This window comes from Psammomys obesus, unplaced genomic scaffold (assembly GCF_907164565.1).
Source record: "Psammomys obesus unplaced genomic scaffold, mPsaObe1.curated_primary_1811, whole genome shotgun sequence".
NCBI classification, from domain to species: Eukaryota; Metazoa; Chordata; class Mammalia; order Rodentia; family Muridae; genus Psammomys; species Psammomys obesus.
Window position 1 is genome coordinate 712,568 of NW_026585643.1, and position 56,675 is coordinate 769,242.

The 56,675-nt window shown below is 48.0% G+C and overlaps 2 protein-coding genes and 1 non-coding gene across 3 annotated transcripts; 1 reads left to right on the top strand and 2 right to left on the bottom strand.

The window, feature by feature from the left end:
- Positions 1-10,075: 10,075 nt before the first annotated feature.
- Prmt5 (protein arginine methyltransferase 5) lies at positions 10,076-20,095 on the bottom strand. The gene is made up of 17 exons (XM_055615695.1): positions 19,975-20,095; positions 19,274-19,392; positions 18,865-18,950; positions 17,814-17,948; positions 17,283-17,395; positions 17,109-17,158; positions 15,725-15,888; positions 14,383-14,544; positions 13,905-13,982; positions 13,755-13,813; positions 13,561-13,683; positions 13,300-13,475; positions 12,499-12,608; positions 12,189-12,282; positions 11,916-12,032; positions 11,616-11,680; positions 10,076-10,820 (listed from the first exon to the last, which is right to left on the bottom strand). Exons 1-17 carry the CDS (start codon positions 20,082-20,084, stop codon positions 10,668-10,670), a joined length of 1,914 nt encoding a protein of 637 aa, XP_055471670.1. The 5' UTR covers positions 20,085-20,095; the 3' UTR covers positions 10,076-10,667.
- A 335-nt stretch (positions 20,096-20,430) lies between these two features.
- On the top strand, positions 20,431-20,503 carry Trnar-acg (transfer RNA arginine (anticodon ACG)). The gene has a single exon. It is a non-coding gene; the product is annotated as a tRNA-Arg (tRNA).
- Positions 20,504-36,110: 15,607 nt separating this feature from the next.
- On the bottom strand, positions 36,111-47,387 carry Haus4 (HAUS augmin like complex subunit 4). The gene is made up of 10 exons (XM_055615719.1): positions 47,249-47,387; positions 45,746-45,819; positions 43,103-43,245; positions 42,882-43,013; positions 42,280-42,414; positions 40,031-40,127; positions 38,801-38,946; positions 38,571-38,701; positions 36,671-36,739; positions 36,111-36,528 (listed from the first exon to the last, which is right to left on the bottom strand). Exons 2-10 carry the CDS (start codon positions 45,798-45,800, stop codon positions 36,345-36,347), a joined length of 1,092 nt encoding a protein of 363 aa, XP_055471694.1. The 5' UTR covers positions 45,801-45,819; positions 47,249-47,387; the 3' UTR covers positions 36,111-36,344.
- Between the last annotated feature and the right edge of the window lie 9,288 nt (positions 47,388-56,675).

Here is a 56,675-nt window from a genome sequence, read left to right on the forward strand (position 1 = left end):
GTGTGTGTGTGTGTGTGTGTGTGTGTGTGTGTGTGTGTCTGGACAGACAGCCATTGGTGCTGGGAACCCAACTCTTATATTTATGGTTGCGAGCCTAGCCTTTAACGGCTGAGCCATCTCTCCAGCCCGTTTTTTTGTTTTGTTTTGGTTTTTTTTTGTTTTTGTTTTTTGAGTCAGGGTTTCTCTGTATAGCCCTGACTGTCCTGGAATTTGCTCTGTAGACCAGGCTGGCCTCAGACTCAGAGCTCTGTCTGCCTCTGCCTCCCAAGTGCTGGGATTAAAGGCGTGCGCCACCACCCTTTGGATTCCCAGGCTTTTAATCCATTAGTAAGGACAATTAAGTTTTAGTTCCCAATCAAGTATTAGGAATCTACAACTCAAGACACCAAGGCTCAGCCATACTCTTGCGTGCAGACAGAGCCCCTCAACACACATACACATGCCCTCTGATTAATCGGCTAGAGAGGGCTTTTGCTCTTTGCTCTCTCTTGCAGCAGCCTGGTGTGTACGGGGACTCCTGCTTATGTGTTGAAGTTGTGGTTCTAAGAGACGCCAGCAGAAGCCTTTCCATATCTGCATCACACAGAGACTCAGCAATGGCTACTTGTGTAGGCTCCACAGTTAAGAGCACTGATTGCTCTTCTGGAGGTCCTGAGTTCAATTCCCAGCACCTCCTAAGTATCTGTAATTTCATGGTGACTCACAACCACCCCCACCTATACAGGGATCTGGTGCCCTCTTCCAGCATGCAGATGTACATGCAGACAGAGTACTCACACAATAAGGAGAAAATAAGCAAATGAATAATTTTTTAAAAAGCTACTTGCCACAATTAACCCAACAGGTGGCCTTGTGTGCCTTGGTTCTACCTGTTCTTTTCTTTTTTTTTTTTTTTGGACAGGGTTTCTCTGTAGATCCCTGGCTGTCCTGGAACTCAATCTGTATACCAGGCTGACCTCGAACTCACAGAGATCCAGCTGCCTCTGCCTCCTGAGTGCTACGATTAAGGGTATGTGGCTTGCCTTTACCGGATTCCTCAGAGGTGAGCAAGCTTAGGATATCACATAGCCTACCTTGTCTCCCAATCCCTAACCCTATAAACAACTGTAGAGATATATGCTCCCCGATTAAACTCCGAAAATAGACTTTTGTGGCTGGCAGCCCGTGATAAGCCTAGAGTCACATGGGGCTAGAAGAATCAGTTAGCAGAAATGAAAACAATTCTGTTATGGTGTTGGGGAAAGCTGAAGTGCATCCAGTACTAGTCTGTCTGGCTTGTCTCCCTATCACGCTTTTTTAAAATGTTTATTTGTCATTTATTTTTAGGTATATGAGTGCTCTATCTGCACATACATCTCCATGTCAGAAGAGGGCATCAGATCACATTACAGATGGTTGTGAGCCATCATGTGGTTGCTGGGAAGTGAACTCAGGGCCTCTGGAAGACTAGGCAGCTCTTTTAACCCCTGAGCCATCTCTCCAGTCTCCTATCATGCTTTTCTAATACAAACGTCCTTCAGGATGAAGGGACTGCTTCAAATGTGTATGTCTACATGCATGCCAGCTGTGTGTGTGGTACCCACAGAGATCAGAAAAGGGCACTGAATTGCTGGAGCCGGGGTTACAGGCAGGGTGAGCCACCTGACATCGGTACTGGGAACTGAACTTAGGTCCTCTGAAAGAACACCAAGTTAAGCACTGAGCCATCTCTCTTGAGCCCCACAGTACACCAATTCTACAGAGCTTGTCTTTATAATCCCGTCCCTAGAGCAGAGCACGTGGCGCGTGCCTTTAATCCCAGCATTAGGAGGCAAAGTCAGGTAGAGCTCTGTGAGATCAAGACCAGCCTGGTCTATATGGAGAGTGCGGGGCAGCCAAGGCTGTTTAGTGAGCTCTCGTCTCAAAACGCCAGAAGGACTGAAGAGGTGACTCAGGGGTATGGGCACCCACCTCCCTGCTCTAGCTGCTTCTCCAGGGCCCACAGTTGTCTTCCTTCTCCATTTCTCAGTCACCCTCACTGTCTCCTCAGTGGTGGAGCTCCCACTGCCCCAGTGGCCTTTTTGCTAGTGCTGCTGCCGTATCTTGTGGAACGCCCTTCATGAGCTCGGGCCTTAGGATGCTCCACAAGGTACAGGGGCCTAAGCCACCTATCAGCGAGCAGAGAACAAAGGTGGGCAAGGAAGAAGTCCATGCTCGCCCCTGTCTAGCCAGTTTCCAAGCAGCTGAATCTCCCAACTAAATGACCTGCAGAAGCAGGAAAAGAACCCCAGAGGAGGAGATCATCACAGGAGATTCTGATGTTAGGCATCAGCTACCAAAACCTATTCCATGACTTTCTCTCCCAGGAGAGGGAAAACTGGCATTAGGCGTGAGGTAAAGTGACTTCCTTTTGCTACCAGGTCACTGGCAGCACAGGTTACCACCTCTCTATTATGTGTCTACCCCAACTCCTCTCCCGCTCTAAAAGCATGGCCCTTCAGTGCGTGGGTGCCGGGCAGAACTTACTGAGATGGTGTTTGTTACAAATGGTCACTGGACACAAAACATAACCAGGAAAAAGAGGAGTCATGAAACGTCCAAAATGACCAGTCACTGCTCTGACTAGAACCTGGTTCCACAAGGGAGCTGGGAAATGTTACCTCTCGTGTGTGTGTTGTTGTTTGTTTTAAGATTTTCATTTTATGTGCATGGGTGTTTTGCTGGCATGTATGTCTCTGTGTGTCACTTGCATGCCGTGCCAAGGAAATCAGAAGGGGATGTTGGATCCTACAGCACTGAGGTTTGGGATGGTTGTGAGGGGCCAGGTGAGTGCTGAAACTGACCCTGGCAAGAGCAGCCAGCACTTCTCATAGCTGAGCCATCGCTCCATCCAAGGCACAGGTTTTCAGTAAAAAGGAAAAGATGCAAAACTAAAGATTGAAAAACAGAGCAACTAGGATGGTGTGAATCTATGCTGAGCCCTTCCTCACATACCATCGGCAATCAGGGTCTCATTGCAAATTTCTGTCCAGTAAAACCAGAGCTTAGGTAACAAGGAAATAGGCTCAGCCAGTCCTACTGCAAGCCTTTGTACCTGACAGACAGGTGAAGACTACTCAGTTCACCCAGGCTTTTCTAGCCAGCAACTGTCTTTCTTCCAACTGTCTGCCACAGATCTGTCAAATCAAAAAAATGAAAGATGCTAAACAAAGCCAATAATATTTTAAATTGTTAGTCTGGAATTATCAATATATGCAACATAGTTGAACGTCAAAGTAAGTATGCTGAGTATAAAAAACAACAACAACAAATGACCAGGGGCTGGAGAGATGGCTCAGCGGTTAATAACACTGTCCACTCTTCCAAAAGACTAGGGTTCGATTCCCAGCACCCACATGGTAGCTCACAACTCTAACTCCAGTTCTAAGGGATCTGACACCTTCACAGTAATACACATAAAATAAAAACACATAAAATAAAAAGTAAATCGATTATTAAAAGAACAAGTTGGGGAGGGACATAGGAGAACAAGAGGGAGTGAGGGCAGGACTGGGAGGGGAGGGGACAGGGGGCATACAAAGTGAATAAACTGTAATTAATATAAAAAAATAAAAATAAAAAAGAACAAGTGACCAAAATAGGGATATACAGTTGTCTTAGTCACTGTTCTGTGAAAACTGTAGTCACTGTTGCTGTGAAAGACTCCATGAATGACCAAGGCAGCTTTGAGAAGAAAGCATTAAATTGGGGGCTTGCTTATAGTTTCCGAGGGTTAGTCCATTATCACCGTGATGGGGGTAGACAGGGATGGCGCTGGAGCAGTAGCTGAGAGCTCATGCCTGATCCACAAGATGCAGGCTGAAAGCAAGAGACTGGGCCTGTCCCGGGTTTCTGACACCTCAAGCCCACCTAGTGAAACCTCCTCTAACAAGGCCTCCTTCTAATCGTCAAACAGTTCCAGGCCCCAGTGACTAAGCATATGGTGGCCATTCTCATTCAAACTGCAACACTAAGTGATCTGTCAATACAAAACTCTAGAAGAAAGTCACAGAAAGCAGATTGGTGGCTGCCGGCGTATGGGAGCAAGTGGAAAAAGGCTGGGAGAAAAGGGTTTCAAAAGGCCATAAAAAAAAGGAGCAAACCTCCTAAAAAAAAAAATGGTTTCATGGGTGTTTATAGATACGTATATTAAAATCTACCCCATTGCAGACTTTGACCAAGCTTGGCAGAACACACTTTGAATTCCAGCAGGCAGATCTCCATGAATCTGAGGTAAACCTGGTCTACATAGCAAATTTGGGGCCAGCCAGGAATACATAGTGAGACCCTGTCTTTAAATAAATATTAAAAATATATAATAGGCTTTACGGTAGACAATTCTAATGCATGCAAATTACATATAGCTCAATGACACTAGGGGGAAAAGGATGACCAGGTGCAATGGGCATGTCTGTAACCCAGGCACTAAGGAGGCCGAGGCGGGGGATAGAGAATTTGAGACCAGCCTGGGCTCTATAAGGGCTGACTCCACAAAGAACAAAGATAAGGCTGATCTCGGTGGTGTGGGCCTGTGATCCAGGAGTTCAAAGTCCCCTTCAGTCACAGAGAATTTGACACTAGCGTGAGCCACAGTGACATCCTGTCTGAAAAAACTAAGTAAACAGGGTTGATAACTGTTTACAGAGTGGATAACTGATAAAATGGTCTAGCAGTGGCTGCGTTTGACCATCAGGGCCTGACACTGTGAGCTCCGATTCTTTCCACAGAGGAAAGGAAGCTGTCCTCCTCTGACTACAGGTGCACTGTGGCAGATACATTGTGGCCACATACATGTACAGACACACACACACACACTCACACACTGAAAATTAAGGAAGCCAGGAGTGATGTGTCCTAAGGTTGAGACGGAAGGCTCTGGAGTTGACCTTGGTCGGCTCAGCCTTCTAGGCAACATTTCCTTGACTCTCATGGAACACATACTTCCCATGTCACAGAGTCCTTGCAAATACGTAGTGATTTTTGTAGAACCTGACACACAAAAACTTGGAGCTGGCATGGCACTTCACACCTGAGATTCCGGCATGCCAGAGGATGAGGCGGGAGCATCTCTAGCTGGTGGGAGCCACTCTGCCTCAAAAAACCAAACCAAACCAGCTGAGTGGTAGTACCTCACACCTTTAATCCCAGGACTCAGGAGGCAGGTGGATCTTTGAGTTTGAGGCCAGCTGGATCTATAAAGCCAGTTCCAGAACAGCCAAGGCTACACAGAGAAAACCTGTCTCAAAAAAAAAAAAAAAAGAAAGAAAGAAAGAAAGAAAAGCAAACAAAAAAGAAAAACCTTAAAAATCAAATTAAATTTAAAAAACTTCAAAGATATATAGATTGATTGACTCTGTGTTTGTATGGGGGGTGTTTTGCCTGCATGTGTGTCTGTGTATCAAAGTCTAAGTCCTGCCCTCAGAGTGGTGCTGGGAATCAAACCCAGGTCCTCCAGAATAGCAGCCAAGTCCTTTTTTTTTTTTTTTTTTTTTTTTTTCCCCTGAGACAGGGCCTCTCTACTCAGCCCCTGACTGCCTGACTGTCCTGGTACTAACTATGTAGACCAGGTTGGTTTCAAACTCACAGAAATCTGCCAGTCTCTGCCCCCCGGCATGCTGAGATTTAAAGGGGCATGCCACTAGTTCAGCCATTGCTCCAGCCTAAAAAATGTCAAGGTCCTTTTCAATTACACAGAAAGTTCAAGGTCATGATGTCCTGTCCAAAACAAAACAAGGTCAGGGGTGATGGGGAGCAGCCGGGTGGAGGAGAGCGCTTGTGCAGGCCTGAGGAACTGAGTTCAAATCTCCTGTAACTCTATCATTGGGGACTGGAGACAGGCAATGGCCAGCCCTCCAGACTAGCTGACAGTAGATTTCTGGTTTAACAAAGACCCTGTCTTAAAGCAACGAGTAGGGAGCAGTAAAAATCAGCTAAGGAGCTGAGCATGGTAGCACACCTTTAATCCCAGCAGTTGGGGAGGCAGAGACAGGAAGATCTCTGTGAATTTGAGGCCGGCTTGGTCTATAAAACAAGTCCAGGACAGCCAAGGCTACACAGAGAAATCCTGTCCTGAAAAACTAAACTAAACAAACAAACAAAAACCCAAAACCAAACAAGTTAGGACATCTTGCTTGGTGCATACACCACACCACACACAACTCATACAGAACAAATGTACCTTTCTCCCTAAATCAAATGCTTGTGACTTCAAGAATGCTCATCTCTAGCCAAGTGTGGTGACTTCTGCCTACCAGCACTCTAGAGGCTGAGGAAGGACTGCAAGTGTGAAGCCAGCTTTCAATTAAAGGAGCTAAAACCCGGGGCTAGAGATGTAGCTCAGTTGGCAGCGTCTGCCATCCCCAACACCAAAAAAAAAAAAACCAGGCGCCATGTCCCACCAAGTCAAGCACACTCTAGGCAGAGGCAGGAGAATTACAAGGTCAAGTCATGGGCAGCTACGTGGCAAGTACAAAGCTAGCCCGGGCTTCATGAGACTGAAAATTAAAGGGCTAAGGGTGTAATTCAATGTGCTCATAGCATTCATGAGGCACCAGGAGCAATCCCATAATATGTACCATGTGACATTTCTGTCGAGCATGGATCACAGACACCTGCGACTGAGTGACCCCAGGTTGTTGTTTAATTAAAGAGCTACCATAAATACACTGTGATGTTCTGATGAGCAGGAACTCCTTTCCTTCCAATTTGAATAAAGTGGCATGCTGGACATGGTGATGAATGCCTTTGATCCCAGCACTCAGAAGGCAGAGGCAGGCAGATCTCTGAGTTCAAGGCCAGCCAAGCCTATAGAGTGAGTTCCAGGACAACTAGAGCTAATAAGGAAACCCTGTTTTAAAGAACAAACAAACAAAATTAGCAACCTCATTGGTTTTTGTTGTTGTTTTGGTTTTGGAGGAAATAAGTGTCTTAATATGTTGCTCCCACTGGGATACAGGGGCTATTCCATAGGTACAACCCCACTATTAATCAGAAAGCACATTTTGAACTGGTCTTAGTTACTTTTCTATTGCCATGACAAAACACCATGACTAAGACAACTAATAAAATAAAGAGTTTATTGGGGCTTACAGTATCAGAGGGTCATCATGGTAGGAGGCATGGTAGCAGGAAGGCAGACATGGGGCTAGAGCAATCCTGATCCACAGGCTGGAGGCAGAGAGCTACCTGGGAATGGCATGGGCTTCGAAACCTTAAAGCTCACCTCCAATGACACCCCTCCTCCAAGCCACACCTACTAATCCTTTTTAAGCAGTTCCACCAGACGGGAAATAACTATTCAAACATATGAGCCTACAGAAGCCATTCTCATTCAAATTACGACTGACTCACTCTGCTTCTGACATGGGACAGTTTGGCCCTCCTTAGGTAATTCTAGTGGTCCTTCTCTCCCAAGAAGTCACCGCCAAATTGATGCCGAACTTAGTGCAGTGATCAGTGGCATAGCACATTATAGCCCTGAACTTCAGGACTGACTCACTCTTCCTCCTTCAGCCTGACAATCTCCTTGGGTTTAGTTGGGTTTTTTCTAGAAATCCTAAAAACAGTAAAGTTTCAAATATTATGCATTTTAAGTTGGTAACTGTTAAGACTTTCAGTGCCTTAACTTATGGGAGAGGATCCCTTAATTCTAGAGTATGGGTGCTTTGGTTGCAGGTCTGTGACCATGAGTATGCCTGCTGCCTATGGAGCTCAGAAGAGGGTAACAGATCCCCTGGAACAGGAGTTATGGAAGGCTGTGGATGCTGAAAATTGAACATAGGTCCTATGAAAAAACAGCTAGTACTTAAACCAAAGACCATCTCTCTAGCCCTTCAAGGTTCATTAAATCCCATCCATAATGCATTGTAGGCTATTCTTCCATCTCTGCTTTCAAAATCACATTAGCCACTGCTGGGCATGGTGGTGCACGCCTTTAATCCCAGCATTCTGGGAGGCAGAGGCAGGCGGATCTCTGTGAGTTTGAAGCCAACCTGGTCTACAAAGCGAGTCCAGGACAGCCAGGGCTACACTGAGGAACCCTGTCTCAAACAACAAAAAAACAAACATTAGCCACCCAAAGTCATAGCAATACCTGGGCTCTGTCAAACGAGGCCACATTGCTGAAGGGTCAGAGGGACACCTAAAAACCAATCAGCCACTTCAGGGAGAATTTACCAAACATCAGGGTTTGAGGGATGATGGCAGAACCATACCCTGGGTGAAGTCACTGTCGCCTGGAATGAACACCTCTACATGGAGGGCAGCAAAATTAAGAAGTGGAGATACTACCTTAAAGACTGAAATGTTGTGTTATGAGCCAAGACTGCTCTCTTAAAAAATAGACTTAGTGACCCACACCTTTACTCTCAGAACCCAAGATGCAGAAGCAGGTGGATCTCTTGAGTTCCAGGCCAACCAGGAATATGTAGACCCTGAGTAAAAAAAAAAAAAACAACTTCCTGATTGGCACCAACTGTACAAAAGCCTGCCCCACAGCTGTCTCCGAGGCAGCCTCAGAATGGAACATGTGGTAAAAAAGTTAAACGCCCAGAGAAACTAACAGACACAAACTCTCAAGTGACTGAGGACCGAAGAAGAAATCTCAATCCTTCGTACCAGGGGCAGCGGGGGTGTCTCCCTCCCGTGGGGCAACCCTGTCAGACTGCAGACCCCGGACCACATCAGTCCCTGGGCACGTGCTGACAGCACAAAACCCAGACACGAGGATCCCACCTCTAAACTCATGCCGGTGAGGCTACACTTAGGCACCAAACACTTCCGCAACAGAATAAACCAAAAGTCTTCCTTTCCTTTTAAAGTTCAGAGGAGCCGGTTCTGCTCTTTATGTCATTCTGTGACATAGGGGAAGCCACGCAACAACGCCATGCATGGCGGTGGGGACCAGCTCTACAGGGGTTCTCACAAACTGATCCCAAAGGTTTGCTCTGTTCCTTTGGGTTTGTTGGGGGCCTGAAGCTCCACTATTCCCTACATTCTGGACAGAGTACCACTGCAGCTGGACTCCTCTTGCCAGACCATGGCAGGTACTTGTAGGATCCGTCAGAACAAAGGCTCGAAATACAACTTTCATTGGCTAAAGCCCTACATAGGAGCCAAACTCAAATATTTCTTAGTAACTCTCAGGGCATGGATGGGCTACCTTCTCAAGGACTCAAGCAAAGGCGCCTCTGATAGATACTCACTACTCACTCCTGGGTCAAGTGACTTACAGAAGGGAAAGCAGATGGAGGAAAGACTCAACTTGTCCCCTCCAGATACAGATGCTGATAGTACCTGACTCAACACCAACAGGGACATCCTTGCCCACACCTACTGACTTAAGGGTGGAGTCTGCTTGGGGATGGTTTTGTAGGGCCCCACATCTCCATCCTGAGTGGACAGATACCTACCCTCTAGACTGCCTCTCCTGACCTCACTACTTGGGACTATGAGTATTGCCACAGATTCCTCAGCCACACTGCTGTCCAGACCCCACACCATCTCTGCTGTAAATGTAAACAGAGGTCTTCCCTCAGGTGATACAGACAGTGTAATATTTGTTATAAAAAGAACTGATGAGGCCAACCCTCACTTTCTTAGCCTTTCTAGAACTGGAGACTTCAGCTGCCTGCCCTGCACATCCCTAAAAGTTACCGGCTGTTAGAGATCCATCTGGGTATGTAGCAACATTTCACTGCACTGTCTTAAAATTTCCCTCTGCAAAATGGACAACTGGACTAATTACTCTGTGATTTCACTGGATGGCAACCCATCTCAGGAAGGCAGAAGCTAGCTAACTTCACTCAAGGTAGATCTCTTTCCTAGAGAAATAAGAAAAAAAGCCATATCCACACGTCCTGGGGGATGAAAGGAGGGGATAGCACAACATGGACATGATTCAAAAACTCACAGGTTACCACTGAGGGCAGCGTGCCCTACAGCTCAACACCCCCAGCTCTCACTTCTTAGGTGCCCTTGGGTCTTAGGCAAGGCAGGAGCAGACTGGAGCACGCCTGATTTAAGTGAGATGTAGGAAAACAAGCAGGGAGCAGCAGGATAAAGCAGCAGAGGCCTTAAGTTCACTTTATTTGTGTTTCCTTCTTACACAAAACCGTCCAGACAACAACAGAATAAGGCAAGGAGAAGGCTGGAAATCTGTTCAATGCACATGTTCTAGGGGCTGTTCTTTTTTTCCTGACCCCTGGGAAGCTCTGGGGGCTGAGCACCTGTTGATGCTGCTTCATCCAGTGCTAACCCTCATGCCCTAGCCAGAGGCCTCTGAAGACTGGTGGCTTTGTCCCATAATTCTCTCTCTCTCTTTTTTTTTTTTTTTTCTTTTCTTTTTGGAGACAGGGTCTCACTATGTAGCCCTTGTTGGCCTGAAACTTGCTAGGTAGACCAGGCTAGCCTTGACCTCACAGAGATCCACCTGCCTCTGCCTCTGGAGTGCTGGGAAAAGAAAAGGTATGCACCACCATGTTTGGCAGTCCTGGAATGCCTACCATGACATAAGGTAAGAAAGCAGGCTCAACTGTTCCTTGCTGACAGGTGAGGCTCTCACAGATGAACTGTGCCAGGTGTTCTGCACCTTCTGTGCTCTGGGAAGAGAACTCAAAGCTGCTTCCGAGGCTCTGTCACTGCCCACAGGGCTAGAGGCCAATGGTATAGGAGCGGCCAGTAGGGTTGTGAATAGAAGAACACACTGGCGCGGTCACCGCCCACTCATACCACACCTTCTTAGAATTGCTGCATCGCCAGAAACGCACGCAAATGCTTTGGCCTTCCCGCACCGTGATGGGCTGCTGTAACAGGAAAGACACGGAGGTTCAGGGTAGAGCTGACGAACTCTACCCGGCAATGTCATGAGGGGAGACAGAGATTAGATGATAAACGGCCAAGTGTGGGATACTGACCCATAACCCCAGCATTCAGGAGGCTGAGGCAAGAGGATCAGGAATTCAAAGCCAGCTTGGGCTGTAATTCCAAACCCTATCTCAAAACCAAACAACAAAAAAATAAACACACAAAAAATATTCTGACCCTCATAAAACTTACCCACTCTGTCAAAACGTGGAACACCCAGACAGTAAACAAAGGCGTAGTGAGGGCTGTGAGCATTTACAGGGTGCTGTGAAAGCACCTCAGAGGAAGCCAACCTATTCTACAAGGTTGGGAAAATTGTCTGACAGTAGAGGTATTCCAGGAAACCTAGGTCAGTCAGAAGGGGGGAGACATGAGCTAAGATACTCAGAGGCAAAGCAGAGAGGGATAAAGGCTCCAAAGAGCAGCAGGGTCGCAGGAAAATCACCAAGTGACTCTTAGAGCTTACAGCTTTTCACCTAAGGGCAGTGGGAAGGGCTTAAATAGAAAGGCAAGTTCAAATTCAGTTGTAAAAATGTATCCCTGTTCCAGGCAGACTGGACAAGAGTGGTGAGAGACATGGGGAGTCCAGGCAGGTCACTTAGATCACCCCAACCAGGGCCCCAGAGCAAGCGCCAGAAGAGAACATGGGTCATAGCCAACCCCCTGAGGGACAGAAGGAGGACACCAGTGGCAAAAGCCATTCTTCAGTTTGTGGTCTTAAAGGGGACACCTACCTTAATGGGGAAGAAGATGGGGAACCATGAGAACATCCCCGGAGAGTGAGTCTCAGGGCGGATACCTGCAGAGACAAATGGAAACCCTGAGGGCGCCACTCCCTCTCTTCCCGATGTTGAGGAGTCTCCCCACTGAATGAGTGTGCTGGGTCTGCAGGTGCATCAGCCAGTGCTCATGCTCGGCTACAAAGTTCCATGAAGGAGGCGGGGAGAAAGCTTTGTGAAGCAGCCCCCAAGAACACGTAGCCTGAACAAATGTCACCAGTGCTGTGATGCCCTCATATGCTGTCCCAGACTCACTCAGAGTGATGTCTTGATAGAGCACAGTCTCAAAGTAGCCTGCAAAGCCATGCAGCACCGTGTTCACCTCCACGGGGAACTGCAAGGTACAGTAGCGGTTGTTGTCGATCATCGGATCTGTCAGGAGAGACGGGGGTGGATGACAAGGGGCCAGAGACCCTAACAACCTGGCAAACCTGAATAAGATCCAGCACTAAAGGACAAGATTCGAAGACTTGGGATAGCAAGGGGAAGCAGCAGGCCGGCTCACACCCTCAGCCCTGTGTGACCTACCTCGGTTGGGATGGCTGAAGGTGAAGCAGGGCTGGGGAGCAGACAGCTGGTGGAAGTTGTGCAGCCGAACCACATAGGGCATCTCAAACTGTGCCTGTCCAGAGCGGGAGAGCAAGAGCTGGAGGGGACAGCAGGAGACACACCTTCCCCCGGGACCGCTCAAGCTCCAGGAGCAAAGAACACCAAAACCACAGCTTTACTTCAGCACTTTCTTCCATCCCAACTCCCCTTTCACCTCTTCATCTGCTCCAGAGAAAGAAAACAGGGGACTAAAGAATAGTCCCTCCTTCTAGGAAAAGCAGCTCCTTACCTCAGGGTCACGGTCCTTTTCCCGACAGGCTCGGACCTCGTTGTATAACTTAGAGGAAGAAATGGGAGCCAGGAAAGAGGTATATTCTCCAGGGATGCTCACACCATCATCTGCCAGGGTCAAAGCAGTTTTCAGAAAGAGGGAAATGACATTTTTGCACTAACTGAAGGCTCAAACAATAAAACAAGCCAAGGCTGCTATGGGCATGGCAGGAAGGCAGGTCACTATGTCACAGGCATTCCACTCTTGGGATAATTTAGAGCCACAGAGTAAAAGTAAGAAACACTGACATAGAGCCATACACCACTCAGCAACAGAACACATTCTGGGATGAGTGTCAGACAATTACTATGTGAAAATATCAGTCTTCACACCAACTGAGGTGACCATGATGTGCCTGATGACATGCTCTATGTGACCACATCGCCCACAGAGCGCACCGCATGTGAGCATCACTAGGCATGGCATTCCTGCACTCAAATCTGGTAGGAATCACAACCCCCATAAACATTCCTGATGAACACTAAACCCAAGGCACTTTTCCCCCCACGGTAGAGAACGCACCCAGAGCCTCATTTCAGGCAAATGCTCTATTCCTGGCCCTCAAAGTGCAAACAAAATTATGCCAACACAGGGAGTCCAGACCTTGGGTAAAGAATTTCTAGTCCACCCACTTACAGTTCTCCTGGAAGTTCTGAGATCTGACATTTCCTACTCCATAGGATCTGATCCGAGTCCAGTTCCCCAGGCTGCTTCCCTGACTACCCACCAATGGCCTCACGCGCCCTAAGCCAGACAAACCTTTCAGGAAGTGCTGTGCTCCATCCAGACACTCAGGCGAAAGCTCGTTGTCAGCAAAGGAGCCCAGCAGCTCACTGACAATGATGTCTGCTTTCTCTGGGGCCACCCATTCCCGCATGTCTGAGGAGACAACGGTCACCTGGCTCCCCCACTCTTCAAACTGCCAGTTCTCCAGCCTGAGACAGAGGTTGACAGTAAGGAGAACTGTGGCTGGAAACCGGGACCCAGGACAGGCTACCCGGCAAGGAGGCTGCCACTCACGTCACCACAGCGTTGGGGTTCTTCTCCACAGCGTAGAGCCTTATCCGCCGGTCAGCCTGCTTGGCTGCCCGGAGAGATGCGTTTACCAGAGGACCCCGGCCTGCGCCCAGCACCATTAGTACCCTAAGGAAAGGGCAGGGTGAGCACACTGAGCAGGCACACAACTCCCCGGGAACACGAGGAAAAGTACTCACTGGACACTGGTCTCCTTTTCTTCTTCTGGTACTCGGTCTAGCAAACATTTATAAATAGCCTGGGGGAGGACAGAAACCCGCAGCTGTGATCCCGTTTTCACTGACCTTACCCTGGCTCCGTGCCTTGCCACCCTGAAGCCAACACTGTACCTGCTGATACTGAGAGTATTTGATAGGGTCCTTTTCAAACACTTCATAGGTCTGAGACTCCAGATTGTCCATCAGTGGCTGATAAAGGAGAGGAAAGAAGAAGTTGGCCAGTTTTTGGCACATAGCCAAGATGTCAAAAATTTCCCATTGCTTTCTGAATTTTGACAGGGTCCACCTGTACCACCCACTCTTGAGGTATTTCTTGCCCTTATCTCTCACTATTATTGCTAATATTACTATTATTACTGTGGCTTTTGCAGATTTTCCTCAATTACAGAAGTGTGTGTAAGGCTGTTTTGCCTGCAGGTATGTCTGTACCACATGCACGCAGTGCTTGAGGAAAAGGCCCCGAGAGCACCAAGGCTCCTCAACTGGCGTGACGGCTGCAAAGTCAGGTCCTCCTGAAGAGAAACCAGTGCTAAAAGTGCTGAGCCACCACCCTCGCCCGTCTGTCCCCTGCGGCATACTCCGCCCGTACCTGAAGCGGGGACTGCAGATAGTCTTCATAGCCTTTGGCAAAGAGCTCATAAGCGTTGGGTGGAGGGCGATTTTGGCTTAAGTATTCCAAGTACTGGAGGTAGGAGCAGAACTCCTTCTCTGAGTGGTGGTTGGTGCCCGTGATGATGAACTGCACTTCCAACTGGGAGAAAGCTCAGACCATGAGACCCAGCCCGCAAACCCCGATTCTCACACACTGGTTATGACCCAAGGTCCGAACAGAAACTAAAATCCTACCAACAGTTCTCCAGCAGCTGTCCCAGTACCAAAACAAGGCAGGGCTCTGAGAAACTCATAAAGTCCTCAGACAGTATGTAAGTGTCATACTGACTCAAAGGGCCACAAGTGGGGGTCCCTGCAGGCATCATGGGAGCAGGAAAAATAAAATCCAAAAACAGGTGAGGATGAAAACTTGGTGCATCCTGACTTAGGCTGGATCAAACTTGGAAGGTCTGATGCCAGGCAGTTATTGCAATCGTATTTACACACAGCCCAATCTGGGAGAGAGAGCTTCCTGGCGTAGCACCATCTAAAGGACACAAGGAAGCACCATTACACCGAGACTCAAGTCAAGGCACACGTCATTTCTGCTAAGAAGATAGGTTTTAGAGACAGGTTACGTGTGCTTAAAGGCCTGCAGAAGGACCTGGCGTGGCCATGGCCTCAGCCATACAAACAGCATAGAGGTCATCTGGGCTGGTCGGTCATACAGATACCATAGAGGTCATTTCATCTGGGCTAATAGTTACCTCCAGTCCTGGTCAATCATACAGATAGCATAGAGGACATTTGGGCTAATAGTCACCTCCAGTCCTGGTTGTGGGAGCTTGATATGGCCTGGCCCTTCAGATAACGCAGATCACCAGGCTGTTAATCACCTCCAATTCCCAGTTTTCTGGATGGAAAAACAGGTTATATGTCCTTCCCTTTGAAAGGATAACCCTGAGTGCTTAACATTCCTGGTTTCTCTGGTGATCTGTGGGCGCAAGCACCTTCATGCTCCCAGCACACATGGACCTTTAACTTCTTGTTTGTTTGCTGTTTTGACACAAACAGGCCCTGGCTGGCCTGAGTGACCAGGCTAGCTTGGAACTTTAGAGATCTGCTTGCCTCTGAGTGCTGGGATGAGGGTATGTGTGTTTCCACACCCAGACTCTTGCTTTAACTATTTAGAAAACAAATTTCTTGTCAAGTTTGGTTCCTTCTCCAGAAAGCAAAAAGAAAACAATCACCTGTCCCTCTCCCAGAGAGGGAAAAAGTCATGTGTAAGTGAGTAAGTCAGGAGGTACCATTGGCCACCCCAAAACCCTACAGACACTCACCTTGAGGAGCCGGAAGATCAGCCTCTGCTGCATCTTAGAAAGCACAGGAAATCCCTTCTTATTGGTTAGGAAGATGCTGGTGGGGAGAATGGCTGCTTTGATGGGCTCTCCAAGCCAGCGATCAATGACGTGACTAGATGGGAGGTCAGCCCCAATTTCAAGAGCTACACAAAGGAAGAAAAAGATCCCCTCTTGGGTGGGAGCCCAGCCTTACTGGGTGCAAGTTTTCCCTTCACAGAGCACTGGTGGTTAAGCACAGGGAAGCAGCCAAAATGCCCAGTACACACACTCAACTCATTTCTCTCTCCTCTTTTTAGACCTGTTCTCACTGTATGGTCTTGGATAACCTCCAACTCAGAGGCCCACCTTCCTATGCCTCCCGTGTTTGGGATTAAGGGTGTATGAGAACAGAATGGCCAGTGCTGGTTCTGTTTTCAGAGTGAGTCTCAAGTAGCACAGTGAAGCACTGAACTTCCTGTGAACCTCTGATCCTCTTGCCTCCACCTCCAAAGTGCTGGGACTGCGGGCATGTGCCATTACATCTGGTTTCACGCATCTTACTTAGGGCTTCATGCATCTAGGCGAGCAGTGCTCTACCAACTGAGCTGCGCTCCAGCCTCATCAAATTGTTGATCTTTGTTTTCTCAGATTTACTTTTATTTTTATTCATGTGTGCATGGTGTGTGTGCCATGTATGTGCGAGTGCTCATGGAGGCCAGAAGAGGGTATCAGATCCCTGGAACCGGAGTTAATGCAGTTGTGAGCCACCCAAGGTGTGAACTCTGGTCTCCAGAGTATAGCAGCAAGCACTCTTAACCATGGAACCACCTCTCCAGGCCTAAAATTGCTGACTTCGTTTTTTCAATTTTATTTATTTAATTTATCATGTGTACAATGTTCTGCCTACATGTGTGCCTGCACATCAGAAGAGCTTCCATGTGGTTGCTGGGTTTTGAACTCAGGATGTCTGGAAGAGCAGCCAGTGCTCTTAACCTCTGAGCCATCTCTCCAGCCCTGACTTCTTTTTTTTTTTAAAGGAATAGTCTTTCTATGTAGCCCTGACTGTCCTGGAACTTGATCTGTAGAGCAGACTGGCCTCAAACTCACAGAACCCACAGGCCTCTGCCTCCTAAATGCTGGGACTAAAGGCGTGCACCATCAGTGCTTGGCTTTTTTTTTTTTTTTTTTTTTTGACAGGCTCTGTCTACATAGTCCTGGCTATCCTGGAACTCACTATGTAGACCAGGCTAGCCTTGAACTCAAGAGAGATCCACCTGCCTCTAACTCCCAAGCCCTGGAACGAAGAGCGGCAGGCCATCATACCCAGACTGCTGATTCTTATTTCTAGGAGGCCACTGCTATCCCAGAATCCTTGTAGACTTACCTACTGCAATTCTCTTGCTATAGTCACACAGAGTCCGGAAGTTGTGCCACCTGCCCAAAATCAGAAACAGAAATACTGTCAAATGCGTGTGGTTTGTAAGTCAGGGAGCTCTCCCCACCAGTCTCCCCACACCTCATCCCACCCCACGCAGGTAAAGCCCAAAATAAGACATACCACATCCACGTCTTCTCTTCCCCACTGTACTCCTCTGTGTGTGTAGCTGGAACATTCTCAATTACATCATCTCTCAGGTCCTCTGGTGCCACCAAGGGTACCCTCATCCAGAACTGTGTATGAACAGGCACCCTGTCAGAATGCTGTTTTCAACTAACTGGGTCCAGAAAGCTTCCCTCAAAAGAGCCTAATCCCGCTCTCAAGTTAAAATCATTAACTGCTTTTCTAAATTTGATTACATGTGTTTAATATCTTATACACATCCTACGCAAATACCTACCTTGTCTTTTTATTTTAACTAGAAACAATTAAGTATTTTCTATGATTTGTTTTGTTTTACAGTGCTAAGACTCAAACCCAGAGCCTCATGTATGTTAGACAAGTGATCTACCACTGGACTATACTCTAGCACCACATACTATTGTGGAACTCTCTGCACACCACTTTCAGGTGGGTGGCATAACTAGGCAAAAGGTACGTCAGACAGCTGACTATCACGATACACAGCAGGAAAGAACCCTTCAGCCATACCATGGAAGAGTGGTGGCCAGTGTGGATGTGGTTGGTCAGAACCCTGGCCAGGTTTGTGTTATCTTCCTGATTAAGGGGCAACAGGAAAGCCGGGAGACCCAGATATGCCCCAAAATTCAGCTCCTGCAACATAGCCTGAAACACAGGGCAAAAGAGAACCATTAGGAGCTAGGAACCAAATACTTTTAAGGTAGGGAACAGCTGAAACCAGATCTGACATTGTGGCCTAGGCTATTCTGGAACTCAATCTGTAACACAGCTTGGCTTTGAATTTCAGGCAGTCCTCCTCAGTTTGCCTGCTGGGGTCTGGGGCCACAGCTGGAAGCTGCCACACACAGCCAGAACCAAACCTTTTGTCTTTTGAAATAGGGTCTGAGGATGTAGTCCTAACTGGCCTGGACCTCTCCTGGCCTCTGCTGAGATTATGTGAGCCACCATACCCAGCTTCAGACACTTTTAACTGTCCTCTAATTTACCAGGTTCTGGGGAGAGGGAGTCACTCTCCTAACCCAGTTTGGTTACAGAACTCATTTCTTTTTTAAAAATAATTTATTTAAGCCGGGCCTGATGGCCCAAGTCTTTAGCCCCAGCTGACGCAGGAGGATCGATGTGAGTTCGGATGGCTGTGAGTTTGGGGGCAGCCTGGTCTTCAAAGTGAGTCTAGGTTACACAGAGAAACCCTGTCTCAAGAACAATAATAACAATAAAATTTAAAATTATTTAATTTTATTTTATGTGCATAGGTGTAAGGGTGTCAAATCCTCTAGAACTGGAGTTAGACAGCTGTGAGCTGCCAAGTAGGTGCTGGGAATTGAACCTGGATCCTCTGTTAAGACCAGGCAGTACTCCTAACCACCCAGCCCATCTCTAATTTCTTTCCTTTATTTTTTTTTTTTCTTTTCTTTTCCTGGTCTGGGACTCTCAATCCTCCCTCATTATCTCCCTGATGTGGGAACAGCCTCCCGAATGCTGAGATTACAGGTAGGTGCCTCGATACCCAGGTCAGGCCTAATCTTTACAAGGATCCCACAGAGAAATTAAACAGCCTTACCGCCTCAGAGTTCCTTCGGATCTTCTCTACTTTTGAGTCTGGATGAATCCATGGAGAAAGCTTTCCCACAATTAGTGTGTTCCAGTCTGCACTCCCCCATCCAAGAAAAGACAAAGACTCAATGAGGTTTGGCATTTTCTTACTCAACTTCTAGTTCTCAACAGAGAATAAAGGATAGCGATGAAAAACAAGACTTTTTTTTTTCTCTCTCTCTCTCCGAAATAGAGATAGCCTGATGAAGAATAGGGGGTACTGCAACTTTTAGTAAATGAAGAGGAGAAAACAAGAGTTACCTATATCATGGGGGCTCGCCAATATAACCAAGTCAGAAAAGGAGGAGAATGAAGTCCTATAACGCAGTAGCTATGACTGCCTCAAATAATGAAGGAGCACACGGGATGGTCCCTACCCCTTCCGGACAGCAGGAGGTCTGATCGCGTCTGGGGGCCAGGCCGATTCTTAGCAGGTTCCTGAGTGAACTCCCTCTTGAAACGGGGGTGGAAGACGGGCATGCAGAGGAAGTCAAACCTACAACCGCGACAGACGAGGAATCACAAGTAAAGCGAGGACCCAGTGAGCCAACCAACGGGGTTTAAACTTTCTCCACTTGGCACAATTCCGTCACCCCACGGGCTACCGACTTCGGCCCATCTTTGGGCACATCACTTCCACTACGCTGTGCACCAATTTCTAACACCATGAACAAGATGAAGGAGAAATGGACATCCAAGCCAGGTAGCTTTCTTTCTCCCCTGATTTCACTGGCTTTCCAGGATTGTCAGATTTAGATGTGTCCCGGTACTGTCCCCATGCTCCCCCCAGCGAGCCTGCCCCTTTAACTTCCTTCTACTCTCAAATAACCCCGGCCTCCCAGGCCCTAGACGGACTGACTGCGCGTCCCTCTTTAATTTCGCCCAATAACTCCCCTGACTTTTGAGCTCGGTAACCACACGCCAGCCAGAGTTTCATCCTCTCGCTCTTGGGGCCAAACTCCTCCCCACTCAAGGAGTAATGGTGTCTCAAGCCCTCATCCCCTGCGGGGGACTAGTCTGCCCTTCCTGGTCCCCAAATCTGGACTCCGCATCCCTCCGGCGGAGGTCCGGCCCTCACCCCTGCTTGGCCACAGCACCCAGTGTGTCAGCTATTTCGGGGACGCAATTCAGGTCCCTCCCGCTGGACACGCGGCTGCCACCAGCACCTCCGACTGCCATCGCCGCCATCTTTTCCCTCGCGCGGCCCACGCCGGGATTCCTTGATACTAGGGGCCAATCACCGAGCGGAGAACAGTCCCCGGGAGGCGGGACAAGTCGCCTTAACAACCAGAGCGTCTTTCCAGCTCCAGAGCGGAGGCGGAGGGACCAAGCCGCTGCCCCCGCCAATCAGCAGGCCGTACAGTGACGTGGGCGTGGTTCCCCTGCTCCACCAATGACAGGCTCTCGCTGGTGACGCCGTGCAATCCCCCAGCATGCCCTGTCCGTTTGTGGCGCTCTAGTGGGACTACAGGTCCCATGCAACCCTGCAGGATAAGCCTGAAGTATCATCATTGGAGCCTGCCACAGCGTCTGCGGGCCAGTGGCGCAATGGATAACGCGTCTGACTACGGATCAGAAGATTCCAGGTTCGACTCCTGGCTGGCTCGTTGGGACTGGTACTCCTTTATTTGCACCTCCTGTCAACCATGTCCTCTCACCTGCTAGCGCAGAAACGTTTTACGTTCGTTGCCTCCTCGCCTGTTTCTTTTCGCCGCTGTCTGCTTACCCACGTCGTCACTTTCAGACTTGACCTGGTTCGATTTTGCAGCCACCTCATGCTGGCGTTTCTCATTTCCTCTCTTCAGAGCTGTCTCTTGTATAATTAAGCGAACGGGCAGTTTGGTGAATGGACTATTAAGATGACCGTTGTCTCAGTTCTACGCTACCCTTAAAAAAGGACTGCAGTAAGCCAGCCACTAGTCCTTAGTGACTCTTGTCTCAAACACAGATGTAAACAAACATCTTCACTCGCGCACACCTCCCAGAGAACGGGAATCCATAAGGAATTACAGTGCCCAAGAATCACGAAATTGCCTGGCGGAGGGGCCCAGGAGAATCTGTTTCCCGGTCTTGACAGGTGCTCGACACGAGGAAAAGAAGGAAATGACAGCGGCAAGGAAAGACCCAGAAGGGAAATGGGAACACCTGCAGCAAGCCCGCAGAGGTTGAAGGTCCTCCCGCCAACCCGGCGGAGGCATTTCCTCCGCTGAAGTTCCCTTTTCCCACACTCTGCCTTGGTGAAACAAAACACCTAACCAGGAGGCCTCGACAGAATTCAGGGACTACCTGTCCAGGAGCCAGGAGGAATAAAATTAGGGGCCACGTCCATCGTTTGTCCTTGCGGTGGGAGCGGTCAGAGAGACTAGGATTTGGGGGTTGGATATGCTGAATTGGTCGTCTACACAGCTCGCTGTGTAATAGCGAGCTGCATGAACCAAATGACCTGAACCACACAATATTTGGAAGTTTCCAGAAGAGAAAGTCTTGACTAGTGAGATCATCACGGGTTCTGGAGGACATGGGCTTAGCAAGACTGAAAGGATGAGGATAGGGTTTGTTCAAGGTTTAAGTGCCCCCGAAGAATGACAGTCAGAAAACCAGAGAACTAAGAAAACGCACAATTAAGGGCGTTGAGGAATCTTTTTGTATCACCACCACCACCACAGTCTGGCTTGCTCCAAGATCTTACCCAGGATACCATGTTACGCTTAGTAGTAAGCATCCTCAGGCTCCTGTTTACTGTGACTATTTCTCAGACGTTCATTGTCTCTGATGTTTCATTTTGATGAGTGCTGGTCAGATGGCCTTCTATTGGAACTTGTCTCCTGTTTTACTGATTAGTAGACTGGGAAAGAAAATCAGAGATGAGCTGCCATTCTCTCTCTCCTCCCGCCCTCCCTCCCTCTGTCCATCCATCCCTCAGTCCCTCTTTTCCTCTCCCTTTTTTCTTCTCTCCCCCTTTCTCCTCCTCCCTTTTTTCCTCTTTTCCTCCCTTTTTCCCTCCCTCCTTTCTCTATTCTTGTTTGTTTTTTTTTTTTTTAAACAGGGTTTCTATAGTGGAAGTTTGGGTTTCTTTAAAAACTCAGTTATGTTATGTAAACATGTTTTTGTTTTAATCCCAGGTATAGAATATGGGGCTGCTTTAGACTGTCGACAGCAGCAGACTATTTGCCTCATGCAGGCTCTGAGAAGGGTGTGATCTTTGCCAGCTGCAGATAGTTTAATTCTGGGGACTCTGAGAGAGAATAAATGGCAGAGTCCAGAGAAAGGGGAGGAGGAAATCTCTAAGAAAGAAGACTGCTGCCTCACTGCTGCTCCTGGTTGCTGTTGGTCTGGTTTGATAAGAAGTTGGAGATCTCCTGAAGCAAAGATTTAACTTGCCCCCCAAAACCAAAGGACCCTAATCAGCAGGAAGTAACTAAAGACAACTATGGTCCCTCTCCCCACTAACCTTTCTCTCTTACCTGGTGTTGGGGTGTTGGAAAGGTTGGGGTGGAGAAGGGAGAAAGAGATATAAGAAAACCACAATAAAATTAATAAGATTAAAAAATACATGCCTACAGGTTTCCCTCTGTAGCTGAGGCTGGCCTCAAACTTTCAACAATCATTCTGCCTCATGCGATTTTCATCACATAATATCAAGGGTACATCTTTTCAGCTTGGCTTATACCTGTAAATGTTGGCTTTTATTATCTGGAAGAAGGAATTTCTCAGGTTTCTACCACGTGCAGTTGTCTACCTATAGTCCCTGCTAATGGGGAAGCTGAGTCTGGGAGATCTCTTGAAAGCAGCCCAGTCTCTCTCAGTCTCTCTCTCAGATATAAACATGCTTTTGTTTTAATCCCATGTGTGGGATTGGGATGTGGGACTGATTCAGACAGTCCACAGCAGTGAACTATTTGCGTGTGGGGCTCTGAGAGGGGCTCTTTGCCAGCTACAGACAGTTTAAATCTGAGGACTCTGGAGAGAGAATAAATGCCAGAGCCCAGAGAGTGTGGTAAGCTCAGAGAAAGAACAAGGCTGCTGTTGCTTTCCCCCACTGTGACTCCTGTGGCTGTGGGTGCAGTGAGACAAGAAGTTGGAAATCTCCTGAAATGAGGACTGGACCAGCTCCAAGGAACCCTACCCAACCAGAAGCAGCCAAGAGAATTGCGCCTCCTCTCCCACTAACCCTTTCTCTCTCCTACCTGGTACTGGGGTGTTGGGAGGAATTGGGGTAGATAAGGGAGAAAGAGATATGAAAAATGTAAATAACAGAGTTTTTAAAAAGTATGACAACATATCTTCCCCCCCCCCCCCCCCGCAAACACAGACACACACACATGAACACACCCACACTGTATGATTTTTTTCCTTCTTTCTCCAATACAATTTTCCATACTACTTGGAAGAAAGTTACTCTGTATGGCCCATGCCCATACCTCAGGAATGGAGAACTATAGTTCCTCTCCCACAGGGAGCCTATATGAATAATTTATTACCAATTTCTCTCTGCAGACCTTTTTAGTAGGTGGCTGTCTGTGGGACTTGAGTGCCCTGCCCACAGTATAAGAGATAAAAATTTTGTTAAGGAGGCTTCCTTTTTGTCTGCCTCGGCTGCGCACACCACGTCTACAGAAAGCTTGTAGGTGTTTTCTCTTGAGAAGCTAGTTGTCTGGCTTGTGGACCACCTGTGTTTCTGGGTCCCACTCCCAACAGCAAGAGAGAGGCTGCTCCATTGGCTGTTAAAAAAAATAAATCCATAAGTGAGAGAGAAAGAAGAAACATCTGTGAAATAGTGTTTCCCCTAGTTAAAATAATTTTCAAGAGTATGTGTATTAAAAAGAACCTCCGATTTCTGTACCTTTATGGGGCTGAATTTCTTTCATCTGGGTCGTTTCTGTTTCTCATTAAAGATAGCTTGGTCCACCTAATGAACATGATACTGAGCAGTTCCTGGGAATTCTGTCCCATTTGCCTGTACTTTCCTACAAACTTTCCCTATGTCACTGGGGAGAAAAAAGAAGATCATGTAACCACAGGTCCGTGTAGAGCAAGAAGGAAAGGACTGAAAGAAAAAGAAGCAGAGCTCAGGTCAGTGAGGCGACCACTCACCACACAAGCCACCCAGGACCCCTATCAATGAGGACAAAAAGAACTGCCTCCCAAATGCTGTCCTCCGACTTCAGAGGCTTGCAGATCTCAGTTGCTAAGACAGCATGGGAGCCTTTGCTGTGGTGAAGAGGGGTGCAAAAGATGGCCAAGTAATCAAGGTACGAAATAGGGTTACTTTTCCAGCAGCACTCTCTCAACACCTACATAATGGCCAGCTTGACCCTCCCACTGCTCCAAAATTGCTTCTTTACAATCAAAGCTTTCCTCTGGCTATGAAAGTGGCAGAGTTACTGAGGCAAAATAATCTGTGCCGATTTGCATTTTCTTGCTTGTCATCTCTATTATATGGTATTAATCTGCCAAGACAAATAGAAAGCAGGGACTGTTCTAAACATAGAAAAAGATGGAAAGCTACTCAATTTATGTATGAAGCAGGAACACAGCCAACATCAAAATCTGTCAAAAAAGCAGCACCCAAAAAAGCTCTGGACCGGTTCTACTTTATGGGGATAAGACTCCTGAAATATTTAGAATTAATAAATAAATAAATCAGTATATTGGTATAGTGATTATATAACACAATCAAGCAGTGCTTATCCCAAAAATGTATACAAGATTCAGCATTAGGATATATATGCATATATATATATATATATGTGTGTGTGTGTGTGTGTGTGTCACATATACATATAAGGAGACATATATAATAGGACATATATCCTAATACATGTAAACGGGATATACATAAATATACATATATATGTATGTTTTGAGACAGGGCAGTGGGAAGGCACTCAGGGGGCTAAGGCAGAGGAATTGCCGTGTGGGTGATGAGGATCTGAACTCTGCTCCTCACACTTGCCAGACCAGTGTCCCCCATCTAGCCAAACAGTTCCTCGGCCCTCTATCACAGTTCTCATGCGGCCTTATGTTAGCTGACTTTTCGAGTTTTTTGAAGGCTTTGCCATTCAAGCCTGAGGACATAAGTTTGATCCCAAGTAGGAGAGAATCTGCAAGTTGTCCTCTGACCCACCCATGTGATTGGGTGCTCAGGCACGCGCACATAGATGTTTTAAAATGACAACAAATTGTATGTATTAGGTGATGAGTTTTGACTTGGTTTGGTTTTTTTGAGGCAGAGTGGCTCCAGGAGGAGATGCTCCTGCCTCATCTTCCGGCATGCTGGAATCTCAGGTGTGAGGTACCATGCCAGCTCCAAGCTTTTGTGTCAGGTTCTACAAAAATCACTACATATTCACAAGAACTCTGTGACACAGGAAGCATGTGTTCCTCCCATGAGAGTGAAGAAAATGATGCCTAGAAGGCTGAGCTGCTGCAGACCAAGGTCAGCTCCAGAGCCTTCTGTCTTAACCTTGGACACATCATCTGTCCAAATGTGGTGGCCCATGCCTTCAAGTCCAGCACCCAGGAGGCAGAGGCACATGGATCTCTGCAAGTTCCAGGACAGGCTGGCCTACATAGTGAATTCTAGGGCAGTCAGGGCCTGAGAGCCTCATAACAGACACACACACACACACACACACACACACACACACACACAGTGACCTTATCTCCTCCTTCCTCCTTTTTCCTAGTCCTAGCCCAATAATCATCTTTCTCTTCCAGCAATTATCTCTCTCAGTGATCCTCACACACCAGGACAAAAGATTAACCAAGATAAACGCTTAGTGAGGGCTTTTTTATTTACTGATGTACATGGGTGTTTTGTTCACAAGGACATCCTCATACCGGAAGAGGGCACTGGATCCCATGGGACTAACGTCGTAGATGAAGTGAGCCACCGGGTGGCTGCTGGGAATTGAACTCAGGACCTCTGGAAGAGCATCAGCACCCTTCACCACCGAGCCAGCTCTCCAGGCCCTCGTTAGAGGCTTTTTTAAAACCACAAAGCACGATCCGTCCTGGAGAGTGGCATGGTTAAGTAAATCATCCATGCAGGGAAGCCTCTGCAGCCATTAAAGTCAACATTGCCAAAGAAAATTGACTAATGCAGGGAAGGGCTCGTAACACTACCATTAAGTGACACAGATTACAAACTCTTAAGTGCAGAATGACCTCAGTTGTGCAGAGAAAGTAATGTTTTCCAATTTTTCAACGATGATCATGTTTATATTCCAGTGACAACATTTCTAAAAATATGTACAAACACAGGCTTGGTTCCTGGTTGTTTTGCCTCAGTTACCCTGTTCCTCTGTAGGCTTCTGTAGCCAGCTAACCTCAGCTATCACTTCTACCTCACAGCAATTACACAATCACACTCTCCCCTCCTTCTCTCCTCCCCCCCAGCCAGATATTTATTAAGAATTACCATGTGTCAGGCTTCTTGCAAAGTATCGTCTTGGTCCTCTAGATATAACTGTAAGGTAAGAACTATTACCTTCATGTTACAGGCAGGAACACAGAGGTAAGTGTGTCTTGAGTAAAGTGATGCTTAACTGTGGAAAAGCCCGATGGGAGAGGGTCTATTTTTCACATTTCAAAGCCATTCCTTCCTTTTAAAAAAAATTAATTTATTTTTTATTAATTACAGTGTATTCACTTTGTATCCCGGCTATAATCCCCTCCCTCATTCCCTCCCAATCCCACCCTCCCTCTCTCATCTCCTCCCATGCCCCTCCCCAAGTCCACTGATAGGAGAGGTCCTCCTCCCTTTCCATCTGACCCTAGCCTATCAGGTCTCATCAAAACTGGCTGCATTGTCTTCCTCTGTGGCCTGGTCAGGCTGCCCCCTCCTCAGGGGGAGGTGATCAAAGAGCCAGCCACTGAGGTCATGTCATAGACAGCCCCTGTTCCCCATACTAGGGTACTTACTTGTACACTGAACTGCCATGGGCTACTTCTATGCCGGGCTTCTAGGTTATCTCCATGCATGGTCCTTGGTTGGAGTATCAGTCTCAGAAAAGACCCCTGGGCCCAGATGTGTTGGTTCTGTTCCTCTTCTTGTGGAGCTCTTGTCCCCTCCAGGTCTTTCTATCTCCCCCTTCTTTCATAAGATTCCCTGCACTCTGCCCAAAGTTTGGCTATGAGTCTCAGCATCTGCTTTGATACACTTCTGGGTAGAGTCTTTCAGAGGCCCTCTGTGGTAGGCTCCTGTCCTGTTCCCTGTTTTCTCCCTCTTCCAATGTCCATCCCATTTGCCTTTCTGGGTGAGGATTGATCATCTTACCCAGGGTCCTCCTTCTTGCTTAGCTTCTTTAGGTGTTACCTTCCTTTCTTTTACAACATTTGTTAAAATGTGTTCCAGAAGCCTGGTAGTGGTGGTGACACACTTTTTTCTTTTCTTTTAATTTAATTTCAGAGACAGGGTTTCTCTGTGTAGCCTTGGCTGTCCTGACTCGCTTTGCAGACCAGGCCAGCCTCGAACTGACAGAGAGCCTTCTGCCTCTGCCTCCTGAGTGCTGGGATTACAGACAAATGCCACCACATGTCTGTGTAGCTGGGACAGCCAGGGCTACACAGAGAGACCCTGTCTTGGATTCTCAGCAAATACCCTTGACATACTGGGTGCTATGGACCAAGCATTTGTGGAAGCTTCCAGCAGTCTGTGCTTTGTTCTCCGTGTCAGGCCTCAGGCTCAGGGCCCTTGAGCACCTCCTGCTCTGCTGTTAATGCCCCGGTGTTTACTGTCTATGGGTCTAACTGGTGCCATGTGACCTTCTCGATTGTCTTATTGACAGTCTTAGGTCTCACAAGAGGTCTCGTGACAACCATCCGGCCAAGAGGGCAGCCATCTCTCCAGGCAACAATAAGGAAGACAGTACAATAGCCTTTTCAAAATTAATAAAGGGCTGGAGAGACCGTTCAGTGGTACAGGGCACCTGTCACTCTTCCAGAGGACCCAGGCCTGTACCCACATGCTAACTGTAGCTCAGTTTCCAAGAGTGGGTGGGGGGCGTGTCTGATGCCCTCTTCTGGTCTCCTCCAGCACTGTGTGCAGACATTCCCGCAGACAAAATACCCATGCATATATAATTACATATAAAAGAGATATTAATACATTTTAATTATGTTGTTGTTGTTGTTGTGTTTTTAAGACAGGATCTTGCTATGTAGCCCTGGCTGGCCTAAAGCTATGCTTACAGCCCAGGTTGGCCTTTAGCTCATGATGATCCTCCTGCCTCTGTCTCCCAAATCCTGGCATTATATAACGCGGGCTGGCCTCCCCCTCCTGAGTGGGAGGCATATGCCTGGCTCAGTCATATGTGGGAAATGTCTATGACTAAAATGTACAGGATGGGCATAGAGGCTCATGCCTATCATCCTAGAATTTAGTCCTGAGGCAGGAGGATTACTACAAGTCCAGGACTAGCTTAGACTGTACAGAAAGACACTATCTTAAACAAAATAACGAAAACAAAGCGATTCTTGATCCTTAATAAACTTACAAAGCCTTGGACCTCTTATTTGCTTGTTAGGTTTATTTATTTTGTTGTATGTATAAGTGTTTTGCCTGAGCATACGTATGATGTGCCCCATGTCTGTGCCTGGCACCCTTGAAAGCCAGAAAATGGCATCAGATCCCAGGGCAGCTGGGAGCTGCCATGTGGGTGCTGGGCATTGAACCTGGATCTGCAGGTGCAACCAGTGCCCCTAACTGCTACACCATGTCTCTAGGCCCTTGAAGCCTTGTTTTATGGAAAGAAATGATAACCATGGCTTGATCCTGTCCCCAGTGTAGTCCCAGCTCTGTCTTCCGGTGACCCCAGCTCCACGTATATTGCTTTCAAACTCATGGCTGAGTTAGTACCAGAGCCCCGTGTGATGATACGGGTAATATGTTGATTTGGTTGGCCTCTAACACAAAGATGTCCAGATTTAGCTATGCACAAGTGCAGCCTGCTTCCTTCTCTCCCGTCCTTTACTTTCTTTTTTGATATTTTAAATTTATTCCGTGACATTTTTAATACGTGTATATAGTATATCTTGATGCTATCCAACCCTCACGTTCCCTCCCAGTCTCCATGGACCCCAAATGCTTCCCCCTCCCACTTTCCCGTCTTTTTAAAAATAACCTATCGAGCCAGGCGGCAGTGGCGCATGCCTTTAATCCCGGCACTCGGGGAGAAAGGCAACGCGATCTCTGAGTGAGGCCAGCCTGCTCTACAGAGGAAGTTCGAGGACAGCCAAGGCGAACTGACTTGAGGAGAAACGCTGACTGGAAGCCACAACAACAACAACAAAAACCCACCAAGTCCAGTCAGCGCCTCCTGCGCGCGCAGGGGTCATGTCCCAGCAGCCACATCCCCCAAAGAAAAAAGCCTCCCCTCCCCCCCGCAGTGCCTCCTCAGCTCAGGGTGAACCTCACCCATGCTGTGGCTGGCTCCACCTTGTACAGGTCTCATGCAGGTAACCGCAGCCACTGTGTGAGCTCATGACTGCAACAACCACGTCGCAGCCACAGGAACAGCGTTTCCTAGCATTCCCCTGTCTTAGGTTCTTTCTGACCCTCTTCCCCGGTGTACCCAGAGCCGGTAGTGGGGCTGGAGAGTATAGGCTGAGCTCTCGGCAGTCATTTGTTCTCAGGGCTTTGACCCTGAGAGTCTTCGCTGACTGCGGAAGAAAGCGGCTTCTCCCGCCAAGGCTAGAGGCAGGGCTAATGGCAGGGCTAATGGGCGGGATTACTGCGCTGGGTCCCCCTGGCTCTAGCAGGCTCCTTGGTGGGGTGCAGCTTGGTCTCTGCAGCCCCTGTTCCCTGGAGTTCCGAAGTGTTAGGGACCAGGAAGTTGTAAGTCCTTTCCCTCAGACCCCTGCTCTTCATTTGACCTTGTCTGGTCCTTCTGATGACAGTATGCGAGGAGCTGCTGTTCCCTTACCATGCCTACTGCCCCTCCCCCAGCTTAATTTTGCCACTTGGTGCTGATTCTAGAAGGCTTTCTATTCTGCTCTCGGGTCCCCTCTTTCCTTCCCTTCTTCCTTCCTCCAGCCTCACCTTTTCTTCTTTCACCTCTCCTCTCTCTCTTGCTTCTTCCCTCTTTTCCTTCCTTCCTTCCTCCCCCCCATGGTCTTTTAATTTTTATTTTATTTTTTTGAAAATAAAATTTAATAAAATAAAATAAAATAAAATTTCTCTGTGTAGCTTGGGCTGTCCTGAACTCATTTTGTACCAGGCTGGCCTCAAACCCACAGAGATCCTTTTGCCTCTCCCTCCCCCAGTGCTGGGATTACAGGTGTGAGCCACCATGCCGGGCTCCTTTCTTAACCTCAAACTCGTGATCCTCAGCCTCCTAATTGCTAGGATCACAGCATGAGCCACCAGGCCTGGCGTTTGCCGCCCTTTGAGTCTCCTAGCTGCAGAGGGAGAGCTAGTTGGAGTGGTTTCCAAGCAAACTCCAGTCAGCAGCACGTGGAACTGTACAGTCAAACTGGCCCAGAAATGCTCCTGATTGTTTAATAGTAGCTTAAGATAAACAGGATCGTTCTAGCTAGGATGAAAATCCTTTTTGTCCTGACCCAGAAAAGCCGCCTTTCCTACTCAAACTTGGGGATCCAGTTAGTCTTCGTGGTGCCCTAACCTCACTCCTGTCACTAAATACCCACATAAGTTGCACTTTGTGCAATTCTGTATGTCTCCCACAATGTCTAAGGAAACCTACCGAGGTCCCTCAAGATAGATGATAAAAAGCAGATGCTGAGATTCATAACAAAACTTTTTGCTGAGTTCAGGGAATCTTATGAAAGAAGGGGGAGATAGAAAGACCTGGAGGGAACAGGAGCTCCAAAAGGAGAGCAACAGAACCCAAAAATTTGGGCCCAGGGGTCTTTTCTGAGACTGATACTCCAAACAAGGACCATGCATGGCGATAACCTAGAACCCCTGCACAGAAGTAGCCCATGGCAGCTCAGTGTCCAAGAGGGTTCCCCAATCATAGGAACAGGGACTATCTCTGACATGAACATATGGGCTGGCTCTTTGATCACCTCCACACGAGGGGGGAGCAGCCTTACCAGTCCACAGAGGAAGACAATGCAGCCAGTCCTGATGAGACCTGATAGGCTAGGGTCAGATGGAAGGGGAGGAGGACCTCCCCTATCATTGGACTGGGGAGGGGTATAGGAGAAGAAGAGGGAGGGAGGGTGAGATTGGGAGGGGATGGGAGAGGCAGCTACAGCTGGGATACAGAGTGAACAACCTGTAATTAATTAAAAAGAAAAAAGATACATGATAAAATGTTGGTAAGCCCAGTTTCTAGACCCCCAGCCAGATTCCACTCTCCGTTGATGACCAGGCTGGCCTCTAGGGGGCGGTGTTTTCCTACCTTTGGTGACTGGGACTCCCGCAGGGCTAGGCTTCAAATTCAACCTTCCTTGAGTTTATTTGTCTAAGGCCCAGAGCTTTCTTACACTTTCTGGAGGTGCTTTCCTTTGCTTCTCATCAGAAAGAAACACCGAAACTTATCGGACAGGCAGGAGTGGAGTAAACGAGCTAGGACCACTGAAGAATGGAGGGGAAGCAAAATGTTTCCGATAAGTGTGAGGAAAGGGTAGCCAGGAACCAAGACCTTAGCCATCAGCTTGCCTGCCTTCCGTTTTCCTCTGCTCCACCCCTGCACACGGGCCTACTTCTGTCTCCAATAGTGCAAAGCATGAAAGGACTGGAAGAACACATAGCTAGGGTGGCTTCTGCGGCGGGCACACCTTTTGTCCCTTGTCCTCTTCTTTTCTGAAACGTTTTGTTTTCCTGCAAGACAGAATTCGTTTCTGGCATGGTGGCACGCTACTCCCTTAGTCCCAGCACGTGGGAGGCAGGCAGATCTCTGTGAGTCTACTGTATAGGGAGTTCTAGGCCAGCTCCAGCTACATAGTAAAGACCCCGTGTCAGACACACACATACGCAAAACCAAAAAGCAGCCATATTCATACACCCAGTAAATCTTGTCCCATAAAATAAATGAACACGTTAATTGTAACAATGGCAAAGAGCAAAAGGCGGAGGGGCTGCAGAGATGACGCAGCCAGCGACTGCACCTGCCAAAGGAGTGTGTGCGTTCAAATTTGAAGTGTCCAAACAAAAACGCTGGCTTTGGGGCTGGAGAGATGACCCAGTGGTTAAAAGCGATGGGCAGCTCTTCCAGAGGACTGTAGAAGGCAGTTCATTATCACCCGGAACTAGTTCCACGGGATGGACAGCCTCTTCTGACCTCCGTGTTACACAGGCATACGTGCGAACAAAATGCTCAGACACGGAAGATAAAATAAATCTTAAAAAGTCTTTTTTAAAGAATAAATAAAGCAAAGCAATTGGGCAAGTGGGGGGGGGATATCCAATGAAACATTCCATTACAGGGTGAACTGGAAACAATCTAAACACACATCATGCTGTTGTGTATCTGCTAATGTTTGTCTTCTGAGCATGGTATGTGAAAACATACAAACAAAAAAATATTTGTTTGTTTTTTGAGGTAATCCCGCTGCATAGCTCAGGCTGACCTTGAACAATCCAGGCTGGCCTCAAACTCAGTACCGTCCTGCCTTACCTCCCTGGTGTGGGATTACAAGCGTGTACCTCTACACCAGTTCTCTCTCTCTCTTCTAAGATTATTTTATTTTGTGTGTGTGTGTGTGTGAGTAAGTGTATGCCATGAGTATTTGTGTGTGTGTTTAGGTGTTTATGGGTGTTTGAGTAAGTCTATGCCATGTGTATTTGTGCCCATGGTGGCAAGAAGAGGGCATCAGATCCCTCGGAGATGGAGTCACAGCAGCCGTGACTTTCCCAGTGTGAATTCTGGGAGCCTACAAGGGCATGAAGCAGTCTCAGCCCCTGAAGCCTCTCTGGAGCACGCCCATTTCTTCTGAAAGTTATCATCCCCATTACTTCAAATACCAAAATCTAGTTTGATTCAGTGTAATATCTAATTAAATAAGGAAGCTTCATGCTGTCAGACATAGCAGGAAAAACTATTGTGTGATTTTTGGAGTTTATTTCCAGGTGCTACTAATTGCCAAGGGAAAGCATGTCTCTTTTGAATATTTTACTTTATTTTTTTTATTTATATGTGTGTGTGCTTATGTGTCCTCATGCACCCTAAGAAGTCAGAAAGTGGTGCTAGAGCTGAAGCTAGAGTTGAGGAATTCCAGTCCTCTAGAAGAGGATACCCATCTTTCCAGCCCCCAGAAAGCACCCTGTGCTTTTTTTCTTGAGACAGGGTCTTACTTCGTAGCTCTAACTGGCACGGAACGCACATCGATGCTGCCTTTCCCTCCCACACGCTGGGAGGTTTGCCACTGGAGTTTGCCACCAGGCTAGGCTCAAGAAAATGCTTCTATACATCAGAGAAATCCAGATGGACATGGTGGTGTATATCTTTACTCCTACACAAGGGAGGTGAAAGGAGGAGGATCTCTGTGAGTTCAAGGCCAGTCTGGATGGTCTACATAGGGAGACCCTGTCTCAAAAAACAAAAAGAAGCAGAAGCCAGATTGCTCTAAGTTCAAGGCCAGCCTCACCACATGAAGAGACTTAACAACAGCAGTAAGAGGGGCTGGAATGACAGAGCGGGGGGGGGGGGGGGAAGCAGTTCCCAGGCCTGTGCCATTTCCTGGGACCCGCCCTGGTCTGTCACCCCAGAGACCAGCATGGATCAGGTGACTGTCATCTGGGAGGCTCCAGCCAGCAGCAGATTGGGGTGGATGCTGGGACTTGCAGCCAAGCATGGGGTGGAGCTCTGGGGTTCCTGTGGAGGTGTTGGGGGAAAGATGGAAGAACCTGGAGGGGACAGGAACCTCACAAGAAGACCAACAGAGACAACTAACCCATCCCATGGGGGCTTTCAGAGACTGAGACCTCAACTAAGGAGCATGCATGCCCATGCTGGACCTACGTTCCCTACACACATGTGGCAACGGACAGCTTGGTCTTCGTATGGGGAGCCTGGCGAGTGGAGTGGGAGCTGTTTCTAACATGGACTCTATTGCCTGGTTTTGGATCACTTTCCCCTGGCAGCGCTGCCTTGACTGGCCTCAGGGGATGAGGATATATGCTCAGTCCTGATGTGACTTGATGTGCTAGGGAAGGTTGGTATGGGAGGGGCAGAGGGAGAGGAGAAAGGGGTAGACTGGGAGGAGAGGAGGAAAGGGGCTTTGGGGACAGGAGAATCTTGGGAAAAACAGAGGAAACAGATAGGAAGAGAGGAGGAAGAAGGATGCCAAGATGGGTTATAATGGAGAAGGAACCATGTAGGCAGGGAGAAGAAACACCAAGAAAAAAAATATATATATATAAGCAAGTATTTATAAGATTACGGATGGAAGGTAGCCCAGATAGGAATGGTTAAGGTGGATAGCATGGGATTCGGGCTGGGAAGTTACTGAGATAGGGTAGGTGGAATTATCTGCCCAGCCCAAGGTGTTACAAGGCAATTTTAAAGTATAACAGGTCTGTGTCTTATTATGATAGCGGGTGAAATAATACAGTTATAGGGAAAATAATAAACACTATTTAGCCCAAAACCAATTTTATTTTCAACACATGAATAAATGGGAGAGCGCACGTACACAGCTCAGCACAGGCAGCCAGAGGCAGGAAGACTGCCTACCAATGCTACTTACAAAAAAAAAAAAAAAAAAAAAAAAAATTCAATGGGAATCTAACACCCAAGTGTAAGACATTAGGTTTTATTGGATCTGAGATCAGGAAAAGAAGTTTGAGAAATTTGATCACCTGGAAAATAAGTCATTACAGAATTATTAACTTTTATGAATAATTTTATTAGTTACACAGAAAGATGTCCTAATTTTTAATGGTTGCCTCCTGGAGTCTGTAACTTACTGTAAAATGGCTCAGGGGAAATGTATGTATTTATATCTGAATCTTTAAGAGAGAGAGAGAGAGAAAGGGACCAGATAGGATGGCTTTGACCTATGGATAGGGGTCAAGAGCACTGGCTTTTCTAGAGGACCCGGGTCCGATTCCCGGCACCTACATGGCTGCTCATAGCCTTTTTTAAGTCCAGTTCCAGGGGATCCAACAGTCGCGTCTGGCCTCTGCCTGGACCAGGTATGCACATGCTATGCTTTAAGCAAAAAGACAAAGAGGAAGGAAAGGAGAGACAGAAAAAAAGAGCAAAATGTTGTCAATATTGAATGTAGATCTAAAATAAATGGGTATTCATCCTGTTTTTTGTTTTCTTCGATTTTCTATAAATAAAAGTTTCTCTAATAGTTTGGGAGAGAAATTGCTTCACGTGAACCACCATTTGCATGCAGATAGTGGTTGGCACCATTTACAGAAAGGTTTAATGTAAAGTAGAAGACCTTCGTTTGACCTCAGCAGAAGGCTCCAGCTGGTCTCCTGGACCACGGCTGAGGGCTTCTGAGTGAGAAGCCTCCTGCCCCTGCTCTGCTCCTGCGCTGACGCCAGCCAGCCCCCTGCCTTGCCCAGCTAAGTGGACTGTAGAGCCTTGCTGTCAGGTCTCCCCCTCTTTGCTTTTGGAGAGGCATTACGGCACAGGAGCATTAAGTGGCTGTGCCCACGCCGAGCTGCGTGCCTGGCTGCCGGCCACAGTGACAAAATGGTTTCCAATCTGCCTGAGTCCCTGGTACTCCTGGGGATGTGAAGAGAAGCCCAGATGTACTCCGCTTTCTCTCTCCTACATGAAGCCTCTAGGACTCAAGGCTGGCACACCGACCTTCCATTATTTGGACAGCGTTAAAGTTCAGATCGGTCTTAGGCTCCACTGAGCTCTTCTACCTTACCCACTGTCTTGGTCACTGCTCTCTGGCTATGAAGAGACACCATGACCACAGCAACACTTGTAAAGAAAGCATTTAATTGGGTGCTTGCTTATTATTATCCATTATTATCCCGTCAGGCAGGTACTGATGTAGCTGAGAGCTACATCCTGCTCCATAAGCAGAGAGAGAACTGGGGCCTGGCAAGGGTCTTTAAAACCTCAAAGCCCATCCCCAGTGACAAACAGTCCCTCCAAGGCCACACCTCCTAATCCTTCTGATCCTATCAGAGTTCCACTCCCTGATGACTAAGTAATCAAATATACTGGCCTATGGGGTGGCGGGGGGTGGGGCATTCTTACTCAAACCACTACACTACAAACACTTCAATCTTCTCTTTCCATCTTTGACCAAGGAAAATGACTACACTCCTTAGACATAACATCACATTTTTATTCAGGAAACATGACACAGGGCTGATGCTTACGGACATGAATTAAATTATATAAATCTGACAGCTACATTTTCCAGAAGAGACCCGGTTACTGTAAACAAGGAAGAGGAACCAGGAGGCTGCCCTAAGGACTGCAGTGGAAGTGGTCCACCGGGTGGGAAGAGAAGGGGACCGTGCAGAATCCACGCTTCCTGGCTCTGCCTGCGCTCAGGTCAGTGGCAGGCCTTGCTAAACTCCTGGAGGGCCCAACGCTTGTCCTCGGTTGCCAGCTTGAGCTGCGTGTACTCCTTCACCAGGTCCTCAAAGTCCTCCCCAAGGACCTCATAGGTTTTCAGGACCAGTCTCGATTTCTCCAGGTCTTGCTCTTGTAGGTGAATGGCTCCCTCCAGACGGTCCCTAAGAGCCCAGGCAGAGAAAGTTCAATAGAAAGACCTAAGTCCTCAGAAAGCAGACAGGTATTGAAACATGCCCACACGAACGTGACTGAAGAGCATGGGACTGGCTGTGAAGGGCGGGTCCACTTCTTGGGGGTTCCTACCTAATAAGACGATGCACTTCCACTTTCTCAGCACTGTAAGTGTCAGACAAAATCTTTAGCTCCTCCATCCTGACGGGGGGAGAGAGAAACGTTACACGGAAGATCCCAAATCACAGAAGAGTTTAGGGGCCAGTGAGATGGCTCAGTGGGTAACAGTGCTTGCTGTGCAAGCGATGAGGATCCAAGTTTAATCCCTGGAACCCATGTAGAGGTGGAAGATGAGAACTGGATCCACAGAGCTATCCTCTGACCTCTACATGCGCTGTGGTGCATGCACACACTCACCCCATCTTATACAGACACACACAGTTATACTGACACACACACACAGTTCTTTTAAAGTAGAGCCAAGAACGGGGGAGATCTCTAAGTTCAAGGCCATAAGCCCAGCCTGGTCTACAAAGTGAGTCTAGGAGAGCCAGGGCTACACAGAAAAACAAACAAACAAAAAAGGCCAAGGAAGGTTGGGAAGTTGAGGGCTGGAAAAAAAAATGACTCTGTGGTTAAGAGCCTTTATTCTCTTTCAGAAAATCTAGGTTCAAATTCCAGCACCCACAAGTCAGCTCACAACTGCTGTCACTGCAGATCCAAGGAATCCATCACCCTTTTCTGACCTTTGTGGTTACCAGAGGTCATACATGCAATCTTAACACTCATCATCAACACTCATCCACATAGAAAGTAATAATAAATCAAAACTTTTTTTTGGGGGGGTTTTCAATATAGGGTTTCTCTGTGTAGCCCTGGCTGTCCTGGAACTTGCTCTGTAGACCAGGCTGGTCTTGAACTCACAGAGATGCCCCTGCCTCTGCCTCCTGAGTACTGAAAGGCGTGGGATACTAACACCTGGCCCAAACATACTTTTTTTTTTTTAAATTAAGATTTATTTATTTATTATACAGTGTTCTGCCTGCATATACCAATACACCTGCATGCTAGAGGAGGGTGCCAGATCTCATTATAGATGGTTGTGAGCCACCATGTGGTTGCTGGGAACTGAACTCAGGACCTCTGGAAGAGCAGCCAGTGCCCTTAACCTCTGAGCCATCTCTCCAGCCCCAAAACATACTTTTTAAAAAAAGATTTATTTATGTATATGAGCACTCTCTTTGCATGAATGTCAGCATGACAGAAGAGGGCATCAGATTCCATTACAGATGGTTGTGGGTGCTGGGAACTGAACTCAGGACCTCTGGATGAGCAGCCAGTGCAGTTAACCACTGAGCCATATCTCCAGCCCCCAAAACAATTTTTTTTTAAATGAGCAGCTAACTCTTGTGGTAGCCCACACCTTTAACCCCAGCATTCAATAGGCAGAAGCAGGTAGAACTCTGAGTACAAGGCAGCCTGGCCTACATAGTGAGTTTCAGGGCAACCAGCTCACCAGGACCAGGACTAGGACCACATAATGAGACCCTATCTAAAAAGAGAGAGAGAGAGAGAGAGAGAGAGAGAGAGAGAGAGAAAAGAAAAGAAAGAAAGAGCCGGGCTCAGTGGCACATGTCTCTAATCCCAGCACTCAGGGAGGCAGAGGAAGGCAGATCTTTGAGTTCGAGACCAGCCTTGTCTACAAGGACAGCAAGACTACACAGAGAAACCCTGTCTTGAAAAACCAAAAAAACCGTGGTAGCTAGCTAGCCACAGTCAATGTACAGAGAGAAAAAGTCACTGTGAATCCCCAAGCAGCTGGCTTCACAGTAAAACACCTATTTCAGAAGGCTCTAAAATTAATACCTAAGAGTGCCGAAAGCTTTTGGTAACACCAAGAAAGGCCAATTACACTGCTGTGTGACACTGCCTGGGACCCAGTGGTCCTAGGCACGGAGAGGAGAGATGAGGAGCAGGATGGGGGAGCAGCAGGTGAGACAGAGTCCCTTTGATCCACCGGCTCGCCGCTCACCTGAGCTTGAGGATCATAGCGCTACACTTGACCTCCAGGTACTGGGTGTTGATTCGGTCTAGCTCGGGCTGAGTCTTCAGCCGGTGCTCCTGAAGAAGACTCTTTAGCAAGCTGAGGCAGCGGAGAAGCACCTGTAGCCCCAGAGAGAGGATAAGGAAACCGTAAGAGAAGGCCTCAGCTTGCCTAAGGGGTCCTGGGGTCAAAAAAAAGGAAGGCCGCTGCCGACAAACCTGGGAGTAGGTAGCCCTTTTCTTCTCCAGCAGCACCAGCTGCTCCTTCTGCTGGCCCTTGGCCTCAAGGCACTGCTGCTTCTCTCCCACCAGGACCTCTGTCAGCGACCACACCTTGGCTGCTTTCAGCGCTTCTCCATCAGTATCTGCACAGAGAGGACAGGAAAACCCCAATAGACAACGCCCTGCAAGGCCCTTTCTCTAATGCCCCGTCCTACGTCCCAGGTCAGGCCTCTTCCCTGCTTTCCCAACAGTGTCTGCATCTTCTACTCAGGTTCTCTAGCTCTGCAGCCCAGGATGTCCAAGGAATGACAAATAATAGGCCTACTGTAGGCCCTGGAGGGCCAGCTCCACCTGCTTTGCCCCAGGGTGCTGGGATTAATGGCATGTGCCATCACACCCGACTTATTCGGATTTATTTTTAGTTATGTAGCTGTAGGGGGAAGGTGCCTGCAGAGGCCACAGGTGTCACGAGCCTTCTGTCACTGGAGTCACAGGCAGGTGTCAACTGCCCAGTGTGGGTGCCAGGAATGTCTACTGCAAGAGCAGCCAGGCGCTCCTAACTGATGAGCCACCACTCCAGCCGTTGTTCATAGGCATTCCTGTATTTGCGTTTCTTTATTTTAAAATTATGTGTGCACATGCGTGTGGTGGGATTATTAATGTTAATGTTGATTCATATTATTATTAAGGCAGCAGTTATCCCTTAACCTGCTATTTTGGAAACAGACGAACACAGAAACCTGTTAGGTTTTTAAGAAGCCTCACTTAACATACCTGAGGCTGAGCAGACATTAGCCCTCTGAGCTAGCTTGTCTATTTCACACCCAAAAGTCCCCCATAAAAATACTTGCAGATGTTTTCCACTTGGCTAGCTTTTCTCCATCAAGCCAATCCTCAGAGCAGGCTGTTTTTAGCCATGTTCACACTAACCCATGCTTACATCTCCTCGCCTTCTTTCCTCCAAGCCCATGAACCTCAGCTCTGCCTACGTCTCTTTTGTCCAGCCCAGGTATAGGCAGTTTTATTAGATTATCCAATAATCCCAACACTTGGGAGGCTAAGGCGGGAGAACTACAACAGGTTTGAGGACAGCCTGGGCTACAAAGTGAGTTCCTGGTGAGACAGCCTGGAATATAGGCGAAGACCTGTTTCAAACCCACACAGAACTGAAAAAGCCTGCTAACCAGGGAGGCTGAAGGAACATGAGCAGGCCAGGGCGGCTCTCACCTGAGCTGGGGTCGTGGTAGCACAGCAGGGTGAAACACTTCCTTTTGAGCTGCTCCTCCACCTCCAGCTGGAGCCGCGCCCTCATCCACACGAAATCCTACAGAGAGGCGCACGGACTGTCAGCACCAGGAAGACCCTTCCGGGGGATGTGAGGACAGATTGCCTCACATGTAACCAATGAAACCAGACCAAGATAGCCTGGGATGGCAGTCCCCTAATCCTAGCATTTGGAAGACCGAGGCAGGACGGGGAGTTCAAGGCCAGAGACTACATGAGACCCTGTCTCAAAATCACAAATTAAACACAGCACCAAGCAAACCATGCTCTAGGCACCCAGTAGAGTCCTACCGGGGGTTCTGTTTATTCTTGTCAAATGCGGACCGTGGGCATGCTAGGCAAGGTCCACCACTGAGCTGTCTCTCTATCCCTGCAAGTGGTTTAAGCTGGTACAATAAAGCTGCCAAGCACCCAAGGGCCTAGACACTCTTCAGAGTGCTACTGGAGGTATCACTTTTATTTATTGTTTGTTATTGTTTCTTTTTTCTTTTTTGAGACAGGGTTCTCTCTCTATAGCATTGGCTGTCCTAGAACTCACCATGTATACCAGGCTGGACTCAAACTCAAGGGGTCTGTCTGCCTCCACCTCCCAAGTGCTGGTTCTAAAGGCTTGCACTACCACTGCCTGACTTTATTGTTTTCTGGGATAGACTTGTTACATAGACCCAGGCTGGCTTTGAACTCAGAACCCTCTGCTTCAGGACCCAGGGATTACAGACATGAACCTCTACTCCTTTTGTTTGATTTATTTCTGAGACAGGGTCTTACTGTGTTACCTGTCTCCCGGTAGCCTGGAACTAGCTAGCTGGACCAGGATAGACTTGAACTCAGAGATCCACCGACATCTGCCTTCAAGTTTGAGGACAGTCTGGCCTATATAGTGATATCCTGCCTAAGAAAAAAACAAGGGGATGGGCCAAGAGTGGTAGAACATGCCTTTATTCACAGCACTCAGGAGGCAGGGGCAGGTGGATCTCTGTGAGTTCAAGCCCAGCCTGGTCTACACAGAGTTCATCCAGCCATGACTACACAGTTAGGTCTGGTCTCCCAAAAGTGTTTGTTTTTGTTTTTTGAGACAGGGTTTCTCTGTGTAGCCCTGGCTGTCCTGGACTCACTTTTGTAGACCAGGCTGGCCTTGAACTCACAGAGATCCACCTGCCTCTGCCTCCCTGAGTGCTGGGATTACACGCGTGCATCACTGTGCCCTGCTAAAAAAGCTTTTAAAAGGAGGAAGACCGGAGATGGCTCAGTGGTTGAGAGCACTGGCTGCTCTTCCGGAGGACCCAGGTTTGCTTCTGTTTACAGCAGCTGTAACTCCTGCTTCAGGAAACCCTTCTGTAGTCTCCTCAGGCATGGGGTGCACAGACCGTACTTATGGGCAAAACACTTCTATAAAGTGAGAATGAGCAAGGGGAGTGTTACATCATCAACACGCGACGTTCATATATATATGTATACACACATACGTATACTGCATTTCACTCTCTCAGTCTCCGGTCGGGCGAGTGGCAGAGTGAGATGAGACGGGGACTTCGTGTTTGGAAATTCCTCCAGAGGATGCACACATGGAGTGGTCATGGTGGCTCTGAGGCGCGTCCCCTTTAGAAGTCAGCCTGGGGCAAGCAGTGTTGCCCCAAGCAGACAAGGCACGTGCGGAGGACAGAAAAACACACTCGGTTGGGTAAATCATCTGAAAGAGCACTGGCCGCTCGTCCAGGGACCCCGGTTCAAGTCCCAGTGCCTATAGGGAACTCCAGTTCTAGGGGATCTGATCTCTGATGCCCTCTTCTGGCCGCCATGTGCACTCCACACACATGGTGCACAGACACACAATTAGGCAAAACATCCATTAACTAATAATAATAATAGTAGTAGTAATAATAATAATAATAATAATAATAATAATAATAATAATAATAATAATAATAGGAGGAAAAAGAGAAAATGTTAGCTGTGGGTGTAGCACAGTTGGCAGAGCGCTTGCCTAGCACACAAGAGGCCTTGAGTTTGACTCCCAGCACCTCCTAAACCAAGCATGGTGGTACACGCTTATAATCCCAGCACTTGGGAGAACAGTTAGGAGGACCCAAAATTCAAAGCCAACCTCAAACAAATACTTAACATCCTGTTGAAAGAGACAGACAGCTGATATAGGAGGACTTAAAACGCTGGGTCCCGTATCCACCTCCGACCTGTGAGGGAGGCATGAGCTCCAGCAGGTCAGCCTTGTCCAGCCCCAGCAGTGGGGGCATCTCCGTCTCCTGGCCAGGACTGGAAAGCTGTGTCAGCTCAGTTACAAGCAGCCGCTGTTCAAGGGTCTCATGAAACTAAAAACAAAACAAAACAAAACAAAAAATGATTTTAAGATTTTTGACTTAGCTGGACAAAGATGGCGCATGCCTTTAATCCTAGTCTACTGTAGCCAGTTCCAGGCTAGCCAGGGCTATGCAGTAAGGGCTACACCACTCTCAGAAGAACAAAACAGAAAGGACTTCATCCCCACATCTTCCATCCCCATGCACCTCTCCTCAAAGTCCTCAAGTGAGTCACTAGGGTTCTCCCCCCCTTCCTCCCCCCTCCTCACCCCCTCCCCGTGTCCATCCTTTCTTTTCCCCTTCTCTTCTTTTTCTTCCTATAGGGTCTCACTGTGTCGCCCAGGCTGGCCGCAAATCCCCACCCTGCAGCTCCTCCCACAGCCTCACAAGCCCTGGGTAACCACTGTGTGCTGTCACAGCCGGCTAGCCTGGCTGTCCTCCTCCCTGCAGCCAGCACTACCTCGCTCCTCCGGCCTCACCTTCTTGTCTTCCGAGGTCAGGTTCGTGTCTTGGGCCTTGACATAGTAGTCCACGAGCAGCTCTTGGATGACCCTCTGCAAGATCTCGTACCTCAGCCACGCCGTCCTATGCAGCCGGACTTCATTCCACGCCTCCCAGCAGAACAAAGTCCCTGCCTGAGACCCTTTCTCTCGCAGGGACTGCAGGGTCCTCCCGCCGCCCCTTCTCCCAGGGGCGGTACCTGAGCCTGCTCCTTTGCCAGCGTGAGGCTTAAGCCGCTTTCGTCCACATGCTGCGAGAGCCTAAGCAACAGCTTGCTGAAATTCGGGTTCTGTATCAGATCCTCTTCACTCAGGGCACAAGGAGGAAACTGCTTGTCACACACTTGAAAAATGACAGACAAAGCCAACACGTGGACTCCTTGCTTTACGGAACCGGGCACAGCACGGGGCGTAGCCTCTCTGTGCCCTGTGAAAGGTTGCCTTTGCAGTACTGAAATGCCCATCTCTGTACCGGGCAGGGCTTTTCTTACAGCTGCATCCTATTTTGTAAACACTCCCTCCAACCCCTTCGGACTGATTTACTAAAGAGCTGAGCGGAGCTGGGCGCCGTGGCGCACCCCTGGAATCCCAGCACTCAGGGAGGCAGAGGCAGGTGGATCTCTGTGAGTTTGAGGCCAGCCTGGTCTACAGAGTGATTCCATGACGGCCAAGGCTACACAGAGAAACCCTGTCTCAAAATAATTAAATAAATAAACGGATGAATAAATGAATGAATGAATAAAATAAAGAGCTGAACGGCCTATAGCAAAACAAGACAAGATAGGTGGGACTTTCAGGCGAAGATAGGAACTCTAGAAAGAATCAGGTGCAGGATTTGCCAGCCAGCTGCTGAGGCTGAGGAGAGGTAATGAGCCATGCGGCGGGACATAGATTAGTACAAAGGGGTTAATTTAAGTTATAAAAGCTAGTTAGGAGCAAGCCAAGGACGAAGCTTTCAAAATTAATAAAAGGTCTCCGTGTCATTTTTGGGAGCTGGCAGTCCGAAGAGAGCCCCTTTAGAACTGGCACCCAATGTATAATTGGCACTCAATGTATGTAATTGTATCACTTACTAAAAAAAAAAAAAAAAAAAAAAAAGACAACCCTGGTCTTAATGGGAAAGTTCTCTAAATAGAATGTAATTTAAACAGAAAAATAAGTAAAGCCAGGAGCCATGACACACCTGCAGTCCCTGCGACTCAGGAGGCTGAGGGAGGAGGGTCCTTGAGGCAGAAGGCTTTGGTATCAGCCTGACTACACGGTGAGATACTGAACAAACAGCTGCCAGCTGCTAAGGGTACTTGGCCCCAGCCTATGACCTGTGTCCGTTCCCCGGAAAGCACACGGCAGAAGGAGAGCACGAAGTCCTCATGTGTGTCCTCTGACTCGCTACACTTTAGTGCTCACATAAATAAGTGAAAAACAAAAACAAAACCAGAAACCAATGTGGTAGCACATGGGATCTCAGCACTAGGGAGATGCACACGCAGGAGAGTTAGGAGTTCGTGGCCAGCTTGGGCTACCTGACCTCCAGAGGGGCCTGCGTTACACTGTTAGGCGCTGCCTCGAAATACAAATCACAAATAAACCAGCAATCATACTCCAACTAGCCAAGCATTTACTTCATATACAAGGATGTTAATCACAAAGTAAGGTCTCGGTAGATGGAAATGTAATCCCCTGCCTCGCCCACCTAAATTCGGGGGTTACAGGCGTGCAATGCCCAGCCTGGCCAGAATCATTTGCGTTCCTGAGGAAAGAGAGGGAGACAGACACGGCAAGTCCCAGCTGTGGACTTGCTACCTTCCTCATTCACAAAAGCAAGGCTGAGAAAGGTAAAGCTAGAAACCAACTGGCCGCTTAGAATCCTCTCCTTGTCAGCAGAGCGGAGTAACCCTTGTGGGCAAACACCAGCACAGGCATGAAAGGACAAGCAAGAGCACGGTGTCTTCTGCTCGAGCGTCCCAGTTGCTCGAGACCTGTCTCCAACTCTCTCCCAGGGGCTTTCTGCTGAGGCCTGTTACCTACCAAACACTCACGTGTTTAATCTTTGGATTGTTATTAAGTCATTTTAGAGTATAAGAAGTCTTTTATTTGCATTTTCTGGCCTGAAACTGGGTGTGGTGGGGCACAGTTACAATCTCTGTATTATAAGGCGGAGGCAGGAGAATCAGAAGTTCAAGGCCAGCCTCAGCTACCAGAGGAACATGAAAACACAAGCAGGAAAGAAGCCTTTAATGGACAGGCCAGCCGCCTCTTACCCTGACAAAAGATTGCCAATGCACCATAGCAAGCAGATAAGCAGATACTGGGTCAGCACGGGCAGTTGGTACACCTGCTTCTGATGTGCCCCAGAACCTCCTAGATTTCACTTTCCTCAGCTACGGGGGCTCTGTGAGTGAAATCATTCTGATGGGACACTGGGAGGCTTTTCGTCACAGGAGAAAAGGATCTGGACAAAACCCCTGGAAAAGTCATCAGGCCTTTTGCAGAGACTTACGTGTGGTGGTTAGAAGATGCACAGGGCCCATGTGTTTGAATGCTTGGCGTGGTATAGAGAGTAGCATTATTAGGAGGTGTGGCCTTATTGGAGGAAGTATTTCACTGTAGAGGCGGGGCTTTGTTCAAGCTAAGCCCAAGGTGAGACAGTCTCCTGGCTGTCTTTGGATCAAGATATAGAACTCTTGACTCCTTCAGCCTGCAGGCTGCCATGCTTCCAGCCATGATGATAACGGTCTGAGCCTCTGAACTGTAAGCCAGCCCCAGTTAAGTTTTCCTTTGTAAAAGCTGCCTTGGCTGTGGTGCCTCTTCACAGCAATAAAACCCTAAGACACCACCCTTACCTTGCTGCAGTATTTCCACCCCTTCTCCAGGTGAGCAGAAATCTCCGGATGCCATCTGATTTTCTTGGCGTTATCTGTATGGAACCAGATGGAAGAAAACTGCAAGATGAGCAAACCCCTGGCTGGTCCAGGTGACCACAACCTGAGACAGTCTTCCCAGGCCTAGGCTGGTCTCAAACTCTGTGCCGCTGAGGCAGGCCTTTAACTTTCAACCCTCTTCACCCGCCTCTTCCTCCTGGGCGCTAGGATTGAGGGTGTGTGCCACCAAATCTGCCTCAGAGATGTTTCTTATAGGACAGGGCTGTATCAGACATCAGGGTCCCCAAACTTCAGCGTTTTATGGACAAACTTACAAGAACATTACATTCCAAGAACAAATCCCAAGCTGTCCAAAAGATGACTCTGAAGAGAAACCCTCCAACTCCCCTCCCTACCCACCCCAAGTCCACTAAGGTCTAGTGGAAGGCTTCTCCCTACCACTACCACTGTGCTGAAGATACAAACTGTTGCTCTCGTGTTCCCAGTAAACTGGGGGGGGGGGGGGGGGTGGAGAGGAAGGGATCCAAGAGTGCCTTTTGCCCAGGCACAGCTCACTGGCTTTCTGGTGCTTCTCTGACCATGTCATCTCACGGAAGAGCTCCTATCAGGAGCGACAGAGACCCTTGAACAACAGCAGCCTTTTCCGTAACTACACCTAGAGAAGAGGACACGACAACAGTGTCCCGCAGACTGCAGAGGAAGGTGACACAGTTACGGGTGTTTTTGTCCAAAGCCTGGAGGGCCTCGAACTGTCCTCAACAGAGAGCGGGGAGAGACAGAACAGGAACACAAACACTGCCCGCCCACGCTTGCTCCAAACAGCAGCTGAGCCCAAATCAGCGCCGACCCTGAAGCTGATTAGGACGTAGCGCTTCACGTCGACAGAACACTGGCTTACTCGCTCCTTTGAGGAGCCTTAAGAAAGCGACTACCCGCTCGTTTTGCAACGCGGTCTAGAAGACGCAGCTGAGGAGGCGCAAAGCTAGGCCTGCCACAAATGAGCGTTTCCGCGGCAGTTTCCGCGAAACGCTCGCTCTTCTGGCGCCAACCCTCTTCCACCTGCAAAACAGGCGATAACGATCCCTGCTGAACTGAAACGTCAAGAATTACCAACGATCGACCTGTCAACAAAAGCTACTTAGCTAAGTTTCCCGGATAAAGTTCGGTTCACGGTTGGGCTACGCCTGCAAACGAAGTTTAGGCACCCAGTCAGGCACCCAACCACCAGGGTTTCAACCGGTCGGGGGGGTCCTCAGCGGCCGCAGGTCAGGACCCCGGCTGCACCCCACCCTGCGCAGGCCGCGGGAGGCACACGCGCGGGGGGCGCCCAGCGCAGGGCTCTGACGCAGGCGTGCTTCGAGCCCCTGGGCGCGGACTGACCGTACGGGCTGGTTTCCCAAGAGGTGACCCTGGCAAGGCCCGAGATAATCAAGATGCAGGACGCGCTCTCCGGCGCCGACCTACCGTCTGGGCCGCCAAGGAGTCCCAAGGGCGAGCGCACGGACGAAGAGAGCCAACCCGCACACCCCGCCGCGAGGGGACCGAGGCCGGGGACTGCCGGGGACGGTCGCTCCCGCCGGCGGAGGCGGAACCGGCCAGAAAGGAGCCACGGGGCGGGGCGGGGCGGGGCGGGGCGGGGCTGCGCTGGGCGGGAACGGAGACCCCGCCCCGGGAGCGCGCGCCGGGGGCGCAACTGCCGCGGAGAGCCTGGGAAGGGGGACCTAGGCATGGAAGGCCACAGCCTGCCTCTGTGGTCCTCGATGCTCGAACAAATCGCACCTCTGCGGGCCTCCTCTGGAAGGTGTTTTGTTGTTTTAGGTTTATTTACAAGATAGAGTTTCTCTGCATAGCCCTGGCTGACTCGGTCCTGGAGCTCGCTTTATAGACCAGGCTGTCCTGGAACTCAGAGACCTGCCTGCCTCTGCCTCCCGAGTGCTGAGATGAAAGGTTCATGCTACTGACCCCCGTTGCTTGACTTTTATTTAGAGACGTGGGCGCGCGCATGCGCTCTCTGTGTGCCGCGTCCCCGGAGGTCAGAAGAGGGAGCCAGAGCTCTTTGAGCCGATGTTACAGGTGCTTGTGAGCTACTAGATCTAGAGGTTCTGAGACTTGAACTCAGATCCTCTGTAAGAGCAGTCAGTGCTCTTACCCACTGAGCGATCGCTCCAGCCCTGCCTCTTGGATTTCTTAATCCAGCCTCCTCTGCTCTCCCTTTATTATTTTTTTAAATCCCGTTTTACTTACTGTGTGTGCTACGTGCATTCTGGAGGTCAGAAGACGTTGTGGGAGTCCGCTCTTCCACGCTGCAGGTTCTGGGGGTGAAACTCACGTCATGGGTTTGGCAGCAAGCTCCTTTACCCGTTTATGTTAACTGCGGTGCCCTCCGTTTACCTTTCTCCCTTCACCCCTACCCCCGCCTACACTGATTTTACAAACCTAAGGGGACCCAACCAGGAGGAGAATTGTTTCAAGAAAATAAGCTGTTTAGCTGGACATGTACCACTCAGCCTTCACCCCACCTACCCTGGAAGTTGAGTCAGGAAGGTCTGAAGTTCAAGGCGAGGCCTGGGCACCATGCTGAAGTTGCCTCCTCCTCTCCCCCGCCTGAAAAATGAAAGTTTTATATGAAATTTACTGCTCCAAGGTTAGTTTCTAATTTTTTTGTTTATTTTACTGGTTTTATATATGTGTGTTGCCTGCCTGTATGTATGTGTACCGTTGTAAGCTTGGTGCTGTGGGGTCCCCGGGAACTGCTTACAGTTACCGTTAGGTGGGTGCTGGGAATTGAACCCAGGTTTTCTAGAAGGTCAATGGCTAAGCCATCTTCCTAGCCCAGTTACTAGATCTCTTGCATCAGGGAACAAACTGATAGGATGGTGCAAAGCGTGCTTGGAGACGGAGCTGTTCAGCTTTCCCTTTCACAGGGGTCACCTAAGACCCTGGAAAACACAGAGATTTTCATTACGGGGTTTCTGTAGTTTATTTTTGTTTTATATTCGCTGGTGTTTTGCATGTATGTGAAGGTCAACAGAAGAACTGGAGTAGAACTGGAGTTACCGATAGGTGTGCGCTGCCACATGGAAATTGAACCTGGGTCCTCTGGAAGGCCAGCCAGTGCTCCTAACCGCTGAGCCATCTCTCCAGCCCCTACATTATGATTTTTAACAGTAACAAATTACAGTTAGGAAGTAGCAGTGATAATAACTTTATGGCTGGGGTTCACCATAACATGAGGAACTGTATTAAAGGATCACAGCATCAGGAAGGTGGAGAACCACCACTTTAGAACAAGCTATGGCTAGTCATAGTGGAGGAAGAGGAGGAAGGAGGAAGGAGGAAGGACCAGCAGAGACTTCCACTACTATACACAGAGGAATGATCCAGGAGGGAAAGGATTTTTTGTGCCCTTGGTCAGAGCATCAGCTGCCATGTTTCATGTTTAATGCTAGAGGGCTGTCATTTTCCAAGGCTTTAAAAAAATTGTTTCTGCTTCCTCGGTTCTGCAATGCAGCCTCATTAAATACCAGGCCTATGCACCAACAGTGCTCAGAACAAAATAGCAAGCATGCTTTGGTGATTCTCAGCTGATCAGAGATTTACTGAAATTTCATCTCCCAAGTCTTCAGGTTCTTAAATACTGAACTACGAAGCCTTGGCTAAATGTCTGTAAAGCACGGGGAGACGGAGAGAGGTGATGGTACAGCAGCCTGCCTTCCAAAGGAGGATGGAGACAACAACGATGGGACCCTTCCATTGGACAGATCTTTGTGTGCCATTATCTCTTCCCTCTTTGTCCCTTTCAAGCCATGAGACCTTGGGCTACAGCTCTCCTTCCTGTCAAAAGGAGGGAATAACATATTTCTAGTAACTCCAGTCTCTTAGCATTGATGTAATGATCAAATGAGATAATGGCTAAGAAAGTGTGTTGGAGAGACTGTGTGAGTGAGGTGTTTTATTAAGTGCCTTGGGAGACACAAAGATAAATGTGACCTAATTCCTACCCTGAGGAAATTCACAGTCTGTTGAGAAGACACACATGAAAAGGGAATAATCCAAGGCAGTAAATAGGTGTCAAAAGGGCAGTTTAGATTATAAATGCAGAGGAACTTAAAGAGGGGACAGACATCGCTCTGCAGAAATAGATAGGGAAGACTATGAAATAAATCATATTTTCCCTGTGCCTGAAAGGGGAGGAAAAATTTAAAACATTTGGAATGAATAAAAGAGGCCAGAAAATTGATGCCTAGACGGGGGGTGGGGGGGGAGTATAGCTGCATTGGAGGTGCCAGGACACTGGGCATTCTGAAAGGGGGGTGAGGGTGGGGAGTTTCATGGGTGAGCTCTCTTTGAGAGTAGAGAGTTAACCCTCTAGAGCGTAGAGCACCCTAGTAACCAGAAATGCAGCGAAGGCACAGGACTTTAATCCCAGCACTCGAGGGGTAGAGACAAGCGAACCCCTGAGTTTGAGGCCAGTGTGATCTGCACAGTGAATTCCAGGACAGCCACGGCTATGTTAGCGAGACCCGATATCACTAAAGAAAACAAAAAAGAAAAACCCAGCAAAGGGTTACAAAAAGAACGTTCAAATCAGACTATTCAGAGTTCTTCGACAATAACCCCATCCCGCCCCACCCTGTGTTTCCTACTAACCTCCTCCCCAGATTTTTTATAAAAAGAATGCCCTCATTGAGGTGTTTTAATATTAAATATGTAAAGGATTTTGCTGTAACTGTTCGTTACCACAAGCCAGCTAGTGACACCCTCCAAAACTGCTCACTGTCCAGCATGGTGGCCACCCCAGCACTCTCAGCATTTAGGGGGGCTCGAGCAGGAAGAATTGTAGGGGCTGGTCTTTTAAACTCTGCTTTATTTGGGGTTCCTTAAAGCCTCTCCCTAACCTCCTCCCCTACCCCTAGGTAGGAGAAACAGGAGGTTAGAAGGGAAAGGAGACATCACCTTCTTTACTTCTTCTGGCTGGGTGGGGTCATCAGGTTCTTTAGCGGGGAATACCCATCTCACCGTCAGGACATCCAGCCGTCGAGGTAACCAGCAAACCAGCAAACCTGCAAGCCAGCAAGCCAGCAAGCCAGCAAGCCAGCAAGCAGTCCTCCATCTGTCTTCCTCAAGCTGCCGCCCCTTCTCTTTCTGGGCTCTAGTATTTCTACCCCTCAGAGTCCTCAGAATTCCACTAACTCCGGCTGGCAAAGAGCACACCCCGCACGAGGCAGTTATCAGCTGTGGACAAACTAAAATCTCATGCTTGGGATTAAGACAAAAACACATTTACATAACATAACAGTTTTTATAGAAACCAAAACTTTTATTACAAAGGATCCCAAACTTTAGGACAGCCTGGGAAACTCAGAGAGATCCTGTCTCAAAACCAGACAAAGAAGGGACTGAGGATGTTGCCAAGTGATAAAGAGTTTACTGCGATGAAAATATATCGTCCTGGACTTCAATCTCTAATACCATACATACATACACACATACACACCTATATGCATTTTTTGAGACAGGCCTCAAGTATTTCAGGTTGGCCTCAAACTTACAAATGTAGCCAAGGCTAGCTTTGAACTCCTGATTCTCCTGAATTCACCTTCCAAGTAAATAATCAAATTAAAAATATATATATATAATATTATATATTATATATATATTATTTTATTATATATTATTTTTATTATATATATATATAATAAAAAGAGTGGACATAGTAATACATATTTTTAATCCAGCACTAGGAAAGCAGAGGTAGGTGGGTCTCTGTGAGTTCAGGACCAGTCTGATTTACATAATGAGTTCTAGGACAGTACAACCAGGGATACATAGAGTTGTCAATAAATAAATAAACAGATAAATAAATAAATAGGGCTGAAGAAATGGCTCAGCGCTTGCTGCCTTTTCAGAGGACCCAAGTTTGGTTGCAAGCACCCACCCTGGGCAGCTCACACTCCCTGTAACTCTAGGTCCAGGAGAGCTAACTCCTTCGGCTCTCCCTGAGCATCCACATACATGTGCCCATACACACAGACATGTACATGCACATACATTTAAAATTCTGCGTGTTGGATGTAGTAGCACACACTTTTTGTTTAAAGAGTTTTGTTTTGGCTGGTTGGTTGGTTGGTTGGTTGGTTGGTTGGTTGGTTTTTTTGAGACAGGGTTTCTCTGTGTAGCCTTGACTGTCCTGGACTTACTTTGTAGATCAGGCTGGTCTCTAACGCACGGAAATCCACCTGCCTCTGCCTCCCTGAGTGCTGGGATTAAAAGCGGGTGCCACCTCGCCCGGCTTCTTCAGATTATTTTTATTTTATGGGCATTGGTGTTTTGCCTGCATATATGTGTGTGGGGGATGTCATATCTCCTAGAACTGGACTTACAGTCTGGCATGGACTGCCATGTGGGTCCCAGGAATTGAACCAGGGTCTTCTAGAGCAGCAGCCAGTGCTTTTAACTTCTGAGCCATCTTTCCAGCCTGGTGGTATACACTTCTCATCCCAGCACTTGGAGGCAGAGGCAAACAGATCTGTGAGTTGAGGCCAGAGTGGTGTACAAAGTGAAATTTTCTAGGATCATATGTAAGCGGAATAAGAGGTAGATATGCTGTTTGGGGGAATCTGGTCTTTTACTCACCATACGTGTTTTGCGAAAAGTACACATCCTTACTGGTACCAGCAAAGTAATTCACTATTTTGAGTTCATGTTTCCCCCCGCCCCCCTTTCCAGGTCTCCCTGCATGTCCCCAGCTACTGAGATCAAAGGTACACACCCACATGACCAGCCTGGCAACGCCTTTTTGTTGCTGGCAGCCAACATGAGGCTCCTAAAAGTCTTAGTTTGTCTGGGTGTATGTCCAAGAAACTGCTTCCTCCCTTCCTCCCAAGATGCCTACCTCCACACGCAGGATGCAACGGCACTCACTGGCTGAAAGAATGAACTCTGAACTCTCCCTCAGCACTAATCCCCTACCGCTTTATCAGCCCATGCAATGTTGGGCCTTTGTGGGCCGCTGTCTTCTTCCCTATGCTGTCTGCCTCACCTTCTGCTCTGCCACACTCCACATGCAAAGCTCACAACCATCCAGTTCTTCACTGCTCTTTAATGACGAAGCCCAGACTATGCTCCAGGACGCCTGAGCTAGATTGCTGCCAGGAGTGGGGGAATGCAGGACAAAAACAAATTAGGCAGAGTAGCTCTAATCAGTTAATTTTTTTTTTCAAGACATTGCTCTTAACCCAGGCTTCTGAAAAACCTTCGTGCATTTTAATGGGGTGATATAAGTAAACGGGAATCGGAGCGAAGATGACCTCCCCTTTCAGACTCTGCTGCATCGTTTAACCTTACAGAGAAGTGTGGAAATTTACAGGGTTCTCGCGGGCATCCTGCCTCCCACGCTGTAGTCAGGAAACAAGATGGTACACTAAACAGAGTCCAGCTGGCCTTTTTTTCTTTTTTCAAGACAGGGTTTCTCTGTGTAGCCCTGGCTGTCCTGGGATTCACTCTGTAAGCCAGGCTAGCCTCAAAGTTCGAGATCCGCCTGCCTCTGCCTCTCGAGAGCTAGGATTAAACACCTATGCCACCACCGCCAGTATTCAGCAGTCTATGAATGATTCTATCCTTGTATCCTATCAAAGGGAGCCGTTAAGTCTTGTTAAGTCTTGTTTCAGCGCTGATGCTGAAAACATGGGCTTTAACTGACTGGTTGCAAAGCTGGGAAATCAAAACTGCAAAGCTAGGAGATGAAAATATTCATTTGACTCCCGTGGCGGTTCTCACCTGCCATTCCAGAACTCAGGAGGATGAAGTGCTGAGAGTTCAAGGCCAGCCTGGACTGTGGTGAAACCTTATCTCAAAAAAGACAAAAACAGTCCCCCCCCAAAACAGACTCTCTATAGCGCGGCCTCCAAGGCTGACCGACAGACAAAATCAACAACCAAACCAGTAACAACAACTGATGACAACAGCAAGAAGTAGCTTTCAGCATCATCGAGCTTGTTAAATCAATTGTTCAGAAAAAGTTCAAAGCATAAGCGTTATCAGCCTGAGAGTGTCTGAACGCACGAGGGGCTGAGGAACAAGTTTCAGGGATGAGAACACTCCCATGTCGTGGAGACTTTGGAATTGTTTTCAAGGCATTCACTGGAAACGAGGGTATTCAAAGTGACAAAGACTCATGATTAAGCTGGAAAATGTCATGGCCATTTATAAGTGCACAATTTGAGAAGAAAATAAGAAGATAAAAGAAAATATGTAATCAACCTGTGACACCGAATGGAATTTTCAAGACAAATGTTTATAATGTACCTTTTTTTTTTTTTTTTTGCAGTGGCTTAGTCCTTCTGAGGGGAGTTTAAGCCCTCCCACATTATAGCCTCCAGGGCTCGCCGGCTATTCTCGTAAACTTGTTACACAGGGAGCCAGGCTTTTGCTCTGAGACACTATTGAGAGCTGGAATATAAACTAGCCCTCATAGAAATTTTAGATCTCAAAGAAAACCAAAGGAAAGGAATTCGGACCCAAAATAGGATAGATTGAAATAGTTTTTTTGCCAAAGCACTATGAGCCTGTGAAGGGAAGTTATTCAGGAGAGGAAATGGAGGAGCCTTTTGAAAAGCCAGGCATGAAGCAGAATGCACTCAGTTCCTGCTGTAGCTGTGTGTGTGCTCTTTTGACTCCATTGAAAGCGTGTGCGTGCTGCTGAAAGCATTTCCCCGGGGGCTGGGGAGATGGCTCAGCGGTTAAGAGCACTTGTGGCTCGTCCAGAGGACCCCCAATTCCCAACACACACGGTGGCTTAGACGTTTGTAACTCCAAGACCCTCCTTTGGCCTCCACGGCACTGCATATAGTGCAGACAAAACAGCCATATAGATTATATAGATAAAAAGATGATAGATGATAGATAGATAGATAGATAGATAGATAGATAGATAGATAGATAACAAGCTAAATTGCTGATGAAAGAGGTTTTCTCCCTTAAAATTCAAATACTAACCACTGGGAGATGTGGGTCATCCCAAGGGCATTTGGAGTTTCATGCTTGAGAAGAATTTATATTTCCATCCAGAAACGCCTCCTGAGATTAAAGCCTTATGGCAGAAAAAGCAAAAGCAAGGAGAAGCTAGCAATTGAGTGTACTCTCCATATTCTATTTACAGTGAGAAATTCAGTTCAGCTAATTTACAGTATGCACCCAAGATAGCTAGAGAGGTTGCTACATTTAAGTTCTTTGTGAATGACTCCCCCTTGTTAAAAGTATTCAAGCACAGATGATTGTGGAGTGAATTTCTGGGGTGTGCTCAGGGAGGCAGAGGCGGTGGATCGCTGTGAGTTCTAGGCCAGCCTGGTCTACAAAGCAAGTGCAGGAAAGCCAAGGTTACATACACAGAGAAACGCTGTTCCAAACACCTCCCCACCTCCCCCCCCCCCCCCCCCCCCCCCCGCCCCCCTCCCCACCCCCAAAAAAAAGAAAGAGAAAAGAAAGTGAAGCCAGCACTCAGGAAGCAGAGGCAGACAAATCTCTTGTGAGCTCAAAGTGTATGATGTCTATAGAGTGAGTTCCAGGACAGCCAGAGCTACACAGAGAAACCCTGTAGGCATAAGGTTATTGTGTAACTCAAATGCTGATTCCTGTACCTGTCTCCATACCTGATTTCAATCCTTGTTCTGAGACTCTCTTGTCTCAAGGTTGTGTAAACATCGCTCCCAATTTGTCCCTGATATGCCAATAAAGCAGTTTACAGTCAATCAATGAACAGGTGAGAGAATAGGGCTGAACTTCCTGCCAGCCAGGGGAGAAAGAGACAGAGGAAGAAGAAGGGGATTCAGCCACTGGAGAGGTCCAGGGGACATCAAAAGAAAGGAGCTGGAGCAGAAAAAGCTGAAAAAGCTACAAATGCAAGTATCTCTGGGATATATGCTGGGAGAAAGCCAAATTAGCCTAGAGGGTTAAGAATAGAGCAATTACTGCTCAGTTCTTGTGCTGTGAAGCTTGTTAAAATAATGTAACAGAGTCTCAGTTAATAGTGTGATGGCTGGATTAAGAGAGAAACTAAAAAACAGACACAGCTATATAAAAGTAACCTTAGCAAAACCCTTTCTCAGGCAACAACAACAAAGTGAAGGTAAGCAGCCACCCACCCTCAGAGACTCCTCAGAATCTCACTATGTAACTCAGACTAGCCTCACTGACAAGCCACAAATGCTGGAGTGCTGGGGATATAGCATGGGCCAGCATGTCCTCTGGTATATATTCTTTCCTATACTTTTTTGGGGTTGTTTGTTTATCTTTTTGAGACAGGGTTTCTTTGTATAGCTCTGGCTGTCCTGGAACTCACTCTGTGGACCAGGCTGGCCTTCAACTCAGAGATCTACCCTCCTCTGCCTCCCCAGTGCTGTCATCACCACCCAGTCCTTTCCTGTATTTTTATTTCATAAATATATAGACTTTTTAAAGCCAATTATTATTATGTACATATAATTTTGATACATATTTATTGTTAATGATTTTTGCTTTTTTGTTTGCTTTGGGAGGATTATTTGTTTTTTTTGTTTTGTTGTTTTTCGAGACAGGGTTTCTCTGTGTAGCCTTGGCTGTTCTGGACTTGCTTTGTAAATCAGGCTAGTCTCTGCCTCCCTGAGTGCTGAAATTACAGATGTTCACCACTGTGCCCGGCTGGATTTTATTTCATTTTTTTCTTTAACATGAGGGTTTCATGTAGTTCAGGCTGGCCTTGAACTCACCATGTAGCCAAAGACAACCTTGACTTCCTGGTCCTCCTGCCTTGACTTCTCAAGTGCCAGGATGATAGGTGGGCACCAGCACCCCCAGTCACCTTTTAAACACACACACACACACACACACACACACACACACACACACACACACA

Coding starts and splice junctions, on each gene's coding strand:
- Prmt5 (XM_055615695.1), bottom strand. CDS start 20,084: ATGGCGGCGATGGCAGTCGGAGGTGCTGGTGGCAGCCGCGTGTCCAGC. Junction 12,609..13,299: donor AGCACAGCACTTCCTGAAAG/GTTTGTCTGGCT, acceptor TGACCCTGGCAG/ATGATGGTGTGAGCATCCCT. Junction 11,681..11,915: donor CTATCAAGACATCACTCTGA/GTGAGTCTGGGA, acceptor TTGTCTCTGCAG/GTATCCGCCCTGAGACTCAC.
- Haus4 (XM_055615719.1), bottom strand. CDS start 45,800: ATGGCATCCGGAGATTTCTGCTCACCTGGAGAAGGGGTGGAAATACTG. Junction 40,128..42,279: donor AGCTCATGCCTCCCTCACAG/GTCGGAGGTGGA, acceptor GCCTCTCTGTAG/GATTTCGTGTGGATGAGGGC. Junction 36,529..36,670: donor GAAGTGCATCGTCTTATTAG/GTAGGAACCCCC, acceptor CTGGGCTCTTAG/GGACCGTCTGGAGGGAGCCA.